Source organism: Prunus persica, chromosome G7, assembly GCF_000346465.2.
Source record: "Prunus persica cultivar Lovell chromosome G7, Prunus_persica_NCBIv2, whole genome shotgun sequence".
Classification (NCBI taxonomy): Eukaryota; Viridiplantae; Streptophyta; class Magnoliopsida; order Rosales; family Rosaceae; genus Prunus; species Prunus persica.
Genome location: NC_034015.1, coordinates 6,622,180 through 6,689,278, shown reverse-complemented (window position 1 = coordinate 6,689,278; position 67,099 = coordinate 6,622,180). Strand labels below are relative to the sequence as shown.

General features: G+C 37.0%; 4 protein-coding genes and 1 pseudogene across 7 annotated transcripts; 1 reads left to right on the top strand and 4 right to left on the bottom strand.

Moving 5' to 3' along the window:
* On the bottom strand, nucleotides 6,378-15,839 carry LOC18771184 (gamma-tubulin complex component 2). Of its 2 annotated transcripts, XM_020568750.1 has the most exons (21): nucleotides 15,328-15,838; nucleotides 15,191-15,249; nucleotides 15,043-15,088; nucleotides 14,817-14,951; nucleotides 14,602-14,733; nucleotides 14,220-14,303; nucleotides 14,035-14,133; nucleotides 13,776-13,867; nucleotides 12,404-12,476; nucleotides 12,176-12,328; nucleotides 11,942-12,061; nucleotides 11,727-11,780; nucleotides 10,607-10,690; nucleotides 10,431-10,505; nucleotides 10,213-10,344; nucleotides 9,691-9,816; nucleotides 9,488-9,595; nucleotides 8,777-8,839; nucleotides 8,534-8,608; nucleotides 7,682-7,881; nucleotides 6,378-7,587 (listed from the first exon to the last, which is right to left on the bottom strand). In XM_020568750.1, the coding sequence occupies exons 1-21, from the start codon at nucleotides 15,409-15,411 to the stop codon at nucleotides 7,461-7,463; spliced, it is 2,121 nt and encodes a 706-aa protein (XP_020424339.1). In that variant the 5' UTR covers nucleotides 15,412-15,838; the 3' UTR covers nucleotides 6,378-7,460. The 2 variants fall into 2 exon arrangements, with proteins under 2 accessions (XP_020424339.1, XP_020424340.1); XM_020568751.1 differs by lacking the exon at nucleotides 11,727-11,780 and having other exon boundaries at nucleotides 15,328-15,839.
* LOC18771508 (peptide chain release factor 1) lies at nucleotides 26,879-30,413 on the bottom strand. 2 transcript variants are annotated; one of them, XM_020568656.1, is made up of 12 exons: nucleotides 30,217-30,413; nucleotides 29,912-30,024; nucleotides 29,698-29,798; nucleotides 29,462-29,560; nucleotides 29,184-29,367; nucleotides 29,023-29,071; nucleotides 28,861-28,939; nucleotides 28,625-28,699; nucleotides 28,475-28,552; nucleotides 28,111-28,269; nucleotides 27,343-27,438; nucleotides 26,879-27,256 (listed from the first exon to the last, which is right to left on the bottom strand). In XM_020568656.1, exons 2-12 carry the CDS (start codon nucleotides 29,997-29,999, stop codon nucleotides 27,065-27,067), a joined length of 1,200 nt encoding a protein of 399 aa, XP_020424245.1. In that variant the 5' UTR covers nucleotides 30,000-30,024; nucleotides 30,217-30,413; the 3' UTR covers nucleotides 26,879-27,064. The 2 variants fall into 2 exon arrangements, with proteins under 2 accessions (XP_020424245.1, XP_007204158.2); XM_007204096.2 differs by having other exon boundaries at nucleotides 29,698-29,804; nucleotides 30,217-30,290.
* On the top strand, nucleotides 30,438-36,344 carry LOC18770834 (pentatricopeptide repeat-containing protein At4g17616). 2 transcript variants are annotated; one of them, XM_020568654.1, is made up of 4 exons: nucleotides 30,438-30,542; nucleotides 31,351-34,844; nucleotides 34,927-35,122; nucleotides 36,108-36,344. In XM_020568654.1, exon 2 carries the CDS (start codon nucleotides 31,556-31,558, stop codon nucleotides 33,710-33,712), a length of 2,157 nt encoding a protein of 718 aa, XP_020424243.1. In that variant the 5' UTR covers nucleotides 30,438-30,542; nucleotides 31,351-31,555; the 3' UTR covers nucleotides 33,713-34,844; nucleotides 34,927-35,122; nucleotides 36,108-36,344. The 2 variants fall into 2 exon arrangements, with proteins under 2 accessions (XP_020424243.1, XP_020424244.1); XM_020568655.1 differs by having other exon boundaries at nucleotides 30,531-30,542; nucleotides 30,634-34,844.
* LOC18771052 (polygalacturonase-like) lies at nucleotides 35,835-37,566 on the bottom strand. Its single transcript, XM_020568916.1, has 4 exons — nucleotides 37,102-37,566; nucleotides 36,682-36,971; nucleotides 36,349-36,577; nucleotides 35,835-36,241 (listed from the first exon to the last, which is right to left on the bottom strand). The coding sequence occupies exons 1-4, from the start codon at nucleotides 37,564-37,566 to the stop codon at nucleotides 36,023-36,025; spliced, it is 1,203 nt and encodes a 400-aa protein (XP_020424505.1). The 3' UTR covers nucleotides 35,835-36,022.
* The window catches only part of LOC18771420, a 4,530-nt pseudogene continuing 324 nt past the window's right edge, over nucleotides 62,894-67,099 (bottom strand).

Below are 67,099 nucleotides of genomic sequence, written 5' to 3'. Positions count from 1 at the left end.
TGGTTGTTTTCATGCAGTCTAGTATGTCATTATTACCCTCTTCCTCTTCTACTCCTCATCTTTCTTCACGGTAGCCAGGCTCACACCGGCAGCTGACAATACTGTCCAACAGGCACTCGCACTCGTGGATTTGAGTCTCCTCTGCAGAGCTGCTATGTGCGGTCAGTAGCATCATGGCTCGCTCTCATTCTATACCTCACGACAACCTTATTTTTTTTATTTTTTTTTTCCCCCCCCCACACACGCACCATATTTGTTCTTTTGGGTTGGCATACATAAATAATTACAAAAAAAATAAAAAAACCCATAGAAAACTTTTTTAATGGTTCAAAAAAGTTTCTTAAAAGAAGTTCAAGATTGAGTGAACCGTTGAATTTACATCCAACGGTGAGTGACCACAAATCTCTTGGACTCCTGTGGTCCAAGAGATCGGGACTGTTAGAAACTGTATCAATCATTTTAATTGTGTGGACATAAAGAATCAAAGTTTAGATACGTTTTCTCTAGTTTTCAGAATATAGTATCTGACTTAAACTAATTAATTTAATCTTAATCTTTGACTAAAGTTACCATTTGACTAATTAAATTTTGTGTGCTTGTGCATCTAAGGACATTAAACGATTGCCTCGGATTTAATTAATCCTAAACTTTTCTTTTGGTACAGAATTAATCGTAACCATTTTTTAATTTCATAATCTTAATTATATGCATAGATGAATCATAGGGATTTTTAGTTACCCTATAAATTATATTTTTATTAAGGGTTCATAAGAGATTAACTACTCATGCATATATAACATCATGCACATTCTATATATAAACGAACCCTAAAAAATTATGAACTTTCTGCTAAAATATGAATATGGTTTGAATACTGTGGATTGGGTTTTATTCTTCTCCATAAGGAGATATATAGGAGTTTACATGAGTGCTTTACAAGGAAATAGAAACAGTAATAAATTAGGATAGTATCTCCTAATTATACAATGATTTGTCAACTATATAGAATAGGAAAGTAAATCCCTTAATTAATCAAGGAAATAAATCTCCTTAATTAATTAGGAGACTCACGTCAACACTCATCCTCAAATTGGTGCATATATGTCACAATGCCCAACTTGGTAAGTGAGTCATGAAATACTCTTGTGTCACCAATGTTGGGAAGTTGTGAAGAATTGTTCGATATTCAAAATTATTTCCACTAGTCCGCCGGTGTGTTGAATGAGACGCCACTCCAGGATTCGCCATTGGACTCCCCAATGGATCAAGACTCACCACTCCCACATGTGCCAAGACCTATTGGGAGAAGGGCGGCAAAGGCCTAGAGGGAGCACTTCGAACAATGAATGTACACAATTTTTGGAGCAAATAGCTAAGAATGGCCCACTGAGAATTGAAAGAGACCTGAAAAGAGAAGAAACGGACAAGGCACGACATGAAGCATTTGCAATTCAAAGGCAACGGGCACAAGAATAAGACATGGAGGACAGAGAGATGAAAATCATGGCCATGAATATGAGCCATATGTCTCCTGAAACAAAGTCCTATTGGAAGCTAAACGAAGGGATGTGATGAGAAGAAAACTTTTTCATGACAACGGACCTAGCAATACAGATTGGTTAAATGATCAAAACCATTAGGTTGTATTGAAAGATTTGCCATATGTATTAATTTGTGGTATTGTTTCCCTTTTATTCAATAAAGAAAGCATTAAATAATATAACTATTTATTAAAAGCATTTGCACATCAAAACAAAGTTTAATTAAAAACAAACCTTAATTTATTGCAAACAACACACAAAACAAAGCATAATTCCAAACACACCACACACAAAATAAAGCATAATTAAAAACAAAGCATAATTCCAAACAAAGCATTTGACTTCATCCACTATGATTGCCTTTCATCTTCCACAAGTGCTCGGTCAAGTCAACTTGACGCCTCTCGTGAACATATGAAGATTGCATTTCTTGATAATGATCAATCATGGGGTTTTTGTATCAACCATCCCGAATTAACAATTCGTGCTCCATTGGTTGCCCATTTGGTCACGTCGGCCTTTCATAAATTCTTGTCAACATCGTGTTCATGGGATTAGGTTCGAACACCTCTGGAGCATTATAATCATACTCATCCTCCACAATCATGTTATGGAGGATGATGCAAGTCATCATAATGTTCCGCAGTACCTCCTCATCAAGCATCCGAGCAGCACCCTTAATAATTGCTGAAAGAGCTTGCAAGATACTGAAACACATTTTTACGTCTTTCCTATAACCTTTTTGAAAGGCAGCAAAGCTTTTTTCCTTCTCCGATTGGGGATTCGGAATTGTTTTCACGAATGTCGTCCACCTAGGATAAATTCTGTCGACGTGGATACGGTATTGTTGATTCTGTACGTGATCTGTGGGGAATGACCTCGCAATACATCGTTGAACACTACGGATTGACCGAGCACATTGAGGTCATTCAGAAATCCGGCAACTCCGAAGAAGGCATGCCAAACCCAAGTGTCGAATGAAGCTACGGCCTCCAGAATTATACTTTTTTTGCCCTTTCGATTCCCATAATCTCCTTGTCAAGCAGTTGGGCAATTCTTCCACTGCCAGTACATGCAATCGATGCTTTCAATCATTCTTGGAAAACCTCGAGCCTCAGCTTTTTGTACAAGCCTTCGGAGGTCCCTAGCTATAGGTTTGCAAAGGTACTCCCTCTTGTAGAGATTTTCTATTGCATCACATAATCTCACCAAGCACTCTAGGATAGTTGATTTTCCCATCCGCGCAATCTCATCCGCCTGTTCTGCAGATGCCCCATAAGCAAGCATCCGTAAAGCAGTTGTAAGTTTTTGTTCCAGAAGAAGACCCAAACCCCAATAGCATCATACTTCTGAACAAAGTATGTGTCGTAATTACAAATATCATGCATGATTTTTTGGAACAAATGAAGCTGCATTATATCTCTCTCGAAAATAAGAAATATGATATAACAAATTTGGGATAAAGTAATCTTCCAATAGATTCTTATCCCGAGACTGCCTATGTCTGCACACATTCGGGCTACGACGATGGTGGTGTTGCCTTGATTCATTGAGCATATACACCGCTACAACCATTTCTTCCTCCTCTTCATCGGCCTCACAATCTTCTTCAGCACGTCTGCACCTGATTTCTTCCTTTTCTCGCTCTTGCCTCTCCAACACCCTCCTCAGGTTAGATATTGAGAGTAGAATGTGTTTTGTAAAATCTGATAAATGAAATAATAGAAAAGATATGGTGTGAGAGGTATGAGTTGAGGGTGTAGTTTCATAGAGGGATTTAGAAGATAGAGATGACACGTTGCACAATTTTAGAGGGTGAAAATTTTATCTGAAATCTGAAATTATAATTTTTTAATAAATATCTAAAAATCTTATCTGACATGGGACACGTGGCACAATTTTAGAGGGTGAAAATCTTATCTGAAATCTAATATTATCATTTTTTGTAATAAATATCCGAAAATTTTATCTAAAATAAGACACGTGGCAACCGAGAATCTCATCCGAAAATTTTATATGAAATTTGATGGACACGTGGCAACCAAAAATCTTATCCGAAAATTTGATTCGAAAATTTTATTTAAAAATGTTATCTGAAATTTTTAGTGAGACTTTTATAATAAATAGTGACACGTGGCAACCGAAAATATTATCTGAAAAGCTTATCAAAATTAATGGTTAAGTATTAAAAAAATGAAAATAGAAAATAAAGTAAAGTGAATAGTGTTTCCCCTTTGAGAACCAAAAAAAGGCAAGACTCTGACACTATTCACTTGCTTTTTGGGATGGAGATGCTCTAGTTGCACAAGAAAAGTCTGTAGCATATTTTGTCTTTTTTCTTCTTCTCATTATTTGTCAAAGACTTCTTAGTACTAACCAACCAAAACAACAGGACTTTTATAGTAACCTTCACTTCACGAAGAAGGTGAAGAATGAAGGGCTGGCCCCGAGTAAACATTCTCATGCAAGACAAAGCCCTCGCAGATAATGGGTTGATAGAAACGTCACTTTTGGTTCCTATAGTTTATCACTTTTACCACTAAAGTTTCTGTGATTTCAATTTTGTCAATTTTACTCCTGTGGTTTCAATTTGATGCAATTCAAAGACAATACTCAATTTCTATCAAATTTTCTTAACTTCTGATACTTGTGGAGGGGCAATTCTGTCCATAAATTTTAAAAAAAATTCATTCCTTTTAAAATTAAACAATACAAATATAATTTTATATAAAATAATTTTAAAATAAAAATAAAACCTCTCCGGCCCTAACCTTCTCCTCTCAACCCTACACCTACCAACAGTCACTACCCAACCTCAGCCAGCCACCACCTCCCTGTAACCCAACCACCATTCGGGCCACCCAAGCCCGCCCCATCCCCAAACAACCAAATCGCTTAAGAACCAATCCAAACTCAACAATTTGACTTCACACCATACCATTGTCGTCGGCGAACAAACCGAAGAGAAAACAAACCCAGACTTCACAGCAAACCAGATTAACCCCTCCCCCAACTTGGATCCAGCCACTTCTCAACAGACCAGATTAACCCCTACCCCACCGCCCACTTGACCTCTCCCCATGACGAAACCACCTGACATGTAACCCAATTGCAAAGATTTGGTTATTTTATTTTTTATTTTGTTTGTAAGCTACTCAAACACCAAGCAAGATCTCACCCCAGCCTATGATTTTGATGAAAGGGATGTCATAGAACCAAGGACCTTTGGCTCTTCCAACTCCAGCAGCCTATGCTTTTGGTTAGAGAAATATGACTGAGCCCAAAAAGTTTGGTTGTTCAGGGCGATTTGGTCGGTTGGGGATGCGGCGGGCTTGGGTAGTTGCGGTGGTGGTTGGGTTATATGGAGGCGGTGGCTGGCTGGGGTTGGGTGCGTACTGTTGGTTTGTGTAGGTTTGAGAGGAGAAGGGAGAGGTTTCATTTTTATTTTAAAACTATTTTTTATATAAATTTATATTTGTATTGTTTAATTTTAAAGGGAATGAAATTTGTAATAATTTGTGGATTGAATTGCCCCTCCATAAGTAACAAAGTTAAGAAAATTTAAAATTACAATTACAAAATTGACGAAATTGAAATCACAGGGACTTTAGTAGTAAAAATAATAAACCACATGGACCAAAAGTGACGTTTTCCAATTATCTATTGCATAAGCATTAGCCATCCATCCAAAGTGTAAATATTAGTAAGAAATTTTATTCTGTCAACCTAATACAAAATATAGGAACATAGCTAGGTTATGCTAAAACAAACCATAGAACTAAGGGATTCGTAGGTCAAGTTATTAAGAATAGATAAGTATCTCTTCACTCAAAGTCCTGTATTTGAATCTCTCTTTTATTAATATTACTTGTATAAAAAAACAAAAACAATACAAAACATAACCATCACTGTTAGGCTAAGCTAAAACAAAATATTCAAGGTTCGAACAACTTGTTCCTACATTTGCATTTCCATGAGAGGAGATAATAGCCCTCATCTCCCTGATTTGTATTTGTTGCCTTGGGATTATTATTCTTATCAGGTGGAGAAACAACTTGAGTGGGCGTGCAAGGTATGCAGCCCACGCACCTGTTAACACACCCAGGAGGCTTTGAACCCAAGACCATCTTCATCTGCTTTTCTAACTGCTGATGATCTCCATCTCTTACTGCCATTGAATTAGCTTCTGAAACAAAAGAAAAGAGTGTGAGAGAAAAGACGATCACAATGACAGTAATCATTAGCCCGTTCGGATATTTTCTTGAAGAAGAAGCCATCATGTGTCTTGTCTTGGAGTTGAAAAGAATGGAACAAGATCTGAGAAGCTACGCTATGGCGTCCAATATGATGGGGCAATAGAACAGTTTGATATTTCATCACACAATGTGCCCTATATATATACTAGATTTTACTGGATATATAAGAATCCTAAAATTTCAAGGAAATCTAAATCCCTTTAATAACTGGGAAATAAGAAGAAAAGGAATAAATTTCATCCTTAACTTCACCGGTGTTTACCTACTTACACAAAAGAAATCATTTAATACATGAATCCTACTTCAAAATTTATAATCTAATATAAATCAAATCAACAAGTAGGGATAGCTCCTCTGATCCTCGTTATTTGTTTGTTATGTTCTCTTTTTTGTTTATTCCTATCAAGATGAATTACTTTCCCAATTCACTTTAGATTTACCGTACAAGATTACTCACTAGTAGGATTATGTTTACCATCTCGGCTTTTTTGGGGGTTGCAATAGGTTTCGAAGCTTTTTGATTTTTGGCAGCTAACTGTCAGTGTGTCTGACTTTATAGGTTTCTTTCGGTCTGAATTACTGTTACAAGGTTTTTTTTTTTTTTTTTTCTTCATCTTTTTTCTGCATGAATATTGACTTTTCCAACAGAACAGCAAGACCCAACAGTCCAAGAAACAAAAAACAAGCAGCGAAAGAAACAAACTAAGACCAAGAACTACCATCCCCATAATCGCAACAATTTCGGAGAGGACAAGGCAAACCGCCTCGGAATAGAATGAAAATCAGGGAGGTTGGAGGTCGAATGACCCAAGCCTCAGCGCACAACCCCCTCCTTTTAACACTCGAAGCTACCCAATCTGCAGCTTGGTTTGCTTCCCTAGGGACCCATGACCATCGGAGGTAGGAGAAAGAAGCCTTTAGAACTCTGATTTCACAGTGGATAGGAAATAAAGACCACTTCGAGCATGACAACTCCTCCTTAACAGTCGACAAGCATGCATTCGAATCCACTTCAACACTGATATTCCTTAAGCCACGGGCCTTAGCAAACCTCAACCCATCAAGAAATACTACACCACTACTTCCCCCAACGCTTCCAACTCTCTCTCTCACATGAGCTGAGAACAGAGGTGAGTCCAACATATGGGGGAGAGAGAGAGAGAGAGAGAGAGAAAATTGGACTTTAAAGCCATGCCGCTTGTGTTCCTCATCTCATTTGTGGCAGCAAATTTTGTTGCTGCTTTCCCAAATATTTCGCGTTTGTAATGGTTCTATTCTTTAATATTCACTGAATTGTTCTTCACTAGTTGCGACAAGTTTCTGTGAACCTTTTTTACCAAACAAGTTGATACTTCAACCGATGATACAGATGATGAAATTAAAATTCAGGGGATGACATTGTATATCATCGTTAATCTTTGATAGAAATTAACAATGAATCTAAACACCCACCGGCCACCCCAAAAACAAAAATCAACAGAACAAAAAATAAAAAATAACAGAATTTCCCCCATACACAGCACCAACTCAAAATTCTCTAACAAGTACCTAAACTTTAGACATTCTTGGCATGCTACGAAACACAAGCCTAGCACAACAGCAGGAAAACATTTTCACAAACCGTTAACTCTTGAAACCGAAGTAACAGAAAAGAAGCCAGAATTCATAGTTCGTTTCCAATGCCTAAGATGCACTTCGAAAGATGAGTCAAATATGGTTCTGCTTTGGAGCTACTGTTCAATATTGGTCCCAGGCTCTGAAGCTCTGCATTGAACTCCCTCTCAAATTTGCTGTAATATAAATGAGTCAGAGAGAGAGAGAGCGAGATAGAGGTGTATTTGTGTGTGTAATTATGCACATACTCCATAGCCATTTCAAACTTACAGAATAGAATCAGCAACAGTTTTATTGCTGGAGCTTAATTTTAATGGCTGATATGGGCGCCGTGATTTTGATTGCCTGGGTTTTTCTGACACAAGTGAACCATCAGACTCAACAAGGCTGGGAACATCAATAGAAGATGATATCAACCACTGAGTTGCAGCTGCATATTGTAGGCAAAGTGATTTCAGCCTCTCCACCTTCTGCATTCAGAGAACTCACTTTTGAGGAAAATCACAAAGGCTACCCAAGAACTCCAGAACTTAAGTTCTGAACATATGATCCCAAAGACATATGATCCCATTTCAACATGTCCTGATCCACTGTTCTGTAATAAATGCAACTTAGACGTATATTAAGTTCATTGTTATTCTCTATGTTGCATAATCAATTTATAGGTCTCATGACGAGCGTCTTTACTAGCATGTTAAAGTGTATTAATTGAAAGGAAATTTATTGAAGAATATGAAAGTTAATACTGAAAGAATTTAAGTTCTCATGCTTGTGTGAGAGACATGATTTGATTTGGAGCGAGTCCAAGATCTATAATGCTGAAGGCTGAGTGATACCTGAATTTTTCTAATATCTTACTAGGACCTACATCAAACATGGAGGCTATCATCATCCTCACAGAAACATTCTGCACTAGCATATCTCCCTGGCCTCAAACATACCTACTATGATGCACATCCTTCCATTTTCCCTTATTAAAGTTTTTCTCTCTTTCAAATGGAAGAGATCTTCTCTCCAACCTCTTCTATATTTATTACATCCCTCTATTTCTAGTTACCTCTTCTACTATATATCCCTTTATGTCTAGTTATGCATGTATGCTTGGATGTAGTAAGAACAAACCTTGAGAAATTCAGGCAAAAGAAGCAAGCATCCCCTCAAACACTTATCAAGGAAAAATTCATGGTGTTGGATAACCTGTATCATGAAGAGCCTTGAAAGTCAATCATGAGGTACTTCTACATAAAATAAATACTGCTGCCTCTATCAGAATGTCCAATAAGTGGCATTCTTCTTTTCAGCCAAACATTTCTTTTTTCTTTGTTTCAAATGAAGACGAGAATTTCTATAAGAGGAAGACCATACCTCATCTATGCTCTTTGCAGTTTGAAGTCTATTATGCATCACGTGCCAATTAGGCTCAATAACCTGTAAACAAGTTCTGTTGTCAATAAACATAACGCCAGTTATTTTTTCAACATTGCTAGGAAAATATATTTCAGGAATGTAGAACTCGAATTGGATTTCTTAAGGTCGGGCAGTATTTTATTATGTTTCCCTTGTGGTCAACAGGACAGAATGAACCCCAGCCCCATCAGACCTAGCCAGTTATCTTTACAGAACCTTGAAAGGTCGGACATAACTTTGTAGATGTACATTATTTCTCAAGTACAAGCTAACATTACATAGAGTGATTTGCAACAGGAGGTATGCAACAAGGATCATACATCAAAAAATAAAAATAAAAATTGTACACAATGCATATCTAAGCCTGCACCACACAAGGGTGTTTAGGTGTCAAATGCAAGCATTCCCAGCCTAAGATTCAACCATTCCCAAAAAAAAATTCAGCATTTGAAAGTGTCCGATGGAATGTACCATGCTGTGCTGTAACGACAACGGCCGAATAAAGAGAAAGGAAGTAAACCAATAAAAACCAAAACCAATGGAGAAAAGAAAAAAGAACTAAAGGAGAAAAAGTACTTAAATATAGGAAAAAACAAGCACATCACAAACTACAACCATAGCATGGCAAAAGCATCTGGCGAAAAAGAAATTTGGCAAGGTAAAACCTGCCTCAAATGTTAGATAGTGTAGAAGGCTATTAATAAATTTCAGCATGCTACGACAGAGCAAAGAGGATCTGGAGATAGCAGTTCCACGCATGTTGAGGGCACGAACTCCCTGCAAATATATATTTCCATTTAATTAAACAGGGAAATGAGGCTATCTGGCCTGGCTAGATGAAAAAACAAAACAGAAACTAGTCAAGCCCATACTTGATGTGCTTGCCATGCCCCACAAAGTTGGCGATCCACGTGCTTACAGTGGAAAAGAAAGCGGAAAATCAACTGGTACTTTGTTAAGGAATGTTTAGAGATAACAATAGACAATGGCCACCGAATCTGAAAAAGAACCAAATAGTCAGCAAATCAAAGAAAAATGGTTTGATCATGATGCAGGATGAGATCAAAATGGCATCATACGAAAACTCTCACGAGCTAGATCCATTTAAGAAAATTCAAACCAAGAACATTCTCCAAATATGCATCTTGTTAAGTAATTTATACTATCTTTTTACTGCAATAGTTGAGAGAAAGAGTCTCATTGAATCCCTACAAATACAGAACCGGGGAGGGAGGAGGGAGAATTTGGATGATGAAGTCTTTGGTATAAATTATGCTATTTTGTGTGTTTTTTTTTTTTGGGTGCAGGTGCCGTTTGGGTAAACACGTCAATCGTGTAGTCTGAACAAAGAAAATGAAAACAGTACTGAGGAAATCACTGTTTTTCTAACAAACCTTATAATTCAAAGAAAATGTCTCAAGTCCTGTTATGCTCACTGGCTCCTCTAGATCATTATCATCAGGAACATTCCTGCTCCTTTCACCATCGGTAAGTGTCCCCAGTTTTTTAAGCAAAGAAGATGTTTCCTGAAGAAAAACAGTGAAACTATTTAATTGATGCAAAATCAATTCAGAAATTTTTCATATGCAAGAAAAAGGAGAGAGTTGCTTACCACGCAACATGTTAAGTCCTCATGGCAAGGATCTGTTGCAGCTGCTGTGGTACGCAAAGCAAGGTCTAGAAGAGACTATTTAACAAAACAAAAGCTTAAACATCTCAGTTATTTCGAACTGTGAAAACATAGAGAAGTATTGGCCTGTAAGGGACTATGAAGAGTGAAGGCCAAACCTGCAGCTTCTCCACAGAAATCTCATCAAGCTTTTTCGTAAGCTCATCTCGAGCAATATCCATGAAATGAACTAAAAAATCACCCTGTACAGACACCATCAGCTACTTGATTTTGAATAACACTAATTTTTTTTATAAAATTGAACAAAAGAAAAAGAAACAAGCTTTATCCATGCATAATGTGATAGATCTTTTCTTAACCAGATCCAAAAAAATGGCACAAATATTTAACCATCAGCATGCCCTTCATGCATCCTAACCAAGATTTGCATAAGTACAATCATATCTTCTTTCTCCAAAAAAACCTATGTTTTTCTCACAAAAATAGATAAATAAGTACCAAAGATGTCATACAAATTACTGTGGTAAATCTTCTGGTAACTGAAATTAAAAAAGTAAATCTTGAATAACATAAATCATGAACGTCTCATGTTCTAGCACCTTCTTTTAAGGAGTTTTTTTTTTTTTTTTCAAGTAGCAGTAGTATACATTACTCTTGATTTTTGGGACCTAAAAAATTGGATCATAACACTCTAATGGTTTCTACTTCCTAAATCAAAAAGGAGGATTTTGATTTTTTTGAAATACTCGCTACAAATTAAGCCAAATTCTTACATATGCATGTAGAAGAGAGATTATTATAAAGGCCTCTCCAAAAAGTCATCTATTTTCATAGAACCAACCTTATAGGCAAATTTGCTAGATTGAAAAGGTAATACTTTGACATGCACATAACTGTAGAGAAATCACCAAGTACTTCTGGAGGTACCAAGACTTAGAACTGTAAACCAAACATGCTCCTTCCTAGGGCTTGAAGAAATTAAAGCGACCTTACACAATTACATTTACATGGTTGAAGAGGCAAAATGTGCACACACTTCTACTCAGTGTTGAAAGTATCAACACATAAACCATTACCATCGTAACCTTAGACAGAAAGATATGTATGTCCACTATGCTCATAGTATTATAAGGGACAGCTGAGCTAGCCCCACCTGGTATGGATGGTTCAACAATTTCTTGTCCCAATTGTAGATTAAACATGGTATCTCCATATTACAATGTATTATATAATTGATCTATTTCCAAGTTCACTGGTCACAAAACAATATACATATACCTGATCAAGAAGAAGATAGTGCTTTATAGATCGTAACTTTCCCATCAGATCATACTACACAAGAAAACAGAGAAGGTTCGCTAACATAAACGAATTGCAATGAGGACAATGCAGCATGAATGTAAGCATATTAAAAAAAAAAAAAAAAAAAAAAAAACCAAAAAGCACAAAAGAAAATTCAGGGGAAAACCAAATACTGACAAACTGAACCTCACCTTTTCTTTGATGAGATTTAAGAGCTCACTGCTGGCAAAGTCATAAGCAGATTTTATACACTCAAGATAGCGATGGTTCGAGCCAAAGCTCATCAATTTTGAATTTTCTGATTGAGGGACCTATTCATACAATCCAGTCAATGACATGTACTAACACAACCATATTGACGCAAAGGGATAATATAATGGATGATTATAATATAAGAACCATTGTAATGGATAATTAACCAGAACCTGCACATGGTGCCCACATTCTCTCATGACATTTAGATATTTTCCGGTGGTCAAAATTGTCCCAGAAATATTTGCAAGGAAGCTAGGGATTCCATCCTTGAGGCTGTAACGTTGCGTCCAATACTTGGCATCATAATCATGAGTCAGGCTTTCCTGTAAGATTTTACAAACTGTAACATAATAAGCATAAATTTGATGCACTCATAATTGCGAACTCACAAAATATACCTTTTGAAGAGATTTGTTCTCAGCAATGAAAAATTCACCATAAGGATCATCAATGACTCCTTCATAAACCCACCTAAAAGTAAGTTTTGATTCCATACATAGGGTCAATCAGAACGAGTAATAAAGTATTGAACAAATGATACCTAAATCCACCACTGCCTAAGGAAAAGAAACAAAACAACTTAATCTGTCTTTCCACATTATAATAGATTTAAAATAAGAAATCCATGTCAAAACTATTAGAGGATTGAATATATATAGAAACAAGGGGCATAATACTATTCCTCCAAGAAAATGCACATGAACATAGAAAAACAATATCTTTATACACATAATTATTTCATAGAGAAGACAGCACAATAAATACAGGGTTAAGCAGGATGGGAAGGCAACGGGCATAACATCTTTAAAACGACCTGACATGACACAACACTATCAATGTTTGTTCCGCCGTGCACAACTTGTCCAACGGGTCATGCTGGGCAGAACACATCATGGACCCAACCCATTTTACACCTGCTGTAAAGAAAGATGATAAAACCTTGACATGCCGCACAGAAATTTCTTTTCTTTTACATAGAAAGGAAAAAAAAAAGGGTAACTTTTATGTAAATAACACTTTAACGGGTCATGCTGGGCACAAGATTGAGGGATTGAAACACAACCACATCCTCATTGGTTAGAGATTATATATTTTTTAACTATAATTTTGTAATTATAAAATCCCCATATGTCAAGTGGCATTTGGATGAGGTAAGTACGTAGTAGAACCTAAGTTCAAGTTAAGGTTAAGCAATAATAGGAACTTTCAATTAAACAGAATTCTTAAGAAAAGCTTGGGCCTCTATTTTCATGTACAGGTAGGGCTATGCCAGAAAACTTTGCCCAGGCCCTACCGAAGGCTCCCTGGTCCAAAAAGCTCGTCAGGTTCAGACTATTTTTGCAAGACTATGGTCTCCTAGCTTCTAATCCCTCTCCCAAGAATACTAGTGTCAAATATGTGCCCATGGTAACCTTGGGTCTAAAACACGTCTTAGTACAGGACAATTTCCCAAATAAGCCTACGTTGGCCGTTCTAAAAGACTTTTTTGGAACCTGCCCTTCCACCCTCCCCCAACACAAAATAAAATGAGATAACCGAGTGGAAATTAAGTTAGTCAGGGAGAAGAAGGAATTACAGTTTACAGTATTAAAAGAACACGGAAGAAACTTCGTAGAAGGGAATAAAACTCTCTGTATCTTTGTAGCATATTATGCTTACGTAATTAGCTTTTCATGTTCAACTAGAGATGTATAACAAGTTGGCAGAGGAAGTTGCAATTTTAACACAAAATTATGGTTGCAACTTGACAGCACGCTTGCAAAAGAGTACCTCTCCAATATTCCAAGGTATGCATTGCTCGCACATTCTGCCATCTTTTCTAGCAATGACCTTACACCATTATCACCAGCCATGGCCTTAGCCTGGATATTTCAAAGAGCCACAGTATGCAGCAATGGCAACAGGACAAAAGGTAAGAATGAGAAACATGCAGTGAGAACAGTTATTACTTCCAAAGGGACCAACCCGAGGTTATGTAATTCCTATTATCTCCAAAAAAATACAGAGTGACTCAGACATAAGGATTAACCTGGCTCTGCAAGAGGTTAAGAACTGCAGAACCTGCAAAATTATTAGCTGAAGCCCTCTGTATTACGTTAGATAGTGCTTGCATGGACCCCATCATTGGCTGCAACGCAGATTAGAGAGCCCATTTAGGTAAATAAAAGAAAACCCCTAAAAAATAGCTAAAATTTGTCTGAGAGAACCTCAAACCTGACAGTAAAACCACAAGCCTTGTAGGGACAGTCTTCCAAGTCGAAACTGGTGTTCCAATTGTGCCACCATGGCCTGGTAATCCTAATACAGAAAAACCAGATGGAGGTGTTCAATGGGGGAGATCACTTCATCCTTTTTTATATCCATGCTTAATACTTTTCTTCATCCATGAACCTTAGGTCTAAATGAAAGAAATGGAGTTGCCATAGAGTAACTTTTATGTAAAAATAAGAAACTCAAACTGAAAACAGATTTCAGTAGGAGAAAGAAATACACATGTTGAAGAACGAACAAATACCAAATATTCCAATCACAGGTTAATGAAACAAACATAACGTGCATAAGAAGGGCTTAAAACAGGGAGGGGAGGGAACCGTACTAGAAGGAGAGCCCTGAGTGCAGCAGCAAAGGCATGATTCACCAGACCATTCTTGAATTGAGATCTTGATTCAACAAACTGGTTAATGAGCATAAAGCTCTCACACAGAGGAAATACCCGTTTTGCCAATTCCTGAAGCATTTCAGTACCAATAAAAAGTGATAAATATTAAAGTGCCAAGTCTAAAACAACAGAGAGATTGTGCCAATTCACACCTGAAGAGCTAAATCCATGGATGCATCAACTTGAAAGGTGAAATTATCCTCTTTTTCGTGGGCCCTTTTGATCGAAATGTAGCGTCCTTGGATCCCAACCATTGCAGACAAGAGGTCATCGATGACCACAAGTTCCTACTTGTGCAACAACCATCATAAGCACGACTACCTTTCATCCAAAATTGTAAAGTTCCATATTCAAATTCAAATTCAAATTCAAACTCACCTGAACAGCAGCATTGTAACAACCAATGGCCTTTTCGGATCCCAAGCTGCAAAATTCAAAAATTGTTTTTCTTTTTCAATTAAAAAGACAAAAAGAAGAAGAGTATGACCAGAAATGTAAATGGATGAAGATGTGACATGATGTTTACCCAAGGGAATCAACGGAATAGCCCTTGGTGTCGAAGAAACGCGAAGTCGTTTTGGTTTCCTGAAACAAAAATGAAAATTTTGAACTGGCATTCGCAAATCTCACAGAGAAAAATGAAGTGAAGAACATTAGAGGAACCTGATGAAAGCGGCCAGTGAGGAATGGCCTCTCGGAGTTCCAGCGAGGAGTTGAAGGACATGATATTGCTGAACTATTCTCCATCGGAATTGGGAAACTCACAAAACCCACAACTCAGCTCTAAATAATGTATCAAACCCAAAAAAAAAAAAAAAAAAAAAGCTTAGCCAGCCGATATTCAAGTTTCTCTCACTCTCTCTCCGTCTCTGGTTGATCCTGGTTGTGGGTTAGTGCTTGCTTCCCATGGAAATTTGAAGTCTTGATCACTATTTGGTTAGATTTTGCAACATTGGAATTTGCAGTTGGTAGGGTTCAGAGAGTGATTGAGAGAGAAGGGGAGAAAGAAAATGGTGGCTGTGGTTGTTTTGGTGAGGGTGGTCGGAGGTTGAGAACGGGGAGCTGCCGAGAGTGAAGAAAGGGGAAAAAGCGGGGATGGGTCTTTGGGTGTATTCAATTGTGGTTTTAATGGATTTTTTTTGGGCTCTTTAGTTTTAACCCATAAAAAACTTAATTAATTTGAAAGAAAGATAATTAATTTTGTTTAATTAATATAAAACCAAAACCACCTAATTTTACCAACAGGACATCCAACAACTCTAAAATTACTACATGTGCTATTGCAAACTGGTTTCGCGCGACCTTTCATATCCCACAGCAAACCTACAAACTATTCTCCAAAAACGAAGTCGATGAGCAGCAACGGGGACGACCAGAAACGAAGACGACGACCAACGGCGACGACGACCAACGACGACGAGCAACGACCACCGATGACGACCGAAGCTAAACCGTAAGAAAATGAATCAGTACTCTCTTCGATTTTAGGTTTTACACCGACGACGGTTTCAGTACTGTTTCTTCCTTTGGTTTCTGGTTGTTTGTAGCAGATTTTGACCAGAAACTGCAGTTTCTGATTCCATAATTCAATTTCAGAGTGCTTTTTGCTGGTTTATGGGAATGTTATAACAGCTCATGAAGTTAAATGTGTTTTGATATTTGTTTTAGTACTTTGCCTTTTGGTTTCTGGTTGTTTGTAGCAGATTTTGACCAGAAACTGCAGTTTCTTGTTCCATAATTCAATTTCAGAGTGCTTTTTGCTGGTTTATGGAAATGTTATAACTGCTCATGAAGTTAAATGTGTTTTGATATTTGTTTTAGTACTTTGCCTTTTGGTTTCTGGTTGTTTGTAGCAGATTTTGACCAGAAACTGCAGTTTCTGGTTCCATAATTCAATTTCAGAGTGCTTTTTACTAGGGTTTATGGGAATGTTATAACTGCTCATGAAGTTAAATGTGTTTTGATATTAGTTTCAGTACTGTTTTTGCCTGTTGGTTTCTTTTCACATCAAATTTTGAGCAGCAGTTTCTGGTTGTTTGTTGCAGATTTTGACCACAAACTGCAGTGCATATCACAACATGGAACAAGAAATGTCACCACAAAAGAATGAAGCTGAAAACCAACCAAAGCGCAGAATCAAAACGATGGCTCAAAAGAGTAAGCCAAAGCCAAAGCCAAACTATGATCGGAAAGCAAAGCACCCGGACTATGTCCAATTTCGGTGCAATGCCTATGCTTTCAACAGCATCATTAGAGACATAAAGGACAAGCTCAATGAAAGGCAGAAGAAGCTTCTCAAGAAAACCCCTTTCAAAAAGCGTGGACAAGAAATTCATGAATGAATATCGAGCACAATATGTCACAAAACTCCTACACCACAAAAACTGTGTAATTAATCGTCTCTAGTGATTTGCCTTTCGTTAACTCAAGACAATATGTATCTTAATTATTGTGGATGTTTGTAAATATTTCTAGTTATGGTATATGAGAACATATTTCCTATACATATAAACTGTAATATAATCTTGGAACAGGTTGCAACAAAACGAAAAGGAAACAAACAAACTGCATTGAATTTTCTGGTCAAAAATACTGCAACAAATTAAAACTGCAGTGCAGTTTATATAAATAAATAAAAATAAAAAATCAGCTCAAAAAATGTGAAAAGAACCCAAAAGCCAAAGCCATAATCAAAGTACTAAAACTTTGTTCAAAACACATTTAAGTAGGTCAGCATTGAAATGTAGTTTCTGCTCATAATCTACAACAAATAAACAGAAACTGCACTGCAGTTTCTGCAACAAAATCTGCTCAAAATCTGAAAACAAGCATTGAATAGCAGTCGAAAACGAATATCCACTCATTAAACAATTGTATAATTTTCATTAACTTCAAAAAAGAATCACAATATCCAATTAGAAGCTGTGTAGCCAATTACAAGCAACTAAAACTGCAATACAGTTTTTGCAAAAAGTGCAACGCAGAAACTGACTATACATTCGCTAAACCATATCTAAAATAAAAAATTGTCAAATGAGAAGGAGTGTTCATATAATAGCCTTGCAAGTCTTCCTATTGTGCCCAGCAACACTGCACCGACTGCATTTCAATGGCCTTTTAAATTCACCAAAAACTTTGATCCTCTTTGTTGGTGGTCTTCCGGCTGGCCTCTTTGTAATTGGCGGAAGCACAACTCCAGCTGCAGAACCATTGCTGCCCAATCATTTCCCAATATCTGGAAAATGCAAACAAAACAACAAACAAAAATAGAAAACAATTAAAATCACTAAATAATGTACATGAGCAGTTGTAACATTCCAATAGAAATCCAAATATTAGTATGAAATCGAATTATGAAACAAGAAACTGCAGTTTATAGTCAAAAACTGAAATAACAGAAACAACATTGCACTTTATGTGATAACATACCCTTAAATTTGAATAGAAACCAAAAGAAAACCATGTTCAAAGTACTAAAACTTAGATAAAAACACATTTAACTCCATGAGCAGTTGTAACATTGCCTTTATGAAACCAGAAACTGCAATGCAGTTTCTGCCAACACTCCAACAAACAGATGCAGTTTATAACAGAGGAGGCAAAACAAATCGAATAGAAACCAAAAGGAAACCACGTTAAAAGTACTAAAACTAATATCAAAACACATTTAACTCCATGAGCAGTTGTAACATTGCCTTTATGAAACCTGCAGTTTCTGCCAACACTCCAACAAACAGATGCAGTTTATAATAGAGGAGGCAAAACAAATAGAATAGAAACCAAAAGGAAACCACGTTAAAAGTACAAAAACTAATATCAAAACACATTTAACTCCATAAGCAGTTGTAACATTGCCTTTATGAAACCAGAAACTGCAATGCAGTTTCTGCCAACACTCCAACAAACAGATGCAGTTTATAACAGTGGAGGCAAAAAAAATGGAGCCACAAAACTGAGCCACAAGATCGCGCCACAAAATCGAGCCACAAAACTGAGCTCGAAAAACCCAAAACTGACAGATTCGGCATGATAATCGAACGAAAGATTATCCAATTAGAAGGAAACAAACAAACTGCACTGAATTTTGGAACAGGATGCGGCATGATAATCGAACGAAAAAGATTCGGCATGATAATCGAACAAAAAAACTGACAGATTCGGCATGATAATCGAACGAAAAAGGAAGAAATAAAAGGAAAACCAACCAGAAAATTGAGCAAGAGGGTGTCGTTGTTGATGGAGCAAATAAGGAAGAGGAGAGAGAGCGGGTGTCGTCGTCGTTGATTGAGCGAAAAAAGAAGAGGAGAAAGAGAGGGCGTCGTATCGTCAATGGAGAGAAGAGGGAGTCGTCATTGCTGGAGTGAATAAGGAAGAGGAGAGAGAGAGAGAGAGAGAGAGAGGGAGAGGTGCTGAAATTTGATTTTAAAACAAAAGGGTAAAATTGTATTTTACCTTTATAATTTAGACAGGCCCAACGAATATGGGCCTCCTCTTTGGCCTAATAACAATTCTTTTCTAGGTATTAAAACCAAAACAAAAATGCCCAATGTCTCAAATACTAATTAGTAAAGTTAATTATGTCTAATACCTAATTTTTCTATTTTTTTTTAAGCTTAAAAGTATGGTGATATTTAATTATGATTTTTAAGTAATTAATAAAAATTTGGTGGTATTTAATTAAAAAAATGTAAATAATCAATATGAGTTCGGTGATATTTAATTAGGACTTTTAAAAATAAGAAAAAGTACTGTGGTATTCAAAAACTTATCGATTTTTAGGTATTTTATTAAATGATGTATTGTGTGAGACTTTTGAGTGTGTGATATTGTAGGGGTCTTTTGTTCCAGCAGCCTGACGAATGGGCTTGGACTGCCATAAGAAGAAAACGAACAGAAATTCCCCAAGTGCCTAAGTTTGAGAACCAAGCTCCTAAAAGGGTTTTTGAAAAGTCTGATGAAACTTTAGAAAAACACTCTTAGGTTCTTTTCACTAATAGCCAGATAATCATAATAAATTGATGAGTAACTTAGCTTGAGGAGCTTGTAGCATGGGAGCTAAACTTTCACAAGTTTAGCAACTTTGAGAGAGAGAGAGAGAGAGAGAGAGAGAGAGAAGCATGGTTTTCTTACAGAGAACGAAAGTTTGAAGTAAGGCAGAGGAAAATTAGAACGATTTCTATCTTAAAGGAAGAAAAAAAAAACGAGGAAGAAGATTTGGGTGGCTTGAGCAAATTCTTAGCTTGCTTGACAAAGCTTGGTCAGGCTGTGAATGATGATTTTGTTGGGTAGAAGAAATTCCTTTTTATAGGCTCGAAGAACCCTAATTTCATCTAGTCTTCTTCTTCCTTTTCCTTTTGCTCCTCCCCACTCAATCCTATTTTGGTGAAACTCTCCTATCCAAGGTGCATGGGTAAGAAACCCTTTGTGGTTCCAAGGATTTGACGCAGCTGGACCTCCCCATGAGGGTGAGGCGCCACCTGCTTTTCCCTCTTGGTTTTCAAAATGAAGCTTGTAATATGGAAACAAAGATGGGTAGAGCTTCTTGTCCGATAGGTATTCTTCCTACCTTCATAGATTTCCTTCGGTCTCTGCCATGGCTCCTTAGTTGGCCGTCCTTGGAGTTCTAACAGGGGTGGAACTCGGTGCTCGGTTTTTATAAGTTGTTGGGCTGGGCTTGTATGCACGTCATTGGGTCATTAGCCTATTATTTCCAGCGCTTGATGGGTTTTCGTCAAGTTGCTGGAAATGGCTTTACTAATTTTGGGCATTCTATTGATTGTGTTTTGCCGAAGTGTTATAGTGGGCTACAAGGTATCCTCCTGAAGGATTGGATCATTTTCTCCTCTCTCTCATGCTAACCCATGTATTTGGGCCCAATAAATGGGCTTAAGTTTTGGTGCTCCCAAGTAGCCCAAAACTCTCATTCCTTGTTCCCTCAATGGGCCTTATGAGTGCTTGTACCCATTCACACCAAACATTCTCAGCAAGCCCCGGGTAATTACGTGTCTTGGACCCACTTAAGCTTGTAGCATGGCTTGGTATTAGAATAGTGATTCTTCGCATGGCTCCACGTGTTGATTTAGCCCACTCACACTACTATGATTGGCCATGACCGGGTCAAATAGCGTGAGATTTAGGTGAGTGTAAATTTACAAAGCCGGTGCATTTTGGTCCTTTTCTGCATGCTTGCTTGGCGTGACTCATGCCTCTCAACTTATGTAAGCGCGTTCTTCAATTTTTTTTATGACCTGATCGAGCCTTTCTCGCGATTTATTCGAGTTGGGCTAAGAATGATCCTGGGCCTAGCCCTTGGATTTTTGGGCCTCAACAGATATAAATACCAAATCACATAACAAATCTCATCTTCCTATGCATGATTCTCATATATGCTCTCTTCTTTTTTTTCCCACTATTCGACCGTACATAAAAAAAAAACTTTTCATAAGAGAGACGATAAAGAAACATTAACAAGAAAGATAATATTGCCTCTCCTGGAGCTAATGGGCATTTTTCAATAGCTCTTCTTTCCTTGTAGACAAACTTATTTGGAGCAAATTATATATTCGATACTCTTTTTTTAGAATCTCCTGCTTATTGTAGACATTTCCTCGCAAGGAGTTGCAGCCCTCCACAACTATGCTAGTGTGCCCACAAGTTGCTTGATCCAATGCCTTAAAGACGCTTTTTTTTTTCTTTTTTTTGTTATGCATAGCTGCTGCGCATACAGCACACATGGCTAAATATTTTTTCTAATTCCCTGTCCCAAAATGTTTGGGACTAGGACAAAACAAAAAAAATAAAAGAAGAAGCCTTACTCATAATCTAGAAGAAACGTTGACAAGGTACAAGGTGTTTTTTTACTCCACAGTTTTGGTCCAAGCGTTGACAAAAATTAGGAGTAGTCATGGGTTTGGGCTAGGAGTTTTCATTATGTTTCTTTATTTTGTATTTCTAGTGCTATATGTTTTGCATTAGGTGTTGATGGTTTTGGATGTAGCTTCTAGCCTCTACTTATGCTTTTGTATTTCTATTGTTGGTTTCTCTGTTGTGTTGTGTTTCTTTAACATATTCATTCTGGCCATGTATGACTATCTTAGGAGTTACATTGTTGATGTCGATGTACTCTCCCTCGACTAACCATTGATGGTTACTATGCCTTCATCTTTGTATTAACCCTAAAAATTGGGTATATGTATCCTAAAAATTGGGTACATTCCTTCAGGTTATGTATTTAGGTGAATGATGATGGGTGATAGAGTTCAGGCTTGTATAGAAATATAAGTAAAATCATGTAATTGCAATCTATTAAAATCATAAGTAAAATCCTAAGTGAATTAAAATCATAACTAAAATCATGTAATTACAATCTATTAAAATCATGAGTAAAATCATATAATTACAAATCCGGTTGAAATCCTTTACATTAAAATCATGTAATTACAATCTATTAAAATCTCAATTGAATACACCCCTTAAGGTGTTTCACCACTGAAAAGGACGCGGGTCTCATTTTACCCTTTGAACTGAAATGTTCTCAGTTAATCCTCTTAATTTCTAAAAAATACTGAAATTTTCTCACTTACTTCCCTCCATTTTCATTCACAAAACCATTCAAGTATGCTGACATGGTATGGATATTCTAGTAATTTTAGCTCCTTATCTTCTCTCCTCTCCCTCTGCCCCTTTGCCCCTCTCTTCTCTCCAATCCCGAACCCAACCTCCATCGCACCTTACCCCTTCCTCCCTCTTCTCTCTTCTCTTCTCTCTCTGCCTCTTTCTCCTCTCTATCTTTCTCTTCTCTCCCCTCCTCTCCCTAGACCCAACCCTTAATGCACGTCCATCGCATCTCGACCCCTCCCCTTCCTCTGCATCTCTCTTCTCTCACCTATATCACACCCCACCCCCTCCCTCCCTAAACCCAACCCACAGTGCACCTCAATCACATCCCAACTCCTCCCTTCCCTATGCATCTCTCTTCTTTCACTTCCATTGCATCTCACCTCCTCCCTCTTCTTCTTTCTTCTATATGTTTCACTCTCACTATCTTCGCCAAGAGAAAAGATGTTGAGTGGTTGTCAAGGAGATTTTATTTATTTATTTTGAGTGGAGGTGGTTTAGGTGTTTTGAGTAATTCCATGGAGGGTTAGGTTTGGGGTGGGGGTTGGGTCTAACAAGGAGATGGGAGAGAAGAGAGAGGTAGAGAGGAGAAAGTGGCAGAGAGAAGAGTAAAGAGGGAGGAAGGGGACTGGGTGGGGTAGGGTGCGATGGAGGTTGGGTCCAAGAGGAGAGAGAGGAAAGAGAAGAGGGGGAAAGAGAAGAGAGAGGCAGAGGGAGATAGCAAAGAGAGATTGAAGATAAAGAGCTAAAATTACTAGAATGCCCATGCCACTTCAGTACACTTAACGGTTTTGTGGATGGAAATGGACAAAAGTGGTAAAGTGAGAAAATTTTAGCAAATTTTAGAAACAGGGGGTGAAGTGAGAAATTTTTAGTTCAAGAGGGTAAAGTGAGACTGAGCGTTCGTTTTAGGGGGTGAAACAGTAAATAAGTCTTCACTTAATTTTAATTTTGCAAAAAGTCATTTTAGGTGCCTCTAGTTTGCCGGTCAATGACTTTTGTCTTTGTATTTTTAATTTTGTCAATTGTATTATTGTAATCTTCAATTTGGAAAAATTTATAACACATCTCATTTTTTGTCAATTGTTTTGATCCATTCGACCCAAATTCCTCATAATTCACCCAAATATTAACACAAATATAAAATTTTTTCAAAACTCTAAATCCAAAAATTAGACCTAAAGTGAATGGAAAAAACTTCAACTTATGTTTTACCATTAGATGGTTCGAATTAAAGAAATACTTTGAGTGCATTTCTGGCGTTTGGGCCCAAGAATCTCATTTTTGGGTTAATTGACTTACCATGTAAATTAGATAGAGTTGTACTTAATCTTTTATGTTAGGGAACTTTTTTTTTTTGGGAATAGAATGTAAATTAGATAGTATGTAGGCGGTTATATTAGAAAATATTAGTAAACTAGTTTTCGGAGGGTTTCCACAAATATTTATTGGATGTCTAGGGGTTTCGAATCTCTGTCCACATGAGTGGAGGTAGAGGAGTTCAACCAGTTGAACTATACCATACTGGCAGTAAATGAGTTGTTAGTCTTAGGTAAAGGTAGCAACACTATGTTGAATGGGAAAGCCAGATCCCTCATTGGTGTATTTTTATGGATGTTTGGGGTGTTAGATATAGAGTAAAACCGTGTTATTAATTAGAGGTGGTTAGGGTTCAGTTTGGATTTGTATTCAAATTACAATTAAATCAATGACTATGTAAATATTGATTTGGTTCAATTTTAACTAAAACTATGTGTGAAAGCAAACCAAATCAAACTATTGTTATGGGGTTTGGTGTGGTTTGGTTTGGGCGTAAACTTGATCCTTTTTTAATTTCGCATTTTTCCTTGTTGATTAGCCTAATTCTAAAGCATGCTAATTATCATTTTCAATTTGCAGTGCAAAGACACATTCCTTTCTAATTTCTAAATCTCTAAAACATCCTAAAATTCATCGTAACATCAAAGTAATAAAGTAACGATTTTCATATAAATACAAATGAAGTTCAACACTCAAATTTTGCAAGGAAGTACAAACAAAAGATGACATGTGAAGAAATAATAAAATAACAAATGAATTTGGTCTAGAGCAATTTATAGAGGACGACTAAAACTGTCACAGATTCACACTGTAATGGGTGGTTTGGTTCCAAGGGGGTAGAAATAGATAAGGTGGGTGGGACAATAGAACAATGGGGTAGAAATAACAACAATCATTAAGAAATTGTAGGGGGTTTTTTCTTCCAGCAACTGCAAATGGGCTGGGCTGCCGTAAAGGACAGATTACTGAAATTCACCTCCTGTGTTTGAGTTTGAAAATCAAGCCCCAAAACTGCTTCGAAAGGGGAGTAGAGCCTTAGGAAGTACTTTGGTCATCTTTACCAACTAAAACAACAGCAACTTACAGATGATTTCCTAATGCTTACAGATATACTTTCGAGCTTGACATGAGAGACATATGGCATGGAAGCAAAATCAACATGAGTTTAGCACTAAGGGGAAATTTAGGCTTTCTTGAAAAAGAAAAAGAAAAAAGGAAGTGTTAAGGTGAGAAAGGAGAGGTTTGTAGGAGATTTGGCTAAGAAATGAGAAATAAAGAACAATGCTCTTCCGGCAGCTTGACAGATGCTCTGTCTGCCAGAAAAGGAAAATGGAGAAGAAAGGTGAATAGTGCACGAGCTTGCTGGATTTTTGCAGGTAAGAGAGGAAGCTTGCTCTCTGGATCTGAGTTGAGTTCGTTAGGTAGAAGAGGCCTTATTTTATAGTCGTTGGAAACCATCACTTCCTTTCCAAGAAACCTTAATGGCTTCTACCCATTTTGGCCAAGCTTTTCCCCTCCTTTCTCATCTTCTTCCTTGACTTTTTCTCATCTTAATGAAATCCCCTCTGCCTATTTGCACCAGATCAGAGTTTTTTTGAAGCTCAAGGGCCCCTTTTCCCGCAGCTATCTCAATGGGAGACTTCCTTTCCCAGCCATCTCCTTTATTGCTTTTCTTTCTTTTTTTCATAGCCAAGTCTGATGGGGAAAGGAGTTGGGAAATATATGCTGGTTTGAAGGGTGCTTCTCTTCCTGGCATCTTACACGCTAATACCCCTTGGTTCCTTGAATGTTTTGGCTTTGAAACTTGCTTCCCTTATGTGCTGGAATCTCCCAGCAGCTCTATTCAATGAACCTTTAGACCTTCTCTTTGTGGCTTCTATTTTTTTAGTAAGGGGCTGAGGCTTTTGTGGCTCATTGTGGCAATTGTATGGGCTAAGGTGGTTCATTAAGTAAGTGAGCTATTTTTATTAAACATTGGGCTTTTTGGTTGAGTCAATAGGCTATTTTGATTGGGCTATTGGGCTATTTTTTCTCTCTTGTGCTCACCCACATGTTTGGGTCTAAGAAATGGGCTTAAGTACCGAGGCTCCTAAGCAACCTGAGACTTTCCATTTCTCGGCTCATCAATGGGCCTTATGTTGATTTATTACCATCTATACCACAACCCACTCAAGCAAGCCTCGGGGCATTTGAGTGGCTTGGGCGCACTTAGGCTTGCAGTGTGGTTGGGTGCGAAATAACGATTTCGTGCTTGGCATGGCATGTCGCTTGACATTTTTTAATTAGAGTAATGCTATTTAGACACACAATATTGACCACCTTAACTGACCACCTTATGTGACAACTGATGTGTCATGCCATGTCAATTAATGAATGTCGCCATGTCAATTAAAAAACAAATTAAAAAACCCTAGCATTCCTAGTGAGTGGCCTCATGGCAGCAATCATTAATTGACATAGCATGACACATCAGTTGCCACATAAGGTGGTCAGTTAAAGTGGTCAATGTTGTGTGTCCAAATAGCATTACTCTTAATTTTATCATCCTTGGGAAGGGCTGGGATGTTTGATTTCGGCATGGGCTTGTAAAACCGGTATACTTTATCTCAACTCCTAGCATGACGAATTATTTATTTAGTGTGGCATGTGAACTACAACTCACATACTCCGCTTTACATCTTTTCTTAATAAAGCGTCGTTTTGGGCCAATAATTTATTCAGGCCCAACCATGAATTTTTTGGGCCTCAACAGAAATTAACATAGGACTCATTTATGGTGTGTTTACTTATTAAGGACTTAGAATTCGAATCAGGAATTGAATTCCAATGTGGAGGATTCCTGTGTCTATTTTACATTAAGGAATTAAAAAAATAAATGGAGCCCACACAATATTAGAAATTGAACTTATGATTTTAGAGGAATTCAATTCTTGAGTGGGAAGTGATGTTCTAATTCCAGAAGAACTAACCCATTAGGAATTCATATTTTTACCCATTATATCCTCATACAATTTTCAAAATTCCAAATTTATCATATACTTCAGCTTGACAACGATGACATTTTAGTAATTAGTACCAGTTCTACTCCAATTCCATACGGTTTAGTAAACAACTTTAATAGGAATCCGAAATCTAACTCCCCTCAATCTATATGTTTAGTAAACAACTTCAATAGGAATTCGGAATCTAATTCTTCTCAATTCAATTCCTCCTAATCCAATTACAGATTAAAACATGAACTCCTCCCAATTCAATTCATCCTCAATTCAATTCCTCCTAATCCAATTACCGATTAGTAAACATGCCATTATGGGTACCAAATTTAAACAGTATACAAGTCCACTAATAATAGAGCATACAAAAAATAGACTAATAAGATGTAACTGCATAAGAGATGATAGCCACAACATTACATCATCACCACAAATGCAACGGTATACTATTGTTAGTCACCCTAGTTTCACTAGGAAGAACCAAAAGAAGCAATCGCATCCATCTCCTCCTGCAAAAGAAGCGCATCAATAAATACATCCAGATTCTCTCCTTGCATCACATCATTTATTGAATGATGAGTGATGCCAACACGATGATCAGTTACACGCCCTTGAGGAAAGTTGTATGTACGGATGCGTTCGGATCTATCCCCACTACCAATCTGTTCAAGGTGATGAAAGTCCATATCAATCCTGAAAACAGAGCAACCAATTGTATCAACTAAAATTTACCAAGTAATAGTCATACCTGTTGTGATCTAAGTTTTGACCGACTGCTCTGGATTCTAGACCTCTCTATCTCATAAAGCTTTGCACACAGCACCTTAAGCCCCTTGGCCTTGTTCTACAAAGGAACCCAAAAATTGGAAAAGAGAAAGGTGAAGAAAAGGAAAAGGAAAAGAACAAGACAAGAACAAGAACCAAAAGGAATACCAAAAAAGAGAAAAAAGAAAAAGAAAAGATAACTAGAGTGCTCTACAATCATACACTTTATACCAGAGATATTTAGAAATAATACGAAGAATGCTAGGGTGATTTTCATAACCACTAAATCGTACATAATACAACTACAAACTCTGCCCTTGCCTACTTTGACCAGTAAAAACTTCTCACATCCTATAAGCACGAGTGCTTCAAATTAGGCGGGACATGTTGAGAATCCAAAGTAGTTTGGGAGAACAAGTCGTAAAGATTTGAAGTTTTAAGACTAAGTTGACTTTGAGTTGAGAAGACAAGGAGAAGAGAATGGCATACGAATCAGTGAATTATCCTAATTTAAAAAAAAAATAAACATGAGCAACAGTATTTACAACACAGTGCCATTGCCATTAAAAGCACGATGCAGTAATGGTTCATATACATTTAACACATAGATCAGGAAAATGGACCTTCTGTTGTTTTTCTGTATCAGGAAAATTATCAACTCCAAATAACAAAAGAAAAAGGTAAAGTTCTGATCCTACGCTCGATGATGCGAAAATTGCAATTTAGTTTCGCAAAAATAGGCATTATATACCATATGTTGGGATCGCTCATCTTGTATGGCTACAGTCAGGCCAGTTGGAATATGAGTTATTCTAACAGCACTGTTGGTGGTATTTGCATGCTGACCACCTGAACCACCAGATCTATAAGTATCAATTCTCAAATCCTCGTTCCTCAGGTGGACATCTACCTGCAGCAGGCCCAAATAAACATGGTCAAAGAAAAAAATAAGAGACCATAACTGACAAAAGAACAAACAATAACCACAAAGTTTTGTATGAATTCAAACATAACAGAGTGAATAAAAGGAACTTCTGTCTGTTAGGCTTAGATCCATTTTTATAAAGCATAAAATCACAGAATGCGAATTAAATTCAGAATCAACAGGTTAGCACCTCATCAGCTTGAGGGAGGATAGCAACAGAAACAGCACTAGTGTGAATACGTCCAGACTTCTCTGTCACAGGAACTCGCTGCAAAAATGAAAGAGTCAGTAATTTGTGAGGGCAACTATAAGTAATGTGTTGAACAGGCAGGAAGGAAACCTGAACTCTGTGAATCCCACTCTCAAATTTCAGTTTCCCATAAACATCAGCTCCTGAGATTGCTGCACTAGCTTCCTGAAAAGAAGTTATAATCAAAACGTGTTATCACATACTAGGCACTAGCACTTAGCAGGTGGTGAATCCTGTAATACATTATCTGTTAAATGGACCAGGCTTATTGGGTCCATTAAAATGTGCGTGTTAGATTGAAAAGAGGAAGGAAATCACAACCAGACCTTATATCCTTTAAGATCAGACTCGGTAATATCCACCACTTCAAACTTCCAGCCTTTCTTGTGCGAGAATCTATCATACCTATGGCAATTTGTTATCCACACAAGGTAAGACTCTCGAAAGAAAATACATACAAGAATTTACAAGTATTGATGCTAACTCACATTTTGAATATGTCCATTGCAAATAAAGAAGCCTCCTCCCCACCAGTTCCTAAGGAAATCTTTTGTCAAACAAAAGAAACAGAAGACACATGCAATGGAATGAAAAATATTGTTGGTATGCGCATCTACAGGTGTTTCTGGGAGAGGGCGGACGATTATACCTGCTCTAACCTCCAGTATGCAATCCCTCTCATCAGCATCATCCTTAGGAAGCAGGGACTTGAGTAACGAAGCATGCAATCTTCTTTCTTCGTCAATGGCTTGACCCAATTCATTGTTTGCCATATCAATCATGTCTTTATCTTGAGAACATTCATCCATGAGAGACCTCAAACCATCAATCTCCTGCAGAGCAGCAAACACACGATTCATTTTGCTCTGTATTTTCTAGGTACAACGATAACAGTTTCAATTGAAGTTTTTGTTCTAATTTCAGTACCTTGCTGTTGGATCTTAATTGATTTATAAGGTCCATGGAAGCGCTGAGTTTCCGAAGCTCCTTGTTAGCCCTCGCATACTCTTCAGCCGAGGCATCAGGCTGTCTTCAACCAAAAGGTCCAACACCATTTCAATTCCAAATTTTTTGTTTTTCCAAAAACCATATCAAATTCCAACATAATTTTCATTCCTATAACAATTACCAAGCAAGCACATAGAATCACAAACATAGAGAACCTGGTTTATGAGATTTTGAAGACAAGCACTCCTCTGCTCGATAAGCGACAGCCTCTGCTCCATGATCTTTATGAGCTTTGGGGACAGTTGAGGCTCCAATTCTGCTCCTTTTCATATGCATAAAGTAAAATTAAACTAAATAAATAAAACCCAAATGCATGAAGAAGAAGAAGAAAACAACAGTGCTAATAATCAGTAGAAACAACATACGAACCCGTTGTGTAAGAACGAAGAATTCGAAGAGGGCAGGAAAAGGCAGCCATTGCTGGTCGAATCAAACTAAGCCAAGTCTCACTTCTCATTCTTACACTCGCAGAAGCCAAATCCCTTTCGTAATGCAAGCCCAAATTTACCGAAATTCAAGCGTGAGCTTTTTTATAAATAAGCAAAAAAGAAAAAGAAAAAGCTTCAGAGCAGACTGAAACAAAAAGCTTGAAATGCAAGTTTACAAGAAATTAGAAAATTTCCATTAAAGTAAGCAAAGAAAAATTACAAGGTTAAATTCTAGAGAAGCAGTACCTTTAGGTCCTCTGGTAATTAAGACTTGAGAGCAAATCAAGAAAATTGGAGGAAGAAGAAGCAGCAAAGCGAGAGGAAGGGCTTGAAAATATGCGGGTATTTTAATAGCCGTCCGATGAAATCACACGGTTAATTTTTAACAGGGTTAAAATTGCCCATTTACAAAAACCATAACCCGAGAGCTCTCTCTCTCTCATTCTCTTTTCGTTGTATCACAAAACAAAAACCAGTTAGAATTATTTGAGAAATCTTCAGAGGAGAGGGAAAAGAAGAAAATTCGAGCTTTGAACAGCTTCCGGCTCTCTTCTTTATCTCCATCTACAATGGTAAGTCAAACACTCCAAAACCACTTCTCTTCGTTTCTCTGTTTCACTGATTTTGCTTTTAAAGTTTTCCTTTTTTTTTTTCTCTGAAAAGGTGTGGCAGCCAAAATCTGAGGTACCCTTTTCTTTGTTTAGATTAGTTTTTTAGCCAAAACTGCTTGTAGTGTATAATATCAAAATCTGCTGGCTGATTTCTGCTTCTGTTTTTTTCCTCTTTGTTTTGGTGTACTACTTTAGTTCGGCTTAGTGGTAATCTATAAAATGTGGGTAAATTCCAAACTTAGATTCCCTTTCAAAGAACTCTGCCTATGCTACGTGTACTTTTTATTTTACATTTTCAGTTTGCTTTTTTCAGTTTTCTTTTCCCTGTGTGCAAATACATTAGTTTGATGTATGTAGTGAGGCTTTACTAGACATGAATTACAGTGTCTTCGTAAAGTTTAATTGAAAAACTGACTGTAATATTTAGTTAAGTTTGTGATTTTTGATGATGCATATTTGAGAACAAGAAAAATATGTAGTAATGTTTGAAATGATTATTTTCATAGTTTAGAATTATAGTCCTGTCCTGAATTGTTCCAAACATAGGATACTATCCAGCCCCTTAGTCCAGTGCCCCATCAAACATAGGACAGAACTTAGTCCACGCCAAGCCTATCCTAGATGTATGACTAAAACCAGTTTCGTCATACCCAGTTGGCTATTGATTGTAGTCATTGTGATATGAATACCTGGCTGGCTTTGGTTTTAGATTATTTTCTCATGTGTGTGTTACTTTGTGCCTTTTGATTCAGTCAGTTTCTACTTGCAGATATTAACAGTTGGGCATGTGGGCATAAGGAGATCGTGCAAGATCCTCAAAGAATTGTCTTAGCAAATATTGGTTACTGTTTATGGCTTACATAAATGAATATGCAATTGGTGCATGTTTTTTCACCTAGGCCAAAGTTTAGCAGTGGTTTGTCACGGTGATTATCCTTTCTCGGTGTTTTTTTCATTGTTATAATGAAATATTTATGGCACTAATAGTGACAAAAGAGTTTCTAATGCTTAACCACATCATCAAGAGGCGTCCTTTGTGTTTTTGTGTGGCTTCAGCTATTCGGAGGACTGCCTTAATATCAAATTATGACAGAGAATCAGTTCTGAGTAGAAAATTTGAAAAGCCTGTGGTATCAAGTGTAAGATATGAACAGCATCAAATTTCATCTACCCGAGATTTTTGTGCTAGCGTTCAGCCTGAAAGGCTATGCTGGGAAGGTTCCTCTCATGCAATTATGTTGAAAAGGCTCAAAAAAGCCTTGAAGGAACACCAAGTGAATGAAGCATGGGAGTCCTTTATTGATTTTAAAAGGTTGCATGGCTTTCCTGAGGATTTTGTTATCCGTGAGCTAATCACTGAACTGTGCTATTCGTCTGACCCTCACTGGCTACTAAAAGCATGTGATATAGTCTTGCTTATTTTGAAAGAGCGATCAGACTTACTACAGTCTGATATCCTGGCAAAGCTCTCCCTCTCCTTAGCGCGAAGTCAAATGCCTAAACCTGCTACAATGATTCTTAGAATACTACTGGAGAAACAGAACTTGCCCCCCATGAATGTATTGTGCTTGGTTGTTCTGCATATGGTAAAGACTCGGGTTGGGACAGACCTTGCATCCAATTTCTTAGTTCAGATTTGTCATTGTTTCCAACGCTCCAGTGTAAACAAGAGCATCCATGCAAAGCTGGTGAAGCCTAATACAATGATTTTTAACCTTGTCCTTGATGCTTGTGTGAGGTTTAAATTATCATTCAAAGGCCAACAAATTATGGAATTGATGCCTCAAACAGGAGTTGTTGCTGATGCACACTCTATTATCATTATTGCCCAGATCCATGAGCTGAGTGGCCAGAGAGACGAGATCCAGAAATATAAAAGTCACGTTGATCAAGTTTCAGCTCCGTTTATGCAACATTATCGGCATTTCTATGATAGTTTGTTGAGCTTACATTTCAAGTTTAATGACATTGAGGCGGCCACTGAGCTTGTTTTACAAATGTGTGACTACCATGAGTCTCTTCCTATTCAAAGAGACAGAAAGATTTCACAGAGGTCTTATCTTGTTCCAATTGGATCTCATAATCTCAAGTCTGGGTTGAATATGCAGATTTTGCCTGAGCTGCTGCTGTGCGATTCTGTCCTCAAAATAGAGGGTAAGCAAGAGCTTGTTCTTTGTTGGAATGGGAAACTTGTCCTTAGTAACAGGGCTCTAGCCAAGCTCATAAATGGATACAAAAAGGGCGGGGATACTTGCAAGCTTTCAGAAATTTTACTTAAAATACAAAAGGAGTTATGTTCATTAAGAGGATCTCGTTTGTGTTCTGATGTGATTGATGCTTGCATTAATTTAGGTTGGCTAGAAACTGCTCATGACCTTTTGGATGATATGGATGCAGCTGGGGCTCCCATGGGCCTTACTGCTTTTATGTCACTCTTGGAAGCCTATTACAGAGGAAAGATGTTTCGGGAAGCTAAAGCTTTAATTAAACAAATGAGGAAGGCTGGTTTTCTTTCAAGCTTATCTGATGAGATGGTTGTCTCAAAATGTCAACCAATACTAGATACAAGCTCCACATGTACAAATGTTTCAAGCTCGACCAGTAAATCAGATCTGGCAAATGCTTTGGTTCAGGAAATGAGAGATGAGAAGGATGCTTCTGTGGTTTACCAGTTCAATTCTTCCATCAACTTTTTCTGCAAGGCCAAAATGATGGATGATGCTTTGAAGACATACAGAAGAATGCAAGAGATGAAAATTCAACCCACTGAGCAAACATTTACCTATCTGTTATATGGGTATTCTTCTCTGGGAATGATTCGTACTATCACGATCTTGTGGGGGGACATTAAGAGGAATATGGAGAGTGGAAATTTGGTGGTAAACAGAGATCTCTATGAGTACTTGCTACTGAACTTTCTTCGTGGTGGCTACTTTGAGAGAGTGATGGAGGTCACTGACCTTATGAAGGAGCATGGCATGTACACTGACAAGTGGTTGTACAGGAGTGAGTTTGTAAAACTTCATAAGAATCTATATAGGAATTTAAAGGCATCAGAAGCCAGAACTGAGACTCAAAGAAAAAGAATTAAATATGTTGAGAGATTTAGAAAATGGGCAGGAGTTGATTGAAGTCCGAAGAGAAGTTCAATATGAACTGGGATAATTTACTGCAAGATTCTTGCTGCTCTGACGTTGATGATTTTAAGGGCAATGTTAAAGTAAATAGAGGAGAGCTAAGAAGTGAATATGGGGGTAAATTAGATTCACTAATGTATCTGCACATAGAAAAGAAAAGCCATTTATGGTGCATTGTGACTCTCTTTGACCTAAACCAATTACCTTCTACAGCTCCAAGTTTCCTATTTGAAGGTTTTGCAACAGCCAATATGGAAGATGCATTGTGGTGGTGAAACCAAACTCTTACTCCATTTGTAATGTCTGAATGAAGTCTTATGATAATGGAAAGAGTTATTCTGGAGGTTAATTGATCTATGAGGAGATATGTGAAGACAATTGTTTTTCTATTGGCATCACAACAATTTTGCTGACGCTTTGGGGTTATGTTTTCCAATTGCTGCTCTGCAACTACTTCACAATATCAGTACCCAGTGAGTTAGTGAGGATCAAAAGTTTGGAGGTGGTTTCTCATTGTTGTTCAATTACAATTGAAATAGTATCCGTTTCTTTTTCATGCTGACAAATTACCCATATTTCTTGGTATTGTCCAGCAATGCATACAGTGTTAATCATATGTTATTTGTTTTGATGGCAGAAATTTCTTTCACAGTTAACTAGGTGACGTATATTTTTTGATTGATAACCTGATGAGCTAGAAAGCATCAAATAGTTTATGTCTATGTTGCCCAAACTCTTAGAGGTTGTATGATGGAGTGAGCAGTTCTTCTATCTGTCTGAGGTTGTATGATGGAGCTAAGATTATTCTCTGAGTTGGTATGGTTAAATAATGAAAAAACTAAGCACGCCAGTGGACAGGCCCTCAATATGTTGATGAATTGGTGGTAATCTCAATCCAAGGTTACCGGAAACATCACTTCATGTATATTTATTTATTGACTGTATTAATGATTGCGGATATTAGAGAACTTTTTTTCAACGTTAACTTAGTTTGGTGGAGCTGAATATTATGCTGGAATGAGTTGAGGCTCATCATCCGATGATTGGGAAGAAAATATACAGGTGGGGACTCAGAACTGACGCCAATCCATAAAGCTTGTTTCCTGCTGCTGCTCATCAAGGGAAGGTTGGTTAAGGTTGTTGTGTATGGTTTTGGACAGGTTCGGTTTGATGGTGACAGGAGGTTTGATGGTTGTTTCATATGACAGGACATTGTTGGTGCTGTGGAAACAGGGGCTGGGAAGAAACTAGCCTTTGGTTTGCCCATTTTGCAATTCTTGTTGGAGGAAGGAGAAAACACTATGTAGGTGCTTGAAGAAAAGGGGAAGGTAGAAGAAAACGTTTGCTCCAAAAGGAATTTTATAGGCACTTATTATTACTCCCACAAGAGAGCTTTCACTTCAGGTAATATAATTGTATTCCAAGTTGCTTCTCTTCATGTGATTATTAGTTGGATGTGTGCTGCTGGAGGTTGTCTAGTTTGAGTTAAGGGGTTGGTAAGAAGTAAACCAAAGATAGACGGAAAACAACAGTTTGCCTTTTTCGAAAATCTTATTAATTAATGCCTTTGGTTTTAAAATCTAACCCTCAAAAAGTATGAAAGCTCTGCTTTTGTAATCGGAAGTCAAGTACTTTCCTTAATAGTGGACAAATCATTTGAAAGAGGACTCATAAAATCGAGTGCACTTTTCAAAAAAATTATGATATGTTTACTTAGAATCAAAATGAGTAGGAATCAGAATAAAAGGGAATGGCAATGGGAAGTAATCAAAACAAGGCATTTCAACTAATCTGAATGAGAATGATTCCCATTCCATGTAAGCAAGCATAAAATTACAAACATTATTTTAATCAGACTCAAACTCTATTGTTTGTTTGAAACTTAGAATTAGGGTCTGACTTAATGATTAATTCTATAACATAGAAAGAGGTTGGTTTTCTTGTACAATGATTTTCAGTTATTGTTTTCATTTTCATTTTATGACTTAGATGAGGGGATTTTGAGGAGTGTCTACCATCTTTTGCAAACAAGTTTAAACCAAATATAAGTAGATTAATCCTTCCGTATTATAGATGACGGGAATAAATGAAGTGATTTCCAATGTATTGAATTCATTTCAGAGGAGTATAATTGAGTTATTATTAACTTACTAATGTGTAAAAAGAATGATATTTATGTACAGGCTCTTAGTGGCAATATTTATAGAAGGCATACAACAAAAAGAATATTAATGCACCTTTACTCGCTAGAATTATTTGTCTGGACTATGTACATGTATTTCATACCTAATCTCATCTTCAGTATTACAAACAATTGTTTGGTTGAACAGTGCCAACAATCTTTCCATTTGCATTGGCACAAAGTGACAGAACCTCTTGATTCCTGCAGGTCAAACTCACGTTTTCGAGTCTTATCCCACTACATGGATTTGTTGAGCTACAATCAAATTTTATTGCGATGGCCGTAGCCGATGTTCCTTGAATGTTCCGATACACGACATCACTGACTTTCACACCTGATACCTATAATATTGAAACAAGATGAAATGTGCATTAGACATTTAGTCAAGACTTACGTTTATGAATGAGTACATGCTCAATTAATACATTGTTATTATAATTTTCATTACCTGAGCAGGGCAGTTGATGTTGTGTGGGCAATAGTTTTGGTCTATTACAATAGGATTTTGGACATTAAACATGACGACATCAAGAAATTGAACACCTTGAACAAATCCGTTGCTCGGCCTCGCCCAAGACTTAATCCTCAAACCATTTTGAGTGCCCTTGAAAAGTGCATTTTTAACTGTCACATTTTGGACCCCTTCCTCTTCCAAGTCTTTGGCTAAACTCCCTATGCTGCAATCACCACACCCATGCATGTATAAGCTAACTATAATATTAACTGTTACGAGGTTTTCGTATGGAAGCAATGCAATATTCCAGGAGCTATAAAATCTGACCTAATGCCATGGCCAGGACCACAAGTTATTTGCTCGATCCACAAGTCCTTTGTTCCGGGGCCAATCGAGACACAATCATCTCCAGTTTTGATAGAGGTGTTGAAGATTGCAACATTTCTTGACAATTGGACATGGATGCCATCAGTGTTTGGGCTATTTCCAGCTGCATTGACTTTGACCCCTTGGATGCGAACATCTTGGCAGCCGTTTATCACAATGTGGAACATCTGGCTGTTCAATGACATTAGTCCATTGATGTTAATGTTTTTGGAGTTTGTAAAACTCAGACTCTGCGTATCAGTGGGAACAAAAATATCAGAATTTAGGAAACAATAGAACATGAAGAGACTGGCAGGGTAAGGTAGACAACAAATTTAAACAAGATTTCACTTGATCGACAAGAAAGCATAAATTACTAACCGTGGCTCCTCCGTTGGGGCAATCAGTGCTTCCAGCTAACTTGCATGCCCACAAGGAGGTACCTTTAGCGTCAAGGGCACCTCCGATAATGGACACACCAGTAACTCCTTCGAAGCTTAGCCAGTTGTTAGCTTGGCCAAGGACTCGGTAATTAGACGAAGCTATCAATGTTCCATCAATTCGAAAAGTAATATCTGTGCTTTTGCAGTTATCACCTTTGAAAACCATAGCATTGCGAAGCAAATACCTCCCTTGTGGTACACGTATAGTAGTGGAATCAGAGGAGGCACATGCTGCAGTCCATACATCTAGAAAAGCTTGTGTAGAATCTATTACACCGTTAGGCTTGGCTCCAAAGCTTAGGACATTGAAAATTAATGTACTCTTAGCAACACATGATTGGTGTAGGATATATAGGATGAGTAGTGCTACTCTGCTAAAACAACTTGTTGTAACCTCAGCCATTTTCTCCTTTTCTATTTTTCCTTTCTGTTTGAGAGAGAGAGAGAGAGAGAGAGAGAGAGAGAGAGAGAGAGAGAGAGAGAGAGAGAGATTAAATTAAACCAATGACGTAGATGGTAACGAATGAAGTTGGGAACTGAGAGGTTGATGGAGAGACTTGAACATTGTAGGGTACTTATACTGTTGATGATACATGCATGCAGTAAGTAATTAGGTTGATATAAGTATAAGGGATGTTTGTATATGATATTATATATACAGAGAGAGGTGGTGTAGGTTTAAAGAAAATATAGTTATGGTATATATGGATGCATATACATATGTATTAAGAAAGCTGCGCCGGCACCAATTTGGTGGCTACTCTTTTGTGTTTTACTGTATATATAAGTAATATGGATGAATCAATGAATCATATAATATTATATGAATCGATAATAATTTAATTAAAATATTAGTTTGGATATGATTACTTTTGCCGTTGCCTTGTTAATGAATCAATTCATCCCAAGTGGGACACACTTCCTGTACTCAAATCGCTTCATGGCTACTCATTGCTCTCAATGGAGTAACGAGCCGGATAATTTGTAATTTCAGTATTCTAGAGGTAGTAGATAGATATTTGCTAACGAAAATTTTAAAATCACTATTGGTACTGGGGTGTCCTAATGAAGGCATTGGCTTATTGTAAAGTCCCACATTGGAAAAATATGCAATAAAACCAGTGTTTATAAAAACTTACATGACATCTTGTAATTGCCGAGCCTAGTAACGTGGGCTTATAACTAAGTAGGGCATTAAAATGGTTGGTTGTTTGAGGAAGCCTTGTTAGATGAGGTGTGACGGTCTTGGACTGTTCACCTTGGTGAAGTCGCACAAAGCACGCCCCTTACCCTCGGGTTAGTAGGGCCGCCCATCCTCAATGGGTGGGTAGCAAACGCAAACCTCAACTTGATATTAGATTGGGGTGTTAATACTACACCTCACGGGTCAAGAGCCATCACACCCCAGCGTGCTGCCTAGCTTGGCCTCTCATCACACAATCACTTTTTTGAGAAATTGGAAGTGGTCACTCATTTTTGTTCATTAAAAATTGAAATAATGATGCCAAATCATCCTTCTTATTTATTGTTATTTTCCAGCAATATGTAGACTATGTACAGTATTAATTAATTATATATTCCCATATATTTGGTTCGATGGCAGAAATTTCTTTCACAATTTTTGGTACGACATAGTTGTTTATAATCTGATGAGCTAAAAATTCAAATAGCTTGCTTGTTGATATAACATTTGAGCTTTTAATGACATTCGAAATGGATCTGAAATAACTATATCCAAAGAATAATTTTAAATTCATTTGTTTTCTTTATTTCTTTATAGTACTAATCATGTCATTGAAGGCCAAACAAACATGAATAGGTGGCCCCATTTGGTTCGGGAATTAGGGCCACCGTTAACATGCTTGTTCTTTCTATATAATGTTCTATTTTGGTTGAATACATTACTATTTTCTAAATAATTAAAAAAAAACCAAATAAATAAATAACATATTCATTACACCTTTTTATTTATTTAAGAATTAACGATACATTGCATTTATAAATCAAGCACAAGCCTTCTAGCCATTTTATGTACATGCTTTTTTATATTTTTGGGTTTTAAAGGAAGGAAATATATTTTGACAAAAAAAAAAAAGCAAGAAGGAAAGACAGAATTAGGCTCCATTTTGATTGATTGATATGAAAGAAAATATTTGGATTTTACAACAATTTGCTACAAAAACAAGAACCCCATCAGATTGAATGTATATGAACTAACTAGATGATTGTTATGAGAACACATATTTCGGCAACCAATCATGAAGCGTCACATGGATAATGGGAATATTCCTTAGGTCAATAATTGTGCTCCATTTAATTGGCCAATTGTTTAGACTTAAGATAGGGATATCACCATAAATTAGGGATTTAATTTTCATTAAATTTCCTTGATTGATCCAATCTCTCCATTTAAGGAAACAAAATAATTTCCTTCCTTATGAGATTTGAAATTGGTACTTAGGTGAAGGGGGTAAATTAAAACCCCAATGGACAGATCTAAGACCATCAACCACAAGGAATTAAATACAAGTGCCCACAAATGGGTAATACAAATAAGGAAGTATAGTAACCACATAGGGTTAATCCATACCACAAAAGGCCAGAGGAATTTCGGCATAAAAGCCTCATGCCTGAACAAACCAGACATGAATCATAGCACCCAAATCTATCAATACAACTACAACTTTTACTCTCACAAGTACAAAATACAAGTAGAGACTAGAAAAAAAAAATCAAACACTCAACTCACAAGGAGTTGATGTAATTATTACAAAATAAAGAATGCAAACAAACATCCAAAAATCAACAAAGCCACTACCGCCGTTGTTGCCACCACCACCACAAATGCCGTCACTGCCTTGGAGACAGAGAACACCACTGAGATTGCAGTGAGTTACCTTACAACTACAACACCAACTAACACAACCACAAATTCAAGCATTTCTAGACACAAGTAACCTCCCCACAATTAACCCCAAATCTTGTAGATGGGAAAATGGAAAATAAGTGGGGAGGTAAGGAAAAGAGAGAGGGAGGGAGATTAAGAAAAATTATTTTCATTTGATAACTGTTTTTGTTGTAGTTCAGCAAAAACGTTGAATTAATTCTTTAAATATGAATTTCCCTATTTTGATGCGATATATGAGTGGTGTCAATCAAGGTCTAAAATATCGATGGTATCGGAAATATCGGTAGTCCAAAAACATAGAAATTCCTATGGAAATATCGAGATATTACCGATATCAATAAAAATTGAATAAAAACCACGGAAATTATAAGAAAAACTTGGAAATTTTTATTGAAACTTTGGAGGATGTTTATTCAGTCAATTATGTATTAGTTCATTACAAAAAAAATTGGAAGGAAATGCATTGCATGATGGGTTAACTGATTTAAATTGATTATATCACAAGCTGACAAACACTGTGATTGTAGAAAATGTGTAGTAATTAATGAAAAAAGATTAAACACACCATAATCATTTATATATAATGATTTACTACAATATTTTTACACTTTATACATTGCATGGTAAGATACATGAGTGACTTAGTACCACACAAAGTTCTTATGAGGTTGAAAATTTTCACTATCTTCATCATTTCTCTATGTAGGGTAAGTGTATTGTAAAGAGTAAATGGCAAGGGTTTGAATCCCCTTTGTGTGTGCTTTAAGTTTTTATTTTTATTTTTTTTCATTACATCGATATTTTCGATATTTTCGCTATTATAGCGATATTATAGCAATATTTTGACAAAATATTGCTGAAGTTTGAGGGAAATTATTGATATCGATATTTTCTGATATTATCGATATTTATACGATATGTGTATGGATACGTTTCGAAATATCCATGACCCAAAAAAATGATAATATCATCGATATTTTGTCGATATTATCGATATTTTAGACTATGGTGCCAATTAGTCCATATGACCCGTCACCCTATTGATTCACGAATTAGGGACTTGAGAATGGATAGGTCACTATTATAATTTTGAAGAGTTTTTTTTTTTTTTTTTGAAATATAAAGTTTTGTTTACACATTCTTTTTTCTAGATTAATCTTGATTGATTGTGCACAGATTATGCTCGTGGAAGGTTAAATTTGTTAAATTTGTAATAAAAAAATTATAATATTATATTAGTCAGACTCAAACTCTATTGTTTGTTTGAAACTTGGAATTAGGGTCCACTACTACAAAATAGTTAAACCACAACATGAAATAGACAATGGTGCATCTTAAAATCGTTGTTGTGTTTTAAAAGGCGACGGTTTTTTCAAAACCATCGTGATATCTAATCTTATATACTATTAGCGTTGGGTTGATTTTTAAAAGACGACGCTTGTCATTAACAAGCGTCCTCTTTTAAAACATGCTAAACCAAAAAAAAAGCCGCTTAAGTGAATTCGCGCTTGACCTAAAATTTTCAGATTTCACATGTGTCTTTGAAAACCTTATTTTTCCCTCCTTGAAACCCTCCTCAACTCTAACACCCTCATGAAACTCTCTAAAACACTCCTTATTACATATCTTGTGCACTCCTCTCCCTACAAAATCATCAGAAAATCGATACGAACGAAGGAGTTGAGAGATTGATGTCTTCATAGATCCACAAGATGGAGAGGGAGGTTCTGGATCTAAGAATCAAAGCTAGTTAGATGCGGTGAAGATCTTGATCTCCAAGTTCTTCAACGAAGATCTCCATCTCAGGCACTCAACTCACTCATCAACCTCAGCGAGGCAATAATTTGAATGTTGGTGATATATGTGTCTTTGTGTTGATTGATGACACATACATCACTAACATCAAATTGGTGGCTCGATTGTGATGAAGAACACAGGCTCATTTAGTACATAGCTCCCACTGGTATGATTTCATATCTCTTGGGATTTTCCAATATTCATTTTACTATGATTTCATTTTATATATCCTTGACCATATTTATTTTCCAGTTGATTTGCATCTATAACTCTTCTCTAGCTATCATCCATTGTAAGCAAGCAAGGCAAGCACTATGCAAATATGGCTTGCTTGTCTTCTTTCTTTCTCTGCCAACATATTTACCTCTGTATTAGTTTATGATTAATTTTTTATTGGAGGTTGAAAAAGTTATGTGAAGGATGAAGCTCTTATCAGAATACATGGTAGACTATATGACAGTTTGAGAATGAGGTTTTCCTTTTCTTTCCAATCATTAGTCCAGTAAATTCATGTTTATTTGTTTAAGATATTTGAATTAGCAAGCCTAAAAAGTTGTCATGGCATATTCCAGTTATTTGTTTAAGATATTTCATGTTATTTGTAGCTTTGAAAACTTGCTTGATGTTCTTTTAGGTCTGATGAGCGTATGGAATGTTTCATTTTTTTGATACCCTGCTCCCAAGAACTGGAGAAGTTTGCTACACACATTCAGCAGCACACAAATTTATACTATCCTTCTATCTGCATGTTTGTATTAACTGTTGTTATACCTTCCAATTTTTTCTGCAATGTAGGTTGGCATGGGAAGTAAACAACAAGGGTGTATCAATTCATAGTGTGTAATACTTCCCTCATTTACCACTGTGACAATTGATGTATTTAGTCCTCAAGCTGTTGTCATTCTAAAGCTGCATAGATCTTTTTGCTAAAGTTAGGTTGCTGCTAAACAGGTTTATGTTTCAGAGTATTGGGGTCTCTTTCGTGTAGGTCCCTCTGACACCAACAACTTGAAAAATGTGCTAAAAGGCAGAGCTAAGTCAACCCAATAACAAATTGATGAAGTTAAGATCAAATTAGTAGAATTTGTGAGCTCCATTATTTCTAATTATGGGTAGGAAGTATGTATGTAATACAATAAAGATTGGTTGACTATGTAATAACTATTGAGTCATCAAGTTTTATGAAAGAAATAATTTTTGAGTGTATATATTCGTTAGTAAAGCATTATAATTGGTTTTCTAGTTAAAATCGTTGTATAGAGCAAAAAACTAAAATGTAACAGCTTTGGAGCTTATTAGATGACAAATTTAAAGATAATAAAACAATGATTTTATTGGAAAAATCGTCGTTTGTACATTTCATCACTTACTATTTTTAACACAATACCGTTGTCTTTATATACAATCAACGAAGATTTTTAAAACAAGACCGACATCTTTACCCATAAATGATGACGATTTTAACAAAATACCGTCATCTTTTAAACAAAAAATCATCGTCTTTACCAACAACTAACAACGGTGTTTATAAAATGTCGGCTTTACCCATAAACAACAACGGTTTTTAACAAAAGACTATCGTCTTTACATCAAAACAACGAAACAATGACGATGAAAAACCGCCGTGGTTTGACACTCCAAAAGATGACGATCGATTTAACGACGGTTTTCAAAGCATAGGAAGGGTTAATAATTAATTCTATAACATAGAAAGAGGTATGACTTAGATGACAGGATTTTTGGAGTGTCTACTTGTTAGATTTCTTTATGCACAAACAAGATCTTTCACACAAAACTGTAATATGTATAAAAACATGAAGACATACCTGGAGCGATCTTCCTTGAGTACACAACTTCTGAATAAATCCAATATGTAGCAGCAGCAATCCTAGTGGAACAGGAACGGCTCAAGACTTCTGCTCGCAACATGTCTTAGAAAAGCTTCTGAAGGCAAAAACTTTGTGAACGAATCTGCAATCATATCTTGAGTTCTGATGTGATCAGACCTGACTAGTTTGTCCGCCACCTTCTCCCTCACTATTAAATACTTTATGTCAATATGCTAAAGTCCAGACGACATCTTGTTGTTCATGCAGTGAAAAACAACCGTAGTGTTGTCATTATATATCTGTGTTGGTCTAGAAATCAAGTCCACCACCTTAATGTCTTTAATAAAATTCCTTAGCCATAATGCATGAGAAGTGGCTTCATAGCAAGCTATGTATTCTGAAAACATGGTTGAACTCAAAACACCAGTTTGTTTAGCACTCTTCCAAGCAACAGCTGCTCCTGCCATCATGAAGATAAAATCTGAAGTAGAGATGTAATCGTCCTCTGCTTTTCCAAGATTCGCATCAGCATAACCAACAAGCTCTAAATTCTTTATGCGTATGTAAATTAACATATATGCCTTTGTTCTCTGTAGATACCTCAGAATCTTCTTTCCAGCTATCCAATGTTGCATTCCTAGATTTGGCTGAAATCTCCCCATCTTGCTAATGCACAAAGCTAGGTCTGGCCTTGTACACACTTGTGCATACATAATGCTTCCAACTAGAGAAGCGTATGGCTTGTTCCTCATCTCATCTTCATCTTCTTTATTCTTAGGGCAATGCTTCTTCTTTAAATCTCCTTTAGCTAACGAAACTTTTGGTCCAAAACACATACTCATGTCAAAACGCTTGAGTATCCTCTCAATGTATGTTTTATGTGATAGGCCTAGAAGGCCTCGAGCTCGGTCTCTCTGAATTTCAATGCCCAACACAAAAGCAGCTTATCCCAAATCCTTCATCTCAAAATTATTTGAAAGTAGCTCCTTGTTGTCCTTCAGTAAATTGTGGTAATTTGTAGTCAAAAGTATGTCGTCGACATATAGCATTAGAAAAATAAATCATTTCCCACACTTCTTCAGATAAATGCAATAGTCAGCTATGTTCTCTTCAAAACCATAAGAGGAAATAGTTTGGTGAAATTTGAAATACCATCTCATGCTTGCTTGCTTCAGTCCATAAATTGCCTTGTGAAGTTTGCAAACCATATGCTCTTTTCCCTCCTTTGCAAACCCTTCAGGTTGCCTCATATAATTTTCTTCTTCGAGCTCACCATTCAGGAAGGTAGTTTTGACATCCATTTGATGCAAAAGTAGGTCATAATGTGCCACCAAAGCCATAATGATGCGGAAAGAATCTTAAGTGGAAACTGGAGAAAACATCTCAGTATAGTCAATTCCCTCCCTTTGGATAAATCCTTTGGCTACCAATCTAGCCTTAAATCTTTCAATTCTTCCATCCTTATCCTTCTTTGTTTTAAATACCCATTTCAAGCCTACCAATTTCTGGCTCTTGTGAGGTTCAACTAATTCCCATACTTGATTATTCTTCATGCTTTCAAGTTCATTCAACATCACTTCCCTCCATTTGTCTGCATTCTGACTCTCCATAGCCTCTTTAAAACTTGTTGGATCAGCCTCATCTCCAATGTCGAAATTTACTTCTTGTAAGTATACATAATCTGAATTTGCTGTAGATCTTCTTGGTATGTCAGATTCTCTCGATTGTACTAGTTCTTGTGGATTATCAAACTAAGGATTCTCGATAGCTTGCTCTTGTGGATCAACTGGGTTTTCAAATTGAGGGTTTTCCAATGCAGTTCACTTAAAGGAATCAAGGGTGTAACATCTTGTTCAGTATTTTCAATCACAGCTACATCACCTTCTTCTTCAAAAATAAAATCTTCATTCCCAGTGGCATTCTCCTCATGTTCTATAAACTTTGCACAACAAGTCTCAACAATTCGGGTACCATAATTTGGACAATAAAATCTAAAACCCTTTGACCTTGCGGGATAACCTATAAAATGACAGCTTATCGTTTTAGGATCAAGCTTCTTCTCTTGAGGATTATAGATTCTAGCTTCAGCCTTGCAACCCCATACATGAAGATGTCTCAGGCTAGGCTTTTTGGTAGTCCAAATTTCGAAAGGTCTTAAGCACAGACTTGCTAGGCACTCTATTAAGTATGTAGTTTGCTATTTTGATTACTTCTCCCCATAGGCTTTTAGGCAAATCAATTTTCGAAATCATGCTGCGAACCATATCCTTCAAGATTCAATTTCTTCTCTCAACCACACCATTCTGTTGCGGAGTCCCTAGCGTTGTGTACTGAACAACTATTCCATTATCTTGTAGATACCTAGCAAAAGGTCCAGTACATCGTCCTCCTTTATCAAAACGTCCATAATATTCACCCCCTCTGTCCGACCTCACAATTTTGATCTTTTTCTCAAGCTGCCTTTCTACTTCAGTTTGGAAAATCTTAAACATTTCAAAAGCTTGAGACCTTTCTGCTATGAGATACAGATACCAAAACGAGAATGATCATCTATAAAGGTGATGAAATAACGATTTCCATCAATTGTTTGATGAGGGAACGATCCACAAATATCTGTGCGGATGATCACTAAAAGCTCACTACTGTATGTTGCACCTTTCTTCTTAGTCTTAGTGAGTTTTCCTTTGACACATTCAATACAAATTTCGTCATCACCGAAAGTCAGTGATGGCAAGATTTGTTCCTTAACTAGAATTTTCATTCTTTCTTTTGAAATGTGCCCTAAACGTCTATGCGACCTAGTGGATGATCCTTCACTTCTAATTCGTTTCTCACTCGATTCAACCATTAAAACCTCACCCTCTTTATTGCAATTGAGACAATATAATCCATTTGAGAGAAAACCAGTAGCAAGAACATTTGAATTATGAGATAATGTAAAGCCATCTTTATTGAATTGAAAAACATAACCAAGTCTTGATAATCTTGAAATAGAAATCAAATTCCTCTTCATTGAGGGTACTAAAACTACATCATCCAACTCTAAAATAAAACCAGAATCCAATCTCAGCTGCACTACTCCAATGGCTTCCACATCTACTTGCTCTTCATTCCCCACGAACACTTTAACTTCATGCTTTCTTGGTTCCCTCCTTCTTATGAATTCTAGCACATTGTGAGCTATATGAATCGAGGCATCCATATCTAACCACCAAGAATTAGAAGGAACATCCACTAAATTAGACTCAAAACTCACTAAGGCTAATTCTTCTTTACCTTTGTTCTTGTTCTTCTCAAACCACTTCTTGTAGTTGTTGCAGTTCTTCTTCATGTGACCTTTCGTCTGGCAGAAATAGCACTTGAATTCAGTGGTAGGGGTCACGCCAATAGGGTTGTACTTTTGAATCTGGCTCTGCTTCTTTACTCCTTATTTTGCAGCACCCTTATTCTCATACTTCTTGGTAGTAACCACAATTGTAATCAGGTCCTATTCTCGTCAAGAACAACAATTGTAATCAGGTCATCTATTGTCCAATCTTCCTTCAGGGTGTTGTAGGTGGATTTCATCTGATCATAAGGCAGGGATTCCAGCGCAATATGCACTAGATAATTTGGGGCAATAGGTACTTTCAACTTGTTCAATTTGGCAGCAATGTCCATGAGTCCCATGAGATGTTCTCTTACGCTGCCTCCTTCATACTTCGTATTGGCTAGCCTAGACGTGAGGTTCTTCGTTTCAGCCTTATTAGATTCCTTAATTTCATTTCAATGAATTCCATAAACTGCTTGGCACTTTATGTTTCTGGAACTCGACCAAAAAGAGCTTCTATCATAGTCTTCTTCATAACCAACAGACAAACCTTATTCGCAGTCCTCCAAGCTTCATGCACCCTTTTAACCTCAGCAGGGGAATTCGCAACTGGTCTGGTCGGCTCATCTTGGGTGATAGCATAATCGATATCACTTATGCCTAGTGCAATATATCGAACTTCTATCGTTTGAAATTTGATCCGGTGAGAGTTTCAATTTGCGAGAAATTGATTGAGGGAGTGTTCAAAACTATAAGGATTTGCAAACGAAAGCATATTACTTTCCTAGAAACTGATTCTCAATTTCTTAAGAGAAAACAGTTTAACTCAATTCGCAAAACTAACAAATAATATATATGCAAGCCTTCTTAATTAAGTATTATACCTTTGTGGCAAGAGATTACTCATAGCTTACACAAAATTACATGTTATCTTGTGCCATCACAAATAAATTACATGACAGATTCTATTTGTTAAAGAAACTTATCAAGCAATTTAGGTATGATGCAAATCTCGGTTATTTCTTTAAGGTTTGAGTATTTAGGTTTGGTTTTGTTATGAAAAGTTTGTTGATTCTCAGAACAAAGACAAACATCTATCTGGCTCAAAAAAATAACCAAACAAAACACAGTTCAATAAGGAAAACCCTAAAATTGCAGTGAATAGTAAAAACTGCCGTGAATAGTGTTTTAAGGGTTTTTTGGTGTCTGTTTCTGACGCAAAATACCTTTCTGAATAGGGAATGACCTAACTTACACAACTCACTGCTTTTCTGTGACATATAGGCATTTTTAGGGTTTTAAGGTGATCTGCTAGGTCAAGAACATGTTTAAAGTGTTGTAAATATGAAAAACCAAATCAAAACATGCTTTTCTAGATTCTTTAATATTCTTGATATTTTAGAAAACATGTTTAAACCATCTTCAAAAAATAAACATAACCAAAAACTTCATACGACATAAACAAATATGAAATCATAGTAAGCATGCTTGAACAATGATTACAGATATGTGTGAACAACTTGGCTTTGATACCAACTGTTAGATTTCTTTATGCATAAACAAGATCTTTCACACAAAACTGTAATACGTATAAAGACATGAAGACATACCTGGAGCCATCTTCCTTGAGTACATAGCTTCTAAATTCATCAAATCCATAGCAGCAGCAATTCTAGTGGAACAGGAACGGCTCAAGACCCTCAAGACCCCTACTCTCATCAGACACATTCTCTAAACCTATTCTCATCATAAAGAGAGACCTGAAACATATTCTGAGAAAGAACAGGGCCTTAAGCTTATATAGGGCTAGGTCAAGTCATCTCTACTCATCACCAATGGCCGACTTGACTAATCTTCCAAGCCCACCAGATCGGTTCACGCATAAATGGAAATAAATAGGACCCCTTAATAGGCCTCAAAACACTACTACAAAAAGTGAAAAAGACGACCAGAAAACAACGACGGTCTAAGTGAAAACCGTCGTGGTTTATAAAAAGACGACGGTTCTAAAAACACCGTCGTGTAATACAACCTTAGACAACTAAAAAATGGAGTTTCAAATGGCTGTTCAAAAACAACGACGTACATAATTAAACAACCGACGTCTATTTGAAATAGATTTCCGCAGTGTAAAATCAATGCCAACAAAGAACGGCAGAAGTTATGAATCGACCGACGTAGAAAGTAAAGACGACGATTTCAATAAAAACTGCCGTTTTTACTCATAAAATAACACGACGAGGTTTTCGTATAAGACGCCGTATAATTACAAACAAATCCACGGCTTTAAAATACAAAATATCGCCGTATTAAATTAATTTACAACGACGGAAAATATAAATATATCGACGTCATTCTCGTATAGTTCTACGACGTTATCTTTAAATCGTACAATAAAATTTATCGTCGTATTTATTCATTTTATACGTCGTACCTTTAATTTTAACGGTCGTCTTAATAAGAATTTTTGTTAACAATTTTTTTCTTTGATTTTCTTATCCTACGTCGGTAGATCTACTTAATGACAAGAATTGAAATAACCACGACGGTTTATATAGAACACCGCCGACATAGGATAAGAAAATCTTACCAGATGGAACTCTGTTCCACATCATAATCTTAACAGATGACACAGATTCGCAAATATTGCGTCGTGTTAGTTTACAAATTCTAGAACATTAATTTCCCTCATTTTAAATTTCCTCGGGAAAGAAAAATCTATTTATCACGCTTTGGAATTGAAAACTAAAACTGAAAGAATACGGGAAAAAAAACTCTATTTATAATTTAAAATTAAAATCCACGTCGGTTGTAGTACACTTAACGACGTTTAACAAAATAATCTACGTCGGTAATTATAAATCTACCGCCATCTTAACTTAATATAGACGACGAGAAAAGACGACGGTAGAACAGAAAATCGCCGTTGTTTCAGTTTCTTTAACATATCTTTCTGCAGGACTTGTATAGTTCAAAGCATTGACAATGTCTTCATCATATCTCCCAGAAACTACTGATTCAATTGCTCATGCTTTAGAGGCCATCTGAAGCCATTTCTATTCTTTATCGCATTCTTGAAACCCATCTTCTTCTTCTGAAGCTCTACGGATAAAGGAAGAGGCTATCAAAAATCCGACGGATCTTCTTAGGCAAGAAAATCAAGCAGAGGATCAGGCACATCTGATCTTCAGATTTCCCTGAGAAGCGAACTTTCCTTCGACAGCGAGTGGAGGCCAGGCTTGCATCTCTTTTGATGGAAAGCAAGGAGTATTCAGAAGCACTAAGTGTCCTATCAGGCTTGATCAAGGAAGTGAGAAGGCTAGTTGACAAGCTTCTTCTTGTGGACATATATTTGATGCGAGTAAGCTCAATTTCTCTTTGAGAAAACATCCAAATTATTGTCTTGGAGACATGAGAGACTGAGAGAGGAAGAACTTGGAACCTTAAATGTAAACCGAAAATGAATGAAAGCGACAAATTTATAGAATAAATTTTTAAAACCAACGGCGGTCCTTACAAAAAAACCGCCGTTTAAATTGTAAAATCAACGTCGGTATGATCGACGTATATTACAGAAATCCACGTCGGTAAATTAATAAAAACGACGTGTTAAATAATCTACCATGACGCGAGTTATTACTTATGTACTTTAATTTTTGAGTTTACTACGACGGTACCTACAAACTCCTGTCGTATTTATTTACCACGTCCGAAGTTAAATGTACCGTCGTATTTTGTAATTTATACGTCGTAGTTATATGTAACCGCCGTATTATTTTTTTGAAATGGTTTTATATGTAAGCAACTTTTCGTCTACTTGACTTACACATTTGTTATTTTTATATTCTTATTTTATTTAAATCTGTCATCCAAAAAAGAAACTTTACATATTGCAGAATATTAATTTCCTTCGTTTTAAATTTCCTCCGGAAAAAAAACTCTATTTATAACGCACTGTAATTGAAAAATAAACTGAAAGGTCACGGGAAAAAAAATTCTATTCATAATTTAAAAATTAAAATCCACGTCGGTTATATTAAACCTAACGATGTTAAATGAAATGATTCCACGTCGAACGAAAAATATTGCGTCGTGTTAGTTAAAAACGACGTAGTTAAATGTAACCGCCGTATTATTTTTTTGAAATGGTTTTATATGTAAGCAACTTTTCGACTTACACATGCACTGTTTCCAAACCCGATTAAAAATTTCAATCTCCCAGAGAAACTTTTTCGTCTTTTTTCCTTGTCAGAGCATTGTCAGAGTTTCTCATCGTCTTCCTCTCGTCTTCTTCGTCGTCTCTGAACTTAAACATCGATCATCTTCCTCTTGCTTTCATTGCACGCAAAAGGTAAGCTTTCATTTTCACTATTTTGGTTACTGTTTTGCATGCTCATACGTTTTTTGTTTGAAAAATCTTTTTACCTTTTTTCTGGCCAAAATCATTTTACTTCTTTCCAAGTTTGATAAAATATACAGACAAAGAGGGAAAGTTTCCAACTTTGAAGACAACTACATCAACTAAATAAGACGACGGTAGACCACGACGGTTCGTCAGTTGTTCTAGCGTCGTCTGAAAATTGACAAAGTTGTTTTTAAAATAATAGTCTTTTTTTATATGCTTGTTTAATTGCAGGTTTGATTTCTCTGAACAATGGTTTTTGTTTTTCCCTTATTTGATAAAATATAAAGAAAAAGAAACTAGGGTTGGTATCTAATATAGACGACAAAATATCTTATTGTTTTACGTCGTGTGAATGTTAATACCACGACGGTGTATTACTATTGACGTCGTATGAACATAAATACCACGACGTTATATAAATAATAGTTTACCACGACGGTGTATTACTATTGACGTCGTGTGAACATATATACCACGACGTTATATAAATAATGGTTTTAAACATTTATTACGTCTGAGATTATTTCATTGCGTCGTCTAAAATCATATCATACGTCGTATTTTTTTAATACCGTCGTTTGTGTTCTTAATGTTTTCCTGAAATATTTTCACTTGCAGTTTTGTCTGTTAAAACGGTTTCTCAACAACAAACTAAGGATTCTGGCTCCAAGAAGCTTGGAATGGTAGCTCCTCAAGACAAGTCTTCGAAGGAGATGAAGTCTTCGAAGAAGATGAAGTTTGCTTCATCATCTGCTGAGACAGAACAAACCAGCCAGACAACAATCTCTGATGATTCAAAGACTGGTCGAGGTATGAGCACAATGCCTCGTGTTGTGAAGAGAAAGCTTCAGAAACTGAGGCCAATTGTTGAGTACAATAAAAGGGGGAAAGGTGTTGGCCAAGCACATATTGAGATGCAGTCGTATATTGGTGTGTTGGCACGCTCCAGGATCCCACTTGTGGACAAGAAATGGTCCCAAATCCCCAAGGATATAAAGGAGCAGATTTGGGAAGCAGTTGACATGGCTTTTGTTGTAGGCCAAGGGGGCAAGACCTCTGTTTTAGCTTCTGCTTCCAAGAAATGGAAGGATTTCAAGTCTACACTAACGAGGCATTATATCCTTCCATACACCAATGACAGGGAGAAATTAAGCCAACCCCCTGAAACATATAAATTCATAGAGAAAGCACAATGGGATGCCTTTGTAGCTTCAAGGCTATCCAAAGATTTTGAGTCTGTGCATTCTCAACATGCACAGATTAGGGAGAAACTCGAGTACAATCATCGATTGTCTCGAAAAGGATATGCTGGATTGGAGGATCAATTGGAGGAAACCATGCCTGGGGTAGAAATTGATCGATCTACCTTATGGAAGAGAGCTAGACAGGACAAACATGGTAACATCCCTGATCCAAAGGTGGCAGAGAAAGCAAAATTAATTGTAAGCCTACTATCACTCTGTTTTAAATTTTTATTAAACTGTGAATTATTCTTATTACTTCGTATGTTATATTTTTCGTCGTGTGAATGATATTACCATGTCGAAAAGTTTTTAAAAACATCGTTAAAGGTCTAAATAGGAATCACTACTATGTTTTCTGTAATTATAGCATAAGACGTCGGTGGTTCATTTTCGCGTCGTGTGAATGATATTACCACGTCGAAACTTTTTTAAAAACGTCGTTAACGGTCTAAATAGGAATCACTACTCTGTTATCTTTAATTATAGCATAAGACGTCGGTTGTTTATTCATTTCGTCGTTTTAAATAAATAACCACGTCGGTATAACTACCGTCGTGATAAGTTATAATAACGTCGGTTTATACGTTATTGCGTCGTGTGAAATTATATAATACGTCGTTTGTACATAAATAACCGTCGTGTGTTTTTTTGTTTATCTTTTTTTAGGATGAATTGCAGAAACAAGTCTCGGAAGGCAAAGTCAGAGTAGATGGCAGCAATGATGTGCTGACCATGGCTTTGGGCCCCGAGCATCCAGGCAGACTGAGGGGAGTTGGTGCTGGTGTTTCCCCAAGGCAATATTTCAATTTGCCCAAACCACAGAGGGTGAGCTTTGACGACCGTTTGAAGGACAGTTTAAGAGTTCTCCTTCAAGAAGAGACTAAAAAGATGGAGGCTAAGGCAAGGGAAGAGGCCTTAAGGATGGAGGCTAGGACAAAACAATTGGTAGAGGCTGAGAGGGAGCATTTCCTGAGTCAGCTTTCCCAATTAATTCCCAATTTTGATCCAAGCATGCTTAAACCAAGAATTAGCCAAAGCCCCAAAAATCCAATGTCTGACAAAGCTAGCTGCTCTGGAGGTGATGTGAGATCCCTACATTTGGAGGATGATACTGCCAAAATGGGGAAACATCAGCCAGATGAAGAGAAGGAAGAAGAAAAAAGAGATGAAGAGAAGGAAGAAGAAAAGGAGAAAGAAGATGAAGAAAAGCATGACGACAAGGTATGTTCACATAACTTTGCCTTTTTTATTTGTTTTTCAAAATTTCAGACGTCGATATTTTTATTTAATCCGTCGTTTGTTTAAAACTTAGACGGCGGACTTTTTTTAAGACGTAATAAAATATTTAAACGACGGTTTTTGCACCGTCGTTTAAATGGTTTCAGACGACGCTTTATTCATAAAACCGTCGTCTTTAGTGAATTACCACGACAGTTTTTTCACCGTCGTTTAAATACTTTTAAGACGACGTTTTATTCCTTAAACCGTCGTCTTTATTGAATTACCACGTCATTTTTTTTATTTCTTTAAACAGGTTATTGAAGTTGGTGTTTATTCAAATATGGAGGCGCCATCTTCTTTAAAAACCCTTTGTCGTTTTGTGGAAACGACACTCCTGCCTGAGGATAAGACACTCCAATTACAATTGATTAGGAGGTGTTTGGTGGTGAGCGCAATACCTTCCTCCTGCCTGAAGATATTACACAATTTGCAGGCATGGAAGAAATTGGAGCTACTGTATTGGCTGTATATATGAGGTTTGTACTTCTAAAATAATACCTCGTTGGTTTATATATTGCGTCGTCTTAACTAACTAACCACGTCGTCTTAACTAACTACCGTCGTGATAAATATATTATAACGTCCTCATCTATTTCAGTAAGTCGTGTGAAATATTATAATACGTCGTTTTTTTATACATAACCGTCGTGTTTGTTTGTGCTGACTTGTTTATATTATTTTATGTATTTAGGTACTTACACGATGTTTTGAAACAAGCCAATATGTGCAGCATGGTTGGCTTTATCGACCCTGCTACAGTTAGTGCCAACTCTGGCACAATAACTGAAAGATCACGACTGGTAGCAGCTCGACTTCAGAAGACAGACGGTAAACAGATTTTCATGATGCCTTACAATCCAGGGTTAGTCTCCTTAGGATTTTGTTTTTATGATTTTCAATAAATGACAGCTTATAAACTAACCACGTCGGTGTTTTATTTTATTTAGTCGTTTGAAACTACTAACCACGTCGGTATTTATTTATCGTCGTGATAAATATATAATGTCGTCGTTATCTACTTTATTTCGTCGTGTGAAATACTATAATACGTCGTTTTTGTAAATAACCGTCGTTTTTATATTAATTTTGTGCAGCCGTCATTGGATCTTGCTGATTGTAAGAGCAAAGAAGGAGACCGTCTATTTTCTGGATCCTCTGCCAGGTCATCGTGTGGTCGACGAAGAGGCGAAAAACATCGTGAACAGTGCTTTAAAAATATATAATACCCACATAGCCCGAGCAAGACGTAAAAATGTAATTTGGAAAACTCTCTCAGGCACACCAAAGCAACCCAGCAATGTCGAATGCGGGTATTATGTGATGCGCTTCATGAGGGACATCATCATGGATCCTTCCTTGGGGTTTGAGAATAAGGTAAGAAGAAATTACCTTCATACATTTCACGTCGTTTTTTGTATTATCAACGACGGTCATGTAAAATTAACGTCGTTGAATGGATATACTACGTCGGTTATGAAAAATATCGTCGTCTGTGATTGAATTTCTTTTTATTTATAAACCCTAATAGTCATTGTTTATGCAGTATGCCAAGGGAAACCAGGAAGCTTGATACCTCGAAGAAGCCATTGATGAAGTCTGGAATGAATGGGCAGAGTTTGTTTTCCAAATTATTAAACAGGGCAATTATTGAACACTTGATATTTATGTATAATGTACAAATTTTCTCTATAATATGTAATGTAAAAATTTGTTGAGGTTTTCTTAAATTAAAAAAAAAACAAACATACAAATTGCTTAACCGACGTGTAATACTTTTCCAACGACCTAATAAAGTCAAAAACCGTCGTATTTTGTTGTTTCGTGTTTTAAACAAATACGACGTAAAAATATAGTTAGACGACGTTCTTTGAACAATTGAGTCGTTTATGGTTTACAACATCTTCAATTTCTTAAGGGTTCAGGGTATCATCGACGACGTTTATGTAACGACAGCGGTTAAGTCGTGGAATATATATTTTACGTCGTATAGTTAAATAGCCGCCATGGTTTCTCATTTTAACGACGTCATTTTAACGACTTAGTAGTCTATTACAATTTACAACGTCTACAATTTATTAACACCGACGTGGTTTGTTGTTGTGGTAAGAATATTTTATTATTTTTATATCAAAATATTCAAAATAAATTTAAAATAAATCAGAAAATTGAAAAGTCATCTCCTATGAAGTCATTGATATATTTTCTTCCACATAAACCTTGAAAAAATTCATTTTGAATAACAAAAATTTAAAATGACCATCCAAAACAAAATTGTTTTGATGAGTCATAAAATCACTTCTAGTTTTATGGTTTAGGGTTTAGAGTCTAGGGTTTAGAGATTAGGGTTGTTATTTATTGGGGTTTATTTTTAAAGTATAATTTTTGGGTAGTCTAGGGTATATATTAGGCTTTAAAACCATAAAACCTTTTATAAACTTAATTTTTTAAATTGTATAATTTAGTTTTATGGGTTTAGGGTATTAATTTTTAACGACGGTGGTTGCGTCGTGGAATACATATTTTACGTCGTACAGTAAAACATACGACATGGTTTACGCTTTAAACGACGTCATTTTAATATGTAAGTCGGTTTATATAATTTACAACGTCTTTAATTTCTTAACACCGACGTGGTTTTTCAGTCGTCGTTATATAAAAAATTCAAAATAAATTTAAAATTAATCCGAAAAATGAAGCTTCAAAATGAACGGCCTTACGTTCTTAATCCGAAAAATGAAGTTTCCGTCGTGGAATATTAAATTTACGTCGGTACTTGTAGAACTTTCGCCTTGGTTTTTCTTTCGACGTTTTAAAACGCGCGAGCTCTAAAAATTTTCGCGCGACCTAAATTTTTTTAGATTTGGCTCTTATTCTTATACTTCGAACCCTGAAACCTAAAATTTTCAGATTTCGCGCGACATAACATTTCGCTCTCTCACTTCTGCTCTAATTAAAAGTTGCACTCTCCAGGCTCCGTCGAATCTGTGAGCTCGTCCAACCTGTAAGTACAAACCCTATCTTCCCCTTGTAAATTCATTGAATGATATTAGGTTATTTTGTTAAAGGGTTTTATGTGTATGCTTTGCGATCTGTTAATAATGTGCTTATAGGTATGGGTTCATGGATTTTCTGTTTAATGGGTTCATGGATTACATTATCTGTTATGTTGAATTGGGAATGGATTTAATTTTGTCGTATCTTTTAATCACCCTATGTTATGTTGAATTGGGAATGGATTTATTGTTTTCACGCTTGGTTTCATGTATATGTTGGTTTCTTGCTTGGTTTCATATATATGTTGTGTTCTTAATGGGTTTTGTGTTCTTGAAAATAAACTGAGACACGACGAATTTTAAGGCTTACGACGACGATTACACGACGGTTTTTTTAAACTACCGTCGTTGTATTACTTATACACGACGGTTTTTTCATAAATCGTCGTTTGTATTACTTATAATAGACGACGTCTGTTGAAAATCCGTCGTCTATATATGCCAAATACGTCTGTTTTTGTTTAAAACCCGTCGTCTCTGTTGTGTATTACTTGCGATTAGATCATTGTATAATCTGCTATAGTGATGGTCATTGCCTGTATTTTCACTTTATTATAGATAATAGGTTATAGTGTCGGAGATGGATAAGTCATGGATGCACTCGGATAGAAGATCGAAGGCATATGAATTTGGGGTGGAAGCATTTTTGAACTTTGCTGTAGAAAATCTTCTAACTACAACACATATCCGTTGTCCATGTGTTAAATGTGTTAATTTGAAGTTGTTTGGGGTTGGAATTATAAGGGATCACTTATACTTTAATGGAATTGACCAAAGCTATAAGAATTGGACATTTCACGGAGAACCTTGGGAAGCAACTACTAATGCTAGTAGAAATGTTGAAGAAGATGATGGCCATAGTAGGTACAGTTTTGTGTCTGAAGAAATTGATATGGATGATAATGATTTTGGTGATTTTGGTTCGGATCCGTATGAGTTTGCCAATGTGATTGGGGATGGAGATCAACCAGTGTACCCTGGTTGTAGAAAGTACACGAAGTTATCGGCATTAGTGAAGTTGTATAATTTGAAGGCAAAACATGGGATGAGTGATGTCTGTTTTACAGAATTATTGATACTTCAAGGCGATTTGCTTCCAGAAGGAAATACAATACCAACCTCCATGTATGAGGCTAAAAAGACTTTGTGTGCATTGGGGCTGAGTTATGAGAAAATGCACGCATGCCCCAATGATTGCATCTTGTATAGGAAGGAGTATGAGGATTCAACTAATTGTCCTACTTGTGGTATCTCAAGGTGGAAGGAAGGCAAAGATTCAATCTTGAAAGAGGGTGTGCCAGCGAAGGTGGTGTGGTATTTTCCCCCAATTCCAAGGTTTAAAAGGATGTTTCAATCACATGAGACAGCTAAGAGTTTGACTTGGTGGCATGCTGCTAGAAAATCAATTGACGGTCAGATGTCTCATCCGGCGGATTCCCCGTCTTGGAAACTTCTTGATGATAAATGGCCTGAGTTTGGTAATGAGCCGAGAAACTTGAGATTGGCTCTTTCATCTGATGGATTCAATCCCCACAGTTCTCTAAGTAGCAGATATAGTTGTTGGCCGGTTATCTTAGTTACATATAATCTCCCTCCATGGCTGTGCATGAAACGAAAGTTCATGATGTTAACCTTATTGATTTCCGGTCCTAAACAACCCGGAAATGATATAGACGTCTACTTGGAGCCTTTGATTGATGATTTAAAATCCTTGTGGGTTGGGATTAGAGGAGTGTATGATGCACATAATGGAGAATACTTTACAGTCAGAGCTGCATTAATGTGGACAATTAATGATTTCCCCGCCTATGGAAACTTATCTGGTTGTGTTGTTAAAGGATATAAAGCTTGTCCAATATGCGGCGATGATACACCTAGTCACAGGTTGAAAAATGGCCACAAAATTTGTTACATTGGGCATAGAAAATGGTTACCAATCAATCATCCATATAGGAGGCAACGTGCAGCTTTTAATGGGAAACCTGAATATGGCATACCTCCCGAGCCATTAACCGGAGAAGAAGTGCTGCATATGGTTGAAAATGGTGACAGAGTTTGTTGGAAGAAGAAATCAATATTCTTTGATCTCGAGTATTGGAAATACCTTCCTGTGAGGCATGCCCTAGATGTTATGCACATTGAGAAGAATGTTTGCGATAGTATCATTGGTACATTGCTGGAGATCCCTGGAAAAAATAAAGATGGGATTGCTGCTCGATTAGATTTATTGAACATGGGGGTCAAAACTGATTTGCAACCCGAGTATGGAGAAAGACGTACTCGTTTGCCTCCTGGGCCTTGGAATTTGTCAAGAGCAGAGAAGAGAGAGGTTTGCAATTCTTTCTATGGTATGAAGGTCCCTGAAGGTTATTCTTCAAATATTAAAAATCTTGTATCTTTACAAGATTCAAGACTTCTTGGCCTTAAATCACATGATTGTCATACCTTAATGCAACAATTGCTCCCTGTGGCAATTCGTTCTGTTTTGGAGAAGCCTGCAAGGTATGCAATAACTCGTTTGTGCTTCTTCTTCAATGCTATATGTGCAAAGACTGTTGATGTTTCCAAGCTAGATAAGTTGGAAGAAGATGTAGTAGTTACTCTGTGTTTGCTTGAGAAGTACTTTCCCCCTTCATTCTTTGATATCATGGTTCATCTAGTAGTACATCTTGTCAGAGAAGTTCGTCTATGTGGGCCAGTATATTTTAGGTGGATGTATCCGTTTGAAAGATATATGAAAGTGCTGAAGGGGTATGTTCAGAATCGTACTCGTCCCGAAGGTTGCATTGCTGAGCGGTATATAGCTGAAGAAGCGGTAGAGTGTTGTACTCAGCATTTATCTGATGTTAGTACAGTTGGAGTGCCTTCAAGCCAAAAGATGGGACTTTCAAAGCCATTGTCAGGTTGCACAGTGAGCGTAGTTGATCAGGACCTGTTGAATCAAGCACATCTATATGTCTTGGAGAATACGGAGGAAGTCCTACCTTATATCGAGTACGTATGAGCTTTATTCTTTAAGTTTCCATTTTAAATTATTTCTTATGTTTATCTTCTATATTTAGGACCGTAATGCTTGAATTTTTCGTGTCATGTAGGCAACATATGATTCACATCAAGACTGCTTATCCAAAATTTAGAAAGAGAACAAAGTGGCTGCAGGATAAGCACAATAGCACTTTCATTCAATGGCTACGCTTCAAGGTATATATTGTTGAATAACATATTTCTCTTTTAATTTTCTTCTTATTTATATGTTAGATTGAATTAAGATATGATTAATTTGCAGGTTCAAAGTGAACTTGAGGAAGACAATCATGGCGTATCAGAAAATTTAAGGTGGCTAGCAGCTGGTCCAAACATGTCAGTGCCATTATATAGGAGCTATCTTATTAAAGGTATTAAATTCAATATCAAGGCACAAGATGATGTGCGGACAACTCAAAATAGTGGAGTTTATTTACTTGCACATACCATGCAAGTTGCTAGTGCCAAGGATAAAAACCCAATTCTCTCAAATATGGGTTTCTATGGTGTCATTCAAGAAATTTGGGACCTTGACTACCAAAAGTTTACAATCCCAGTCTTTAGGTGTGATTGGATAGATAGTTCTGGTCTTGTAGTCGACGAACTTGGATTTACCCTTGTAGATTTGAGTAAAATTGGACATAGGAATGACCAATTTGTTTTGGCTTCTCAAGTCAAACAAATATTTTTTGTTGATGACCCGATGCATCGTGGTTGGTCGGTAGTGTTATCAATGCCTAATAGAGAATATAATGATGTTATTGGTGATGAAGTCTTAGGTGATGTGATAATTGAGTGTGAGCCATTTACTAGAGGGATGCCAAATGTTGACACATTTGATGAACTGGTGGGTGAGTTAGGCGGTCAAAATATTCGAGATGGGTGTGAAGATATATGGATTGAATGATGCTTATGTAATTGGCAGTGTATGACATTAATTTTGTAATATATTGTAATGTGATTTCTTCACTTTCTACGTTCAAATAAAACACGACGTTATTGTGAACCAGTTATTCAGCATATTTACCGACGTCTTAAAGCAACGTAACAATGAAGAACCACGACGCAATTGTGAAGCAATTATTCAGGATATCACGTCGGGGAAGGATTAAGAACCGCCATGTAATTCAAAATAACACGACTCCAATCCCATAATACCGACGTCTAAAAAACGAGATATATAATCTGAACGTTAAAAAATACGACGTCATCATACATTTTCCACGTCGCAAGTTCTTTTATAAACGAAGAGGAACGAAATGAATTCCGACGGAAATTCATTATAACCGCCGTCTAATAACAATTAAACGACGTTATTTGTAATACGGCTCTCATCATAATCAACGCCGTCTATATGTTCTGTAATACTGCTCTCATTTATTTGGAACCGACGTTGTTTAGAAGTTCAACGTCGTCTATATTATTAAGTGCGTCGTGAGTAATGATGATAGATATAAATACAACGTCGACTATATAAATGCCACCGACGTTGTTTCGCATTTCAACGTCAACTGTATAAATACATACGTCGTAAATAATGACACTGACAACTATTTCCACGTCATCTTTTTTAGAAAAATCGAAGTGGAAAATTTATTTCACGACGGTTGTTTGTAAATAAGAGACGTAGTATATTTCAATAACGTCGTCTTCTCATGTATTTAAAGACGTCATATTTTTTCTTGTCGTGTAAATTATATTTAACGGCGTAGTATTTTAGTTGTCGTCGTTGTATGTATATCTTGCGGCCTTGTTCTTTTAACATGTGTCATATTTTTCCTTTTTAACGACGGTGATTTGTTTGAGTTGGTCGTCTATTCTCATCCTCGACTATTTTCTAGAACTTTAGCAGACTAAACACGTCTGTTTTTATTGTTTTCCGACGTTGTTTTATTTAACAACGTCTAATATTTATCGTCGTTGTTTGTTTCTGAAAATATGACGTATAAATTTTGTAATACGACTCTCATATATTTGTAACCGACGTTGTTTCGTTTTTCAACGTCTACTCAATAAATACATACGTCGTAAATAATGACACTGACAACTATTTCCACGTCATCTTTTATCGAAAAATCGAAGTGGAAAATTAATTTTACGACGGCTGTTTTTATATATGCGACGTAGTAGGTATCAATAACGTCGTCTTCTAATGTATTTAAAGACGTCAAATTTTTTATTGTCGTGAAAATGATATTTAACGGCGTCGTTTTTTTATTTTCGTCGTTGTATGTCTATCTTGCGGCCTTGTTCTCTTAATATGTGTCATATTTTTCCTTTTTAACGACGGTTTTTTTAGAGAGTTGGTCGTCTATTCTCATCCTCGACTGCTTTTTTAGATCTTTTTGCAGTACAAAGACGTCGTTTTGTATTTGTTGATGACGTTGTATATTTTAACAACAACGGTGATTTAGCGTCGTGGTATATGAGGGAAAAAATGACGGTGGATTCCACGACCATTGAAAAATCGAATACACGACGGTGATTTACCGTCGTCTTTTTGCTTTTTTGTAGTAGTGAAACCCTACCTTATTTCACTAGGTTTTGGGACTCAAGGTACAAGTTAATTTAAACTCTTATCAAAACCTGATATAACTTAGTATCTAGTGCACCGATTTAAATAGGAAAACATAACAGTACCATATTTTGCAGACAAAGTTTAAACCAATTAGTTAATCTAAGTAGATTAATCCTTCCCTACTAAAAACCAAATGGTTAATCTAAGTTTAAACCAAATAGTTAATCTAAGTAGGTCTGACTCAGATGACGGGAATAAATGAAGTGATTTCCAATGTATTGAATTCATTCAAGGAGAATATAATTGAGTTATTATTAACTTACTAATGTATAAAAAGAATGATATTTATGTACTAAAAGAATATTAATGCCCTGTATTCGCTAGCATTATTTGTCTGGACTAGTACATGTATTTCATGCCTAATCTCATCTTCAGTATTACAAACAACTATTTGGTTGAACAGTGCCAACAATCTTGCCAATTGCATTGGCACAATGTGACTGAAGCTCTTGATTCCTACAGGTCAAACTCACGTTTTCGAGTCTTATCCCACTACATGGATTTGTTGCGCTACAATCAAAATTTATTGCGACGATTGTAGCTGATAATCCTTGAATGTTCCGGCATATGACATCACTGACTTTCACACCTGATACCTACTGAAACAAGATGAAATGTGCGTTAGACATTTTGTCAAGACATATATACGTTTATGAATGAGTACATGCTCAATTACTACATTGTGATTATAATTTTCATTACCTGAGCAGGGCAGTTGATGTTGTGTGGGCAATAGTTTTGGTCTATTACAATAGGATTTTGGACGTTAATCATTACGACATCAAGGAATTGAACACCCTGAACAAATCCGTTGCTCGGCCTCGCCCAATCCTCAAACCATTTTGAGTACCCTGAACAACTCCACATGCCGCAATCACCACACCCACGTATGTATAATATTAACTGTTAGGAGGTTTTCATATGTAAGCAATGCAATCCAAGAGCTATAAAATTTGACCTAATGTCATGGCCAGGACCACAAGTTATTTGCTCGATCCACAAGTCCTTTCTTCCAGGGCCAATCGAGACACAATTGTCTCCAGTTTTGATAGAGGTGTTGAAGATTGCAACATTTCTTGATAATTGGACATGGATGCCATCAGTGTTTGGGCTATTTCCAGCTGCATTGACTTTGACCCCTTTGATGCGAGCAATGTGGAACATCTGGCTATTCAATGACATTAGTCCATTGAAGTTAATGTTTTTGGAGTTTGTAAAACTCAGACTCTGCATATCAGTGGGGACACAAATATCAGAATTTAGGAAACAATAGAACAGAAGAGACTGGTAGACAACAAATTTAAACAAAATTTCACTTGATCGAAAAGAAAGCATAAATTACTAACCGTGGCTCCTCCGTTGGGGCAATCAGTCCTTCCAGCCAATTTGCATGCCCACAAGGCGGTACCTTTAGCATCAAGGGCACCTCCGATAATGGACACACCGGTAACGCCTTCAAAGCTTAGCCAGTTGAAAGATTGGCCAAGGATCCGGTAATCAGACGAAGCTATCAATGTTCCATCAATTCGAAAAGTAATATCTGTGCTTTTGCAGTTATCACCTTTGAAAACTATAGCATTGCGAAGCAAATATCTCCCTTCTGGTACATGCTGCAGTCCATACATCCAGAAAAGCTTGTGTAGAATCCATTACACTGTTAGGCATGGCTCCGAAGCTTAGGACATTGAAAATTAATGTACTCTTAGTAACACATGATTGGTGTGGGATATATAGGATCATGAGTAATATGGGTAATCAATGAATCATATAATATTATATGAATCGATAATAATTTAATTAAAATATTAGTTTGGATATGATTACTTTCGCTGTTGACTTGTTAATGAATCAATTCATCCCAAGGGGGACACATTCCTCTCAGGTGGAGTAACGCGCAGTATAATTTGTAATTTCAGTATTGTAGAGGTAGTAGATAGGTATTTGCTAACGAACATTTTGAAATCACTACTGGTACTGGGGTGTCCTAATGATGGCATTGGCTTATTGTACAGTCCCACATTAGAAAAATACGCAATATTACGAGTGCTTATTGTAGAGGTAGTAGATAGGTATTTGCTAACGAACATTTTGAAATCACTACTGGTACTGGGGTGTCCTAATGATGGCATTGGCTTATTGTACAGTCCCACATTGGAAAAATACGCAATATTACGAGTGCTTATAAAGACTTATATGACATCTTGTAATTGCCGAGCCTAATAGCGTGGGCTTGTAACTAAGCAGGGCATTAAAGTGGTTGATTATTTGAGCAAGCCTTGTTATGTGAGGTGTGATAGTCTTGAACTGTTCACCTTGGTGAAGTCGCACAAAGCACGCCCCCACCCTCGGGTTAGTAGGGCCTGCCATCCTCAATGGGTGGGTAGCAACCTCAACTTGATATTAGATTGGGGTGTTAGGTACAAATACTACACCTCACGGGTCAAGAACCATCACACCCCACCGTGCTGCCTAGCTTGGCCTCTCATCACACAATCACTTTTTTGAGAAATTGAAAGTGGTCTCTCATTTTTGTTCAATAAAAATTGAAATAATGCTGCCAAATCGTCCTTCTTATTTACTGTTAACCTTGGTGAAGTCGCACAAAGCACGCCCCCACCCTCGGGTTAGTAGGGCCTGCCATCCTCAATGGGTGGGTAGCAACCTCAACTTGATATTAGATTGGGGTGTTAGGTACAAATACTACACCTCACGGGTCAAGAACCATCACACCCCACCGTGCTGCCTAGCTTGGCCTCTCATCACACAATCACTTTTTTGAGAAATTGAAAGTGGTCTCTCATTTTTGTTCAATAAAAATTGAAATAATGCTGCCAAATCGTCCTTCTTATTTACTGTTATTTTCCAGCAATATGTAGACTATGTACAGTATTAATTAATTACATATTCCTATATTTGGTTCGATATATGACAGAAATTTCTTTCACAATTTTTGGTGCGACATAGCTTGCTTGTTTGTTGATAATTAAAAAGTTATTTATAATAAGTATTTTGCTTCTAAGCTTGAATTACGAGTAATATTATTGAATGTTAACGTTATTGAAAGGACCCGCCTCGAATTTTCTCAAAACCCGAGGCGGACCCTTTGGAATTCCTGGCATCACCCCGATGCCAGGCCTACTCACTAAAAACCGAGACTTCCTGCCGAAATTTCGGCAGAGTCTCCCCTATAATTTGGACATTTCCCAAAATTTCAACCTGCATAAAAACGCATTTAATATTCCCAACTGGCAGCATGCACAATATAATTTCATGCAATCCACACAAATGGCCTTCGGCCTTCCAATAATTCTCCAACAACTACCAAACAATACAAATACAAAATATGACTAATATTTAGTCTGCGGCTGCACCCAATAACCTTAGGCTGCCTACGTACCCTCCTTGAGGGATCAAGCCACACGTAGTTCTTCCCTAAAACCCAATTCCACACATCGGTGATACCTTATTTCCTTTCTCTGCATTTCACATATTCTTCCCATACGCCGGTACAACCAACGCCACGTATGGGGCCTGTCAACACGCCGGATAACCTACGTCACGTGCGACCATGCCATACTATCATATCATATAACTCCCCATACGCCGGTACAACCAACGCCACGTATGGGGCCTGTCCCAATGCCGGATAACCTACGCCACGCGGGACCTCAACATCATATCACATAATCTCCCCGTACGCCGGTACAACCAACGCCACGTACGGGGCCTGTCTCAACGCCGGATAACCTACGCCACGTGAGACCTGAACATCATATTGCAAATCTCCCCATACGCCGGTACAACCAACGCCACGTATGGGGTCTGTCCCAACGCCGGATAACTTACGCCACGCGGGACCTAACTTTCACTTGGTGGTGCTTGTAGAGAATCCAAAATCCGAGGAGGTACCTAAAGTAGTGCGTATAGCACTCCAAACTGACATTCTAGACTCTGTTGTACCCTTGTACAACCATATATAATAATATAAATAATTCTAATATTGTGTAACCCTCCACAATAGTCTAGCTCCCGATAATTCCCCCTGGAAGGGTGAGATTACTCCGGGAGACTCACGGTCAACCAAGGGTCAAACTACTCTAACCCTGGTCAAACAGACTTGCAGAACCCACGACCTCCAATTTCCGATCCGAAGGTCCCTATGGGTTCTACCAGGTACAGGACACTTGTCCTGCCAGTTTGGTTCAGATCAGACGGTCGGATTTCTCACGATCGCATAATCTGATGGTTAATATAAAATATAAACTTTAAATTATTATTCGGAACATCCGGGGCCCCGATTCACGATCTGTGAAATCCTACACGATCCTAGAAATACCTAGATCAACATATATTAAATTTGGGACCATCCAACGGTCCCAACCTATCGAACCCGGATAATGCGCAATATGCGAATATCCGTTGGATAGTCAAACGACGTCCGAATTGAGATCCGCGAAATCCTACGCACTCGTGACAACCTAAGGATCTCATCGGAACACAGTGCTAT

Excerpts from the sequence above, each read along its gene's own strand:
- LOC18771184 (XM_020568750.1), bottom strand. The coding sequence starts at position 15,411 with ATGGAGAATAGTTCAGCAATATCATGTCCTTCAACTCCTCGCTGGAAC. Across the intron at positions 12,329-12,403 it reads AGAACAAATCTCTTCAAAAG|GAAAGCCTGACTCATGATTA; the intron begins GTATATTTTGTG and ends AAAATCTTACAG. Across the intron at positions 8,609-8,776 it reads CTGCAAAGAGCATAGATGAG|GTTATCCAACACCATGAATT; the intron begins GTATGGTCTTCC and ends TTCATGATACAG.
- LOC18771508 (XM_007204096.2), bottom strand. The coding sequence starts at position 29,999 with ATGAGAAGTGAGACTTGGCTTAGTTTGATTCGACCAGCAATGGCTGCC. Across the intron at positions 28,700-28,860 it reads CTGATCTTAAAGGATATAAG|GAAGCTAGTGCAGCAATCTC; the intron begins GTCTGGTTGTGA and ends ACTTCTTTTCAG. Across the intron at positions 27,439-28,110 it reads ATGAGCGATCCCAACATATG|AACAAGGCCAAGGGGCTTAA; the intron begins GTATATAATGCC and ends GTTCCTTTGTAG.
- LOC18770834 (XM_020568654.1), top strand. The coding sequence starts at position 31,556 with ATGGCACTAATAGTGACAAAAGAGTTTCTAATGCTTAACCACATCATC.
- LOC18771052 (XM_020568916.1), bottom strand. The coding sequence starts at position 37,566 with ATGGCTGAGGTTACAACAAGTTGTTTTAGCAGAGTAGCACTACTCATC. Across the intron at positions 36,578-36,681 it reads GGTCCTGGCCATGGCATTAG|CATAGGGAGTTTAGCCAAAG; the intron begins GTCAGATTTTAT and ends TGGTGATTGCAG. Across the intron at positions 36,242-36,348 it reads ACATCAACTGCCCTGCTCAG|GTATCAGGTGTGAAAGTCAG; the intron begins GTAATGAAAATT and ends TCAATATTATAG.